Source organism: Pollachius pollachius (assembly GCF_949987615.1).
Source record: "Pollachius pollachius genome assembly, chromosome: 2".
NCBI classification, from domain to species: domain Eukaryota; kingdom Metazoa; phylum Chordata; class Actinopteri; order Gadiformes; family Gadidae; genus Pollachius; species Pollachius pollachius.
In genome coordinates this window covers 13823326-13888356 of record NC_136935.1, presented here as the reverse complement: position 1 = coordinate 13888356, position 65031 = coordinate 13823326, and the positions used below count along the sequence as shown (strand labels likewise).

The window sequence follows — 65031 nt, the reverse complement described above, 5'->3', positions numbered from 1 at the left end:
AAGGAAACCCCCCCCTCCCACCCCACCCACCATCATCCCCTCTCCTCTCCCGGTGAGGCCAAGAGGAAATTGTTAAGTCACGCAGTTTCGTGTGCCGCGGTTACCATGGCGACACTTGGGGGAAAAAAAAAAGAGAGAGAAAGAATTGAACGCTGGCTATACCTCGTGGCCACTGAATCGTGAACAGGGAGCAGAGAGGTTCGCTCTGAGGACCATGGGGTCTCACTGGTTATTACCACCTGATGATGACCTCAATGCATCATGCAGAGGGCTGCTGGCACACATGTACACATGTGGACACGTCTGTCTGTGTGTGACAGGCGCGGCTGGGTTCATGTATTTACCGTTAAGTACCTCGTTGCCGTGGCGATGGTTCATCGGTCCCTATTATTTGGAGGGGTTTTGTAGGATTTGATCCTTTGTGAGCCCTTAACTGTAATGCATTATAGATGCTACATGCAACTGGAATTGCCACCCGTTAGGATGGCACAAATGACTGCAATTTGGGGCAAGCAGGCTCCCACGCAATAAAGAGATGTGTGGTAAACATGGCACACAGGGAACATCAAATGGAGCCTGGGAGGTAATTGAATGATTCAATCTATGCCGTGCACAGCAGTTCACATTAATCTCCAACTCAGGCATGCATCTGAAAGGACATTCTGCAAAAGGGCCCCTGTGCGGCCTTCAAGGTTTCACTCCTCTTTTTTTAATCAAGATCCACTTTAATCATGGTGTTGAACTGCAAAGCAGCACACCTTCTGATGCGCTTACATGGACTCACAGCTAGCTCTGATCAGATGAACCAGTGATGTTACATGACGCGTCACTGATGTTGCGTCACCGTCGCATGCAGCTTTGAATCGTAAAGGATCAGTTCATGAACAAACTAATCATGTGCTTCATCCATGCATTCTTGTTTGGAACGAGGGAAACTGAGGGTGGAATAAATTATTCATTGGTGTTTGGTTAACCATGGTGGTCTGTTGTGTAGCTGCGTTTCCCTCCACGAAGCTGTCCAAACAGAGAAGACCCCACATCCCCCCAGTTAGCACCCTTGAGGGCCCCCAGGCCACTGGCCACCCCTAGCTTATATTCTCACCGCGGTAGCCAACTGTTATGCTGCAACAAAATGACCTCCCCATTAATCCTGCCCAACAGCCCTGGAGCGAGAGAGAGAGAAAAATAGAGAAGGGAGAGAGACAGAGAGATGTGACAGGGATAGGAAAACAAGATCTGGGCACATTCCAAAAAAAGGGCAATGCATGGGTGAAATGCTCACTCAATCATAACAAAAAGTCTCTTATTTATTCACTGTTGGAACCTCAGCTGCCCTGACATCACATGAAGAGATCCCCCCACCCACGGCCGCAAGGATTCACATCATTTCCAGAACTTAACGCCAACACAAAATAGGTTTGCCCGTATATTCTTAGCACTTAGAAACCCATCAAAAGGACACAGTGAAAAGTGCATAACTGACAAATAAATAAACGAGCAGATATAAGAGAGCTGCATCGCTCTAGGTTCCCCTCAGAAAGCCGATCCCTCACCTGCCTTTAAGGTGAATATGAATATGAATGCCGTGCAACCACACTCTTATTCTGCAAGCTCATTCATATCTGGAACTCAGAGGAGCAGCCGAATTTTGATTGGTTGACAAGCTCATCCATATCTGGAACCCAGAGGAGTAGCCGCATTTTGATTGGTTAACAAGCTCATTCATATCTGGAACCCAGAGGAGCAGCTGATTCAGATTGGTTGACGTGCTTATCCGAATGTTGGACAATGGAGTGCAACTATTATTTCTACTGCCAACGTGAAAGCGCTGCATTCATGTTTTGTGTGGCCAAAAAAGACAAACACTCAAGGATATACACTCCACCGTGAGTTATCTTGATGAACTGACCCCAAGTTCTAATCTTATCTTGACGCTTTGAACTGAGATCGGAATGCCGATGTTGACAATGAATGGGGAAAAACTTAAAGGATTTGAATTAGTTTTTCTGGCGACGAAAGAACCTATAATGTTCATCCTATTTTTGCAAATTTTAATGAGATAACTATGAAATGATGAATGGAAACATCGCTTTTGGATTAACAATATGAAGGGACATTTTAAATTGAGTATTTTTTTTAATATTTACATTAATATTACAACTCATTTTCCCAATGATTCTATGAATGTGTTCAAAAAAATACTATGAAATGTATACATGCATGCTCTGTCATTGTTAATATTGGTCTCTGTTGTCCACATGCTGTGTAATTATGTGATCATCTAATTGTCATTCTAAGAGACTGAGGAAAAAGACTATTAGCAACACATACAGATAATACAGATGTACGCAAACCCACAGATAATCGGAAGAACCTCACTTCAGAATGCTGAGAGCCCATAATTAAAACAGAGCCAATATCAGATGTTTTCTCGTCTCATACTTGCCTCTTTTGGGGCTTTGAATCAATAACACTGCAGCCAACATCTTCAAGCATTGCCAACTCACATATTTGTATTCATTCATTTTTATTGACTTCAGCTTTGATTAAACCAATTACTTTTGGATGTATTTTTGGGTTAATGTTTTGCAACGATTTTCAAATTCCAATCTTCCTTAATATTCATGTGTACCAATCAAAATCTCTTGTTGCCAACACCATCCCCACAGCCTCCTTTAGACACACACACACACACACACGTGCACGCACACACCACACAACACACAACACATTGCACACACACAAGCACACACCACCATGTCTCCACAGTGTCTGAGCTGCTGTTCGAGCTGGCAGAGGGGAAGTGTTTCTGACGGTGAAGTCTGAGCCATGTTTAACTGACTGGTGTACTTTACGACCCTCTTAAATCTGTTCTAATGGCCCCCAACATACACCCATATACCCCCCCGCCCGCCCCTTCCACCCACTGCCTCAACCCCCACACCAACACGCTGTGCATAGTAAAATGGAAAGTCTGTTGGTATGGCAACCGCGTGTGTTTAATTTCTCCCTGTACGTCATGGAAACACTTGAGCGCGGATAGGCTCTTTAAGCCTCAACCCAGGCAATCGCTTTGGGGCAAAATAATTTCGTTTTTTCAAGGCTTACATATTCAAATTCAACATATTCAAATGCAAGCAGCTTTTACAAAGGCCAATTTACTGGCTCTTGTTTAATTTGGGGAAAGGCATTACTCACTGCTTTCATGTACAATCCCACTAACAGAAGCGATATGCACTTACAGGTTTGACATTTCGACAATCAATCCTTAATTGATAGGCGGGGAAGCAGTGTTTTAACGCAGAGGTGCTGAGTGACGGCCCTCATGCTGTCATCGCAAGGCTGGGCACTCCTCACACCCACCAGCAAATCTGAATGGATTGTAACCCATGATCTTGACTGGCGTGTGGGCGCACACACACACACACACACACACACACACACACACACACACACACAAAAAAAAGATTACTCTGGCTTCCAATTCCATCACCTTTGGGGGTCGAGAACTAAAGTTGGTGGTGTCGAATTCCCCCCCCCCCCTCCCCAGAGGTCTTCCACCGTCAGGCGACTGCACATTTCTGCACTTGGGTGAGGATCAGGCAAGGGGAGAGAGGGGAGGATGCAGTGGGAGGGGGTTGGTGGGTGATGGGTGGTATGTGTGTCTCGTGAGGGGGGGGGGTGGGGGGGGGGGGAAGGAGAGGGAGGGACTGCAGGATGTGTGCGGTAAGCGACCGAGATAGGGGACTGCTGACATTCAGCTGGGTGCCTTCTGCAAGGAAAACAACGATGAGCGCCATGGAAAAACAAGGGAGGGCTGCTCATGAAGGTGAGAGAGAGAGAGAGAGGTTGATTATGGTTGCCAAGGGGATAGCATACCTCATCCCCTGAAGGGCAGGGCCTTTCGGCGGGGATGGGGTGTCAAACGGCTGTGTCACATCCAGCTAAATCAGCTGTGATGTTTCAGGTCCCTTGTGCTACTGATGCAGTGTTTATGGGAGATTTCGTTCTTTTTCTTTAACGCGGGTGGATGTGGTGGATTGTAGAGAGTTCCTCACTCAGGGGACCCCGACACCGAGCGGCGGGGTTGGGGTAGGGTGTGTTTTCGGGGGTGCCTGTCCCTTTGATGAGATAGGGATGAAAGGGGGATGGAAGATGGAAAGGCGATTGCGCGACATGGCTGTGAGTTGTGTTGTGGCGAGGTCGACCGGACACGAGCCTTCACAATGAGAAGAGATCGAATAAGATCAAAACCGCTCTTCAGAAGTGCGGAGGCACTTCTGTGGCTCTCATGCATCAAGCACCGTATCAAGGCAGCAATCTTCTCAACCTCTCTCCCCCCCGCTGCCCCGTCTCGGAGTGGCTTCTGAATGAGAGTCTTAGCTACATGGGAAAAATAAACTGAGCGACATAAATCTTAATGCGGCTTTTGTTTCTCTTTCTTTTTCCCTCCTGCCACTTCACCGTGGATCCACTTTACCTCAATACTGGCAATGTGTATCTGCACATGTGCTTATACACACACGTGCATGTACACACAGACACACAAAACGCACACATGCAGAGAAAAGGCGGCAGAGTGAAAGTCACTTGCTTTCCAAGTTTGAGTCGATGCAAAAAGCGACGGTTAACAAACCCCAGACAGTGAAGCCACCGGTGGCTCCATTACACAGCAGGCGGGGGCTGTGGTGGTCCGGAGAGACCCCAACACCCCCCAGTGTGTCCCTTTACACATGGGGGGATGGAACATCCAGATAGCCCCCTGCTCCTCTGGCCGGGTGCCGCCCCTTCCCAGGGTGAGGGGCGGGGACATGGCCCAGGTGACAGACGCTGTTCCGGTACGGTCGCATCACACAGAGCAGAGAGAGGGAGAGCGAGAGAGGAGCACGCGTTCCACACGATTAACAAATTTGGCTGCTTTACTCTGCCAAGACGGGATTGTTCCATTTTACGCCTCTAGAGACTGTACCCTAAATGATGTAAGGCCATGCTGTGGGTGTATACATTGTTATAAAGCCTACACACACACACACATTCACGTGCGCACACACACACACACGCATGCACGCACGTGCGCACAGATACTCATGCACACATACACTCTCACACTCTCTCCTCTTCCGAGCTTAAAGTGCTGATTCCTTCATGGTGGAGGATGATGAGAGTGACGCCAGAAAAACAAACAAGCAAATGACTGAGTTGACAAGGAGCGTGAATAATCAACATTATCTTAGACTGGTAAATGGCTGTGGGAGCTATCCCCACCGATGTAAGGGCACCTTTAAAGTTCCTCGCTCAGGATTGAAGAATCGTGCAAAAAGTGTTGTGCAGACACTATGTACTATGATTATATATATTTCAATATGAACACATGACATTATAGTTGAACAGGCAGCATTGACCTCCTGTGTGCTTGTTGGTCCTGAGTCTTAAGTTCAGGCCAGCTCAATGTGTTCCACACACACAGCCCTGGAACAATGCTTTCCTTCTGAAGCCCCTCTTCTCCATGAAGCCTCACACAGAAAATATACATGGGATATATATATATATATATATATATATATATATATATATATATATATATATATATATATATATATATATAATAAATATATATGTATATATATACATGTATGTGGCTTGTAAATATATAGCATATATATATATATATGTATATATGTATATATATATATATGTATATATATGTGTGTATATATATATATATATATATATATATATATATATATATATATATATATATATATATATATATATATATATATTTCGTGTAGCGTTTATAGATGGCAGAAGAAGATAAAGTCAGACCGGTTGTCTCTTTAAATCAAGCCGCGGTGTTGATGTGCCCTCGAGCTGAGATGGTAAGAACCATTTCCCCTTCTGCGGCAGGGCGCCTGACCAAGTAGGCGCAGAGAGCACTTTAAATCTACCGCGTGATGCTCGTTCCCTGACCACTTCAGGTCTCTCCGTTCAGTCTTAGGCGAGAAACGCCAAATTGGGAGTATTTCTCAAATAGAGCAACCTCGCCCCCTCCCCTCCCCTGCACATCTGTGTCATTATTTAATTTTTATTCCCTTTTCTTTTTTTTTGTTTCATCCGCAGAACTCAGTGGCAGTCGCCTCGATCCATGTACCGCTGGCTGCTCCGCCTGTCTCCTCCGCGGTGCAATCTGTTGATAACTCCACTTGCAAGCTGCAGTTTATTGTCTTTCGCAATGGGAAACTCTTCCCTTGCACGGGGAATTCGTCAAATCTTGCAGATGACGGGAAACGTAGGAGCGTTTCAACACCAGTTGCTTTCACCAAATTAGGTAAGGGGGGAAATCCATTTTTATCATCATGTTGTGTGTGTGTGATGTCAACGCTGCACGAGCGGCTCAGACAACATGCTTGCTCTAGCGAATGGATATTACGTCAATCTGCTGTTGTGCTAAATGTGGACATCATTGATGCAACGCGGTTTTTTGTGCACTGTAATGCAACTTTGTTTTTAAACCTTGTAGTTATTGATATGGACCCTTGATGTTGACTCGATATCGCCTGCCCATATGCTGTCGGGGAAATTTAAATTTACGCAGCCGATTTGAAGCAGACATACTCATTTTATTTTTGATTACGTGTTAGTAAGCCGAAAAAAAACAACAGTATAGCGAAGTGTGGTGCCGGCGTGTTGACTGGAACAACGTGAGGCGGATATTGTGTTTGTGTTTGTGATCTGCATAAAGGCGAACACGACATGTGCACTGTGCACGCGTGACTGTATCCATGTGGTCATGCACGCGTGTAATCTGTGTGTGTGTGTGTGTGTGTGTGTATGTGTGTGTGTGTGTGTGTGTGTGTGTGTGAGTGAGTGTTTGTGTTTTTACTAATGAGACGACTGTGTGTCTAAGGCTCTGCGTCTCCAACTGTTCGTTCTCTCGTGCTCGTGTTTTTAGCATATCAAACCCACGTACTTCCCCCCGCTGCACTTCCTTCACCTTATTTCCATGTGTTGCTCTCATTGACTTGTTTATTTATTGGTTGGTTTTATTTTGTTTTGCAGATGGGTGCATCATCGGAACCGCCGTGCAATCCGTTACCATTAATCTCAGGCACTTCGCACTGGGTGTAGACCCCACTGCCGCCTACTGGGATTTCGACCTACTCGATGGGCACGGCGGTTGGCGGGCAGAGGGGTGCCACATAACTGGCTCCGCGGGCAACACGACCACCATTCATTGCACTCATCATAATAACTTTGCTGTGCTAATGGTGAGTAGAGGGAAAAGAGCGAAAAAAACATCCTCCTTCGACCCTCCCCACACACGCACGCACGTACCCCCCCCCCCCCCCCAGCACACACACACACACACACACACACACACACACACAAACACAAATACACACACGCACACATTGTGAGATAGCTAAATTCCCCCCACCCCAACCTCCCAACCCTCTTAGCTGTTTTATCTTGCTTGGTGCTATAATGGATCAAATGCATCCCTTTTCCCACAAAGGAACAGACGTGGGTCACGTGCTGCTCCGAGAAGAAGAAGCACTTATTGCTGGGTCTTTTTTTTTTTTCTTTGGTTGCCTGATTATCCTCTGGTTGGAGAGGGGAAGGATTTATTTTTTTGGTGATCACCCCCTCGCGTTTGGTGGGATTCTCTCTTTGGATGTGGAATATATACGCCATACGATCCTTTCCCTCCCCGTGCGTGTCGGACCGGAGAAGTTGCGTGGTGTGTAGTCTGCCGCCTCTTCCCTGAGCGGCGGCTGAGATCGAAGCGATGCTCGATAGAAAGTAGCGCTTGTCAGTAGCGATTCGCCCGCGAGCGCCAGTGGTGCGCTAATTGGTCCAATCCCCGTCGACTATCCCAAAAAAAACAACCTTCGATCGTCGACCATAGTAGCGTCGTGAATCTATTCCGGCTCTTTTTTTTGTAAAGTTGGCTTCGGCGTTTTCTTGCAACGTTTTTTTCCGGCAAATGCCTTCTCCTCGACGACGTGCCCTGTTGAAATTGATTTAATGAGGATAATACTAAAGGCGCAATGGCATTACACCGCTCAGTCGTTCCGTACAGCCGCCGCGCTTAGTACGCTTTTGGATGAACAGAAATCCTCCGGATGTTTACCGAAGAGTGGGATTCGTTAGACTGGGAGGTCAGTTATCCGTGTGAGCATGCGAGTGTTGTTCTGGAAATGCCACCGCTGTGATTCAACTTGCCATTTACCTGCATTTTCTTGTTGTATTTAGCTGATTTGCCATGCTGTTGTCGTTCTCGAATGAAATGAACGAGACTCGGCTCGAAAAGCCGCATAGAAGAGACCGGTATACAGGGAGGGGAGAGAGAGGAAACCGGCATAGATTTCCCCCCATAAAGTGGGCTGTGTGTTCGGAATACTAAGAGGTTGTCAGGTGGAGAACCATATGTGTAACATGGTGCCATTGTGCAGCAGCAAGGCTGTAGCGCTGTGTGTGTGTGTGTGTGTGTGTGTGTGTGTGTGTGTGTGTGTGTGTGTGTGTGTGTGTGTGTGTGTGTGTGTGTGTGTGTGTGTGTGTGTGTGGCGCTGTTTAGTAGCCAGGCTGGTGCTGGGGAGACGCGCTCAACGGCGCACCGTCACTTGGCACCTTGTGGCTGTCAGCGCGAGACTCAAAGCGAGATCGGCAATTTTGTAAATGGACGTGGCAACAGATTAATGATTTGAACTTCAGGGCACGTTCGTGCTGGGGGAGGGGTGGTAGGAGACGGTGATTGAAAATAGGGAGTAGGTGTCGCCTCGGAGATGTCTACTACACACAATGCCTCGAAGACATTTTTTAGGGGGCTCTTATTTTTAATGCAGTCACCACACCCGCCTGGTCTCTGCAGTGCGCGGGAAAAATAGGACCCTTATTTACGGATTCGTGACATCATTCCCCCGTCGACGCCATCCACGGTTGAACAGTCCGTTATTGGAGTCCGTTACTTCAAGGTTGCTACTGGATGACCTGTTGCATAACATTACCTATAGCTGTGATGTCTGCGTGTGTGACTGTGGCACTGTCGACTGAAAATTGTTTTTGATGACAGTTAAGGGGATATGTTTTGCGGCTTTTGATAGTGGTCTGAATGTGAAATAATAGAAAGGCAAGTTCCAAACTCTGAATTGTGTAACAGAATGTATAAAACTGATGATAGAGGGTGAACATGGGAACAAAGAATTTAACTTCTTCTTCCTTGTCATATAAGGAACAATCTAACTGATTCTTGCCTTTGGAATCAGACGTAATGTTATTCTAAACAAGAACTCATTATTTAAGAATCCATGCTGTGCTGCTTCCATACAAGCACAATTCACCATAACACAAGCACAAGATCTGCACAAGCATTAACATATAAATGAATCAAGAAAAGAATGCAAAGCAATAGACAGGAAAGCCCACAGGCACGATGGCTTTGGCAAACCATTAATGCGTTTGCACATGTGTGTGTGGGTGCATGTGCGTGTGTGTATGTGTGTGTGTGTGTGTGTGTGTCTATGTGTGTGCGTGTATGTTTGTGTGTGCGCAACTGAGTGGGGATGATTAGCAAATAGTGTCACAAGCCAATGCTACTGTCCCAGAGGGCTGGAATCCAGCTGTAGGAGTTTGGGTTTAAAAAATATTTTTAATGAGCAATTTTCTTGTCGTCTTCTTTTTTGAGTCGGTGGCATGAGACAGTGAAATGGAGCCTGGATCTGTGGACTGAATCCCAAATCACTGGCACCACACCACGGGTTAACTGAACTGCACTGAGGGGAGGATTATTCTGCTTTCGTTTTGAGGGGGGGGCGAGAGGTGGCCTGGACATTTCATGAATACTGCCGGCTATCTGCAGTGAGTTTTCTGCTGAAGGTGAAAGTGACAGTGGTGCTCTCCACCACCGCTGCGACGCAGGCAGGTTTAAAGCACGCTGACGTTTGAGGTGGGGAGGATACAGGGTCACAACGTCAGCTACTTTCAGCACCTTGGACAGTTCCCGCTCTCTCTTTTTGCACTTCTCTCTCTAGCCCCTCTCCAGCGTCTCTTTCATCGGTCAGCCCTCAGCTTCCTCTCACACGACCCCCCTATTCCCACCCATGCACATGTCTCTGTATGTTTGTTTGTGTGTGTGCCTAACTGTCATGTGCCCCCTCCCCCTTCCTGTCCCCATGGCAGCCTAATGGCTGGTCCGCAAGGTGGTAATGAATGACTGTTGAAGCAGACATCTCTGCACTTGATTGTTGAACTGCTCGAGACGATTCATCATGCATGAGCAGACCTTTACAGAGACAGAGGAAGAGAGAGAAAGGGAGAGAGAGGAGAGACTGAGGGATGAACAAGTAACCCGTTTTTTTTCCCATCTCTGCCCAATTATAACAAAGGCCATCCGAGTGCATATACTGTAAATTCCTTAACAAATATGCTGTATAGGGAGAGAGCGACTTTCTTAGCTTAAGGGTGTGCGTGAGTGTGCGTGTTTGTGTGAGTATTCTGCATCACACATTGTGCTGTGGCTTGACTTTGATTAAACACTGCTTAAAGCAGAGGACCATATTCAGCATCGTCACTGTGTCTCTGCTCTTTCAAGGCTCCAACTGTGGTGCTCAAATCTTCCTCAGACCTCTGTGAACTTTCAAGCGGAAGCCAGGCGGGATAAGCGAGATTACATCTCGGTGGAGATATGCATGTACTCCCTGGGTTTTAAAGGAATTATTTTCCGTAACAAGTGAGATAGGAATCGTCAATGTTCAAGGGTGGTTGGAGATGGAATGTTGCACAGAGCGATGTTAGCAGGAGGAGAGAGGAGAGGTCAGGTTCGCACTAGGCTAGATATAGTCAGCGTGGCGGTAGGTTTAGGCCTGCCGTCTGAACTAAGCTGGCCCTTTCCACCTTTGAAAACAGAGCTCATAAGATAAACTATTGTTGCTTTATAGATGGGCATAATGAAAATGATGGCTCTAATATTTTGTTGTGAACTTGTAATCCACAGTTGGCTTGAGGTGTCCGGACGTGTGTTTAAGAAAAGGCGTTAACTGAAACGGTGAATGAACTGTGTGGGGAAGGTGAAAAGGTGGGCGAAAAATGCTAGCACGGTCAGAAATCCTTTGACGCACGAAAGCTGTGTTTTACGCCATATATAGTAGTTTTACCTCTTGGCCTTAGATGACAGATAACACTCTCTTACTGTGGGACAAACACTCATACAAACTCACAATCAATAGCTAGAAACAACAGCTCTATAATTTTTGCCCATCCGATACTTCTATTAATGTCTGCCATTGCTTCCCCTTCCCGGGCAGCCTGTCCTCATGTCCAACCCCCACGCAGCTGAGCACGCTCATACATGACTTGGTATGCAGCCCTAGGAGCTGACTATGGGCATTAACTCTGACATCGCACTGCTACAGATTGGGTGATCTGCACTAGAGCTTCGTAGCCTCCATATAAACACTCAGCGGCTAAAGTATAATGGCTGCGAGAGCACGGGGAGTAGATTGGCTCCGGGCTACGCTTCAAGCGGCCAACAACGGATGAAGCGTCTTTAGTTCTGACATACAGTGCTGCGTGGCTCTCAATGGGTCGCAGTGGCACCACTTTGAACACTACTTCGACCCCACCCGTCCATTTCCTTTGGTACATCATCCCTTCCAGCCCCTCACACACAAAGCACGTTAGGGGTGAGGCATGGAGGCATCTTTGAGGGGGTTCATCCAAGATTAGCTCCCTGTTGATCGTTACTTTGCGATTCTTTCTTCTGTTATTTCGGAGTTCGGCCATTTTTATTCTCTTTCATTGGTAATTTGCAGAAAAGATGTTGTTGGTGGAAAATAACTGCGAGTCGACTACCCGTCTCATTTGCAATGAATATATATGAACGCATTTACTGAGACTTGCCGCTAGATATTGTTTATATTTCCGAAGAAGGCGTTCTCTCTAAGTTCTGTTTTCTCCTCATTAGCGGGGTGCGCTTTTGGCTGAGCTCCTAGCTAACATCATCACGGCACACTGCTACTGCTTATATTTTGCCCATGAGCAAAAGCAGGTTCCTTGTGTTTTTTTTCTTTTTAGGTGTTTTGCATTGGTTCCACCCGGGGCCCCGTTCTGATTTCTTCTGCTTCTGAGACTTCATACTGTGCACTTTAGAAGACTCTTTTTTTGTTCTATACAGCAACAATAATATTGTTGTTGTTAGGGGGGAGAGGTTAAGGAGTAGGGCTGTGTCCTGGTTTAGCAGATTGGCATGTGTGTGTGTGTGTGTGTGTGTGTGTGTGTGTATCTACTGCCTCCACTATCCAAGCTATTCCCTTTGTCGTTCCCTTCCCTCATACTTCCCCCTCTCTGGCATGGGGTTTGCTGACGGCTGTTGGAAGCATTCGACTCGGTCTTGAGTTGGGAGAAGGGTAGGATCATTCAGTATGTCAGCCTCCCCCCACCCCCCCCTGATACCACATCGCTGGCGGCCAATAAGTCGACATGCATTGCAGATCGTATTCTTCCTGACTAATGAGTTCAGAGCGAGCAGCCCCACATTTATCTCAGCTATCAACAGCCTTGCGTTTGCTTGGCTGGAATTAGCCAATACGCACTGCCGGCACCCCCGCCCTAATTTCTTCTTCCCCTCTATTCTGTGGATGTGGGTCCGCGACATCCATTTTATTTCCATAGTGTTGTAACCTCCTTTTTGAGCTTAGTTATAAGCTACATTATGTTAACAAATGGTCTTTCAAATGCTGGATCCTCCTCGCAGGTCAGAGTATGACAGATTAGAATATGGTGCTGTTTGCAGCAGAATAATGTTGTGCTACTGTGTGTGTGTCTGTGTGTGTGTGTGTTTTTGTGTTTGTGTTTGTCTCTGTGTGTGTGTGTACGTGTGTGTACGTGTGTGTGTTTGGCTGGTGTGGGTGGTTATGTCTATGTGTCTGTCTGTGTGTGTTTTTGGTGCGTGTGTGTTTGTCTGTGAGTGTGTGTGCTTTTTTGTGTGACTGCACGTGGGTGCTTGCGTGTGTGTCTGCATGTGTGCGTGTGTGTCCGTGGGAATCATTCAGTGGAACGTTCCAACGAAGGAGAGTTAATGGGCTATTCAACGGGTGCACCGTTTGGATGTTGTTTACAGCCCCTGATTAATTGGATGGCCAAACATCAGCGGCGTCTTTATGGGCCGAACACAGCGCGGGTTCCTGATGTGAAACACGTCCGCCCTGACAGTCGCTGTGTCGTTATGACAACGATACCATCGCAGGTGGTGTGATTTGATGATGTGGTCGATACCAAGTCATTGTTGTCAACGGGTGAGCTACGGTGAAAGTTACAAACGTGAAAAACCTAAACAAGAAAACGACACTCGAGTATGGGTCTGCGGCTGCTGTAGCTCGTGGCACAAACGGAGGCAGACACACCAGTACACACAGGCGGGCCACATCTAGAGATGACAAGTGGGGTCACAGTAGATTAAAAAGAATAAGCTACCCCGCTGTGCAGCATGTGACCAGAAGCCAAATGACACACTTGATTTATGTCCCAACCCGTCTGCCGACACTAGATACTGGCACCACCAACTGGCCATCCACACAAACACACACACACACGCACACACAGACACACAAACACACACACTGTCTCTAGAGTAGAGGCTGCTGAAAGATGCACATACAAGAGACTGACCAGTCTGATGTGAATCTGCCCTTCACTCTCAGCCCGCCCCGCCTCCTACCCTGACTCTCCTTCCCTCTCTGCTGTCCATGTCATCTGGCCCGCCCCCCCTCATCTCTCTTGCTCTCCTTCTAATTTTTCTCTCCTCCAGCCTCTCACCCTCACCTCTTCCTCTCTCACTCCACTCAGTTTCCATCCAGCCTGGGGTCTCTCTCTTTCCTCCCTCTCTCTGTCTCTCTCTCTCTCTTGCTTTCGCGCTCTCTCTCTCTCTCTCTCCCTCCCTCTCCCTCTCCCTCCCTCCCTCCCTCCCTCCCTCCCTCCCCCCCTCTCTTTCCTATGCTCCACCGCCCTCTTTTTCTTTCCGTTTCGCTGCGTCAACAGTAGCTCCCTAGTGGACAGGGCAGCTACGTCGCCGACCCTTGTGAGTGAGAGATTGGAATGAGGCCTGTAAGCAACAACAACACACCCACCTACAACAACAACATCTCCCCTTACCCCGTCTCCACCACCCTACCCCCCACACCCACCCACGCGCTCATCCTCTTAGGACTGGGTTTCAGTGGAGGTGCAGCTCCTTTGGTCCAGATGGGGGTTGATCACCCGGGTGATGCTCTGTAAGGAATGCCTCTAAGGGCCAGAGTGGACTGAACTAAAATGGCCAGTGGTTGATAAGGGAGCCAGACCGTTCCTCCCCCTCCCCCTCCCGCTGACCCCGCTCTGCCTCCCTGCCTAATTGCCTCTGACCAAGTGACAAGCTGCAGATTGTAAACATGGCGACCTTTGACACCTCATCCTTTAAGCCACTTCATGCTTTTATTTTTTCCGTTCGTCAACGGGATTTCTACCCCGGCCTGGTGAAGCAGGCGGTGTCGTGGTGTGGCCTCCGGACCCTTTGAGTGCCCCCCTTGACCCCCCTCCCACCGGGGCACGACTCGCTTCATGTGCCCCTACTTAACCAGGAGCTATGGAATCCACCGGGCGCTCCCTAGGAGAACGGGAGATGGACAGCCCAGTATGGATGCTATTGGTTTTAACAAGGGGAGGGGACTCAGAGGCCAGGCGGTCAGGCATAAGGAGCTGGTGTTCCTTCCACACACCATGTTAATTTGGAGGGCCTTCACGTTTGCGTCGCTTTAGCTTTTCTGTACCATTGTTATTGGGTGCATACAAATTGGGAGCTCAATTGTTACATTATAGTGCGACTGAAATGCGATGACGAGCGTAACAGTTGAAAAATACACAGCATTGAAAAGCGGAATGTATGTGTAAGGTATTGGCCTTTCTATTCAATGCATTCATTCATTGACGTTTTGCATTTTACTGGCGGTCAGAAGATTAGGACAATGTACAGATAAGGACAGTGCAATTATCCATGTTATGCCCTCTCTCATACTGACAGACACACACACGCACACATACACACTCTCAAACACAAACACAAACCAACACACTCCACACACACATCAAGATTTACGTGTCCCCTGTGTTTTTAAACCCACAATGAGAGCAAGTGCTTCTTCTTTAAGCATTGCTTGTCTGTGTGCACCATAATGTAAAGGGGTGTGTGTGTATGTGTGTGCGCGTGTTTGTCGTGCGCGTGTGTTGTGCACGCGTGCGTGAACTCAAATTATCCATCCGTACTCCTGCGTTGGGGCTTTGCAATGCCGGGCTTAAACTTCAAAGCGCGCTCAATTCACTTCCCAAATCCCATTCCAGCGGTGCAGCGATACGGCCCCGTATCAAAGGTAGAACCTAATCTGGGCTGACAGAGAATCCCAACAGATCGAAGCACACCCACTGGACACTGTGGCCTCCGCAGTAGGTTCCCTGACAAGAGGCGTGCAAACATGTAAATGTTCTTCACTGTAGTGACCTTAATGCACACCGACAGCACAACTGTCGGCTGGGGAACTGTGATTGGCTGATGGAGGAGCTTGCATGGTATCCTTCTAGCCATCCATCTATCCATCCATCCATCCGTCCATCCTATGTGCTACGTATTTAGATAACATTGCAGCGTGTAACGGGTTGCCTCCATCTGTTTTCTGGCAGATACATTAAGGTCCTTTCCTTTAACACACGGTTGAATGCTTTCATTCAACTATGTCTCTTATTTTGCTTTCTCTGCTTCTCTTTCTATCGCTCTCTCTCCCTCTCTCATACACACAGACTAAGACTTTCACTGGTATGAAAAGTGAAAGACACAATGAACATGCTCAACCACTCACATGGAGACTGTGGTGTTGACACAAAGAGAGTGAGAAAGAGAGAGAAAGAGAGTGAAAGTGTTAGTCTGTGTATATGTGTGTGTGTGTGTGTGTGTGTGTGTGTGCGTTTGTGTGTGTGTGTATGTGTGTGTGTGTGTGTGTGTGTGTGTGTGTGTGTTTGTGTGTGTGTGTGCATAAAATTTACAAATTTACATTGACACGTTTCAACCACAAATGGCTACCTGGCCAAAGCGTACTGTGCATTACATAGAAGACGGCTGTGTTGAAGTGTTCCAGGTCTTGCCCCAACCAGACCCTAAGTGATTCTACAGAGGATTTTCAAAATAATTTGAACCATTGAAGCTTTTTTGTGACTGTCATGTTTTTTGTATTATTCATTAATCTTTTGTGGCAGAATGGGAAATAAAGATAGGTATTTGTGTTCAGGCTTGGTTAATGTCCTTAGGTGTGTGTGTGTGTGTGTGTGTGTGTGTGTGTGTGTGTGTGTGTGTGTGTGTGTGTGTGTGTGTGTGTGTGTGTGTGTGTGTGTGTGTTCTGTCTGCTTGAGAAGTGTCTTCTGGTTGACCGGCTGTGTGTGTATTTCTGTCTGCATACGTGTATGTGCATAAAAGTATAATGTGTACAGTACCCCCTCAGTATGTGCGTTTGTGTGTGTGCACATTATATATTAAACATGCTGGAGCAACATCCATTCAGCTGTATGTTGTATGGTATCAAGGAGATGACTCACCCCTCTCAAGCAAAACCCATTAGACATCTTGCTCACACTCTCACTCTCTCTGTCCCTCTCGCTCTCTCTCTCTCTCTCTCTCTCTCTCTCTCTCTCTCTCTCTCTCTCTCTCGCTCTCTCTCTCGCTCTCTCTCTCTCTCCCTCAATCTCTCTCTCTCTGTCTCCCTCTCTCTCTCTCTCTCTCTCTCTCTCTTTGTGTCTGTCCTTCATACAATGAAGGCTCAGAACGTTCAAGGGTCTTCTAGTTCAAGAGAGAGGAGGCTGTTGAATCAGTTATAGCCACCGTGCAGGGATTCTAACCAAGGGTGTATGCTTATTCATTCAGACAAAACACAATCCTCTGCATATGCAGTGTTTCTTTTGGAGAGGAATTTAATATTATCACCCTGTCCATTCTGGTTTTTATGGTAGGAAATCATGGAAAGTTTCCACCATTCAGGCCATACTGAGGGACTGGAGAGCTTTACTACAACATTAGGAATCACCTGGTGGGGGGCAGGACTCATTTGAAAGCCTTCAGCGGCTATGAATGAAATGAATGAATCAAAACGAAGTCTCCACTTAGTGCAACCAGTACAGCCTTGAAGCAGGCCACCTTCCCTCCCAGTGCGGCTCACTGGAATGATACCAGTTAACCACCAGAGCAGTGGTTTTGACAGGGTTTTGTTGGAAAAACCAACCACATACGACAACCCTGAGCCAACGCTACTCGGATTATTAAAGGTTGAGAGTTGGGAAAAAAGCCTGCTGAAAGTGATTAGTCTTATTCCAGCACCACTGTCCTTTAATAAAAAGCAATCTTCTCCTGTTGGGTTGAGATTGGTTTGTATTGATTCACATTGTTCACGGCACAGTGCGGCATCGATGCTAGGGGCTGAGCCCGCTGAATTATGAGAGCCATGTTTTTTCCAAGGTCTGGCCGTACACAAGGCTCATTTAATTGATAGTCACGCTTTGGATATCTATGCAGAGCCCTGATTACCAAAAAGCAACAACAGAAAAATTGTGTATGTGTTGTATTTCGCCCATGGCTAAATCAAACACATCTCATCGTTGGGGCCTGTTAAATTGATATTAATAAAACAATACCCCCCCTTGATGCTTGAACTGATAAACACAGCGTGCGTGTGAATATATGTTATGTGCCTAATGTGTGTGTGTGGGTGTTTGCTTATCTGCAGGGACCCATCGGCAGGTCTTTTATTTTGCAGGAAATACATTTGCGTACGTTTAACTTCATCTGATGCCAGACATTGGATGGGAACCAGGGGAAGAATTGTCTGATGGATAGTGTTTGTAAGACCTCATTTTGATGCCATCCCTACCTGTTCTTTAATTACCCGATCTGAATTCACTGTGGATCGCTTCCTGTTCCACTGTTGCTGCTGTTCAGCCTAACCATGTGCCAGTTGAGAAAGACGTGTGTGTGTGTGTGTGCGTGCGTGCGTGCGTGCGTGCGTGCGTGCGTTTGTGTGTGCGTGTGTGTGTTGGTGACTCAGAGATCAGAGCTGACAGCCAGAAGGTGCCACTGAGACATAGATGGCAGCTCTTTTGAAAATTCGCTCAGCCATGCGTTGTTCTGTCATTCTTTCTCCTTGACCCCCTCTCTCTTTATGAGTGAGTGTCCGTGTTATCTCATGGTGCATGCGTGCACCGGGCCATGAATGGGTATGATATGCAAGCCCACTCGCACGTTTTTATTTCCGCAATAGAGACACTATTTTCCTAGAACCCGGAGGTTGCATTTCCTGAGGGAACTTCATTTAAATGTTCCACTACTTTGCTAATACTGCTCTGTTGCTTGACTGTTTCTTAGTAGCTCTTAGTAGCTTGAGTGATTCAAATGAGGAATGATGGTGCCTCGCGTCACCCGTTTTAAAACAAATCTTCTGTACAAACCAGAAAGGGACAGCATAGCATTGGAATGGGGGGGACTATTTGACTATTCAGGATGCAGCTTTGTGTTCCTTATAAAAGCTAGGATAGGCAATTTCTTTTAGAAGCATTTCATTTCAGATATTTGGAAATTCTCTCTCTACAAATGTTAAAAGTAACAGTCAGTAGAAAAGATCCAAAAACAGTGTCTGTGGCTTTTGCAGACCTGTAATAAGCTTGTCCAATCATTTCATCCGGCAAGAATGAAATGATTGGATGGCCTACCTGCCTTTCTCCCTACCTACTCGGCAACATGCTCTTACACTCATTGTGCATGACTATGTCTTTCACAAGGCTATAAGTCTTATTGCTAAAGCTAGTGAGCAATTCATGTGTTTTGGGGGACTGGCTTTGGAGGAAGGCCTTTTTTCAGTTGGATAGCGTCCAAATCTAGCTGACTCTTGCTGGTTTCTCCAAATTGCCTACCCTAGCTTTAAGTCCAATGAAGCATTTACACAAATGGCCCGCCCACTGCCCCGCCCCCTTCCTCCTGTATTCCCTCCTGTTGAGGCAGGGGATCAAATAGAGTTTAAATAACACTGGTAATCTGATGTTGTAACCTCGACCAGAGGCGTAAACATAAAGGCCAGGGATCAAGGGTCTGTTGAGCCGGGCGGAGGAGAATAAAAGCGCCTTTTTTTAGAATGTCAGATGCCAGTGCTAATCCAAAATAGGATAAGCTGGCGTGGACGATAATGTCGAGTTGCGTGACTGTAATCAAGCTTCAGATGGGCAAGCCACAGTGGCCCTACGGATACACACATGCACACACAAACAGACATTTGCGCACACACACACACACACACACACACACACACACACAGGCACGAGTGTAATAAAGTGTGCCCAGGGCTCTGATAAAATAAAAGTCTGATAAGTACCATGTCATAACTGCATTGAGAGAAAACACATCAGAGGCCGGTGGCTCCGATTCCTAGTCGAATCTGCTGTTCTCGGATCAATGGCCTCCGTATGGCGTACAATAAGACCATCCTAGCGCTAATCATATCATGCGCTTGCACAAGGCATGCGCACGTCTTCACCATTGGTGATGGCGCGCACCGGTTAGTGAGAGTTACACATAGACGCGAGTACAATAGGCTAAATGAGCGTGTTTTAATTAGAACCCTATACCCTGTAAAAAAAACCTAACACATGGTTTATTTCCAGAGCTGGTAGAAACACAACGAGGGAGGAGAACAGTAGCAGGGTATGGAGCCGTTGCGCGTGCGCCCAGCATTAGTCACACCACAAACCCTCTTCTTTCTTCCACGCGCTGAAGCGGTGGCACCTTGGCCCCGATGTCAACGCAGGAGCGTAACCGCTGGTTCTGGGAACGGCAGGAACAATGTGTTCAGGGGGCAGCCTGTGGCGTATCACCATGTTTCCTCTGTTCCAAAAGCCCATCTGTCTACCCTGCACACAAGCACAAGAAAAGGATCAGCCCGTTCCAAACCCTTCTTCTTCTTCTTCTTCTTCTTCTATTACTTCCCCAGAGTTCCCCGTCCATGACACCAGGATGGCTTGCATTTTATTGTATTTTCTATTTTCTGCTGATGGCGTGCAGTCTTCGCCCGTGACGACCTCCTATTTCAGATTCATGCTACGGTGCGGCGTCTCTACCAGGGAGACGGCCGCCGGCACACACACAGCTCTCTGCTGCGGGCCCCGCTGGGCAGCTGTTAAATACGTCTCAGCACTTGCACACCGTTACTCATTTACCTTATACTGTTCCTTGTTACCGAGTCAGGCTTATAGGGAGTCTGTTTGCCTGTTGCCTTTAGGCGGTGGCTGCCTGAAATAGGTGCCAGAAAATTTTCTGTTAGCAGCGTGCTGCCGAAGCAGAAATGGAATATCGGAACTGGGATGTTAGGATGCGTGGCGTACTGGCTCTTTGACACCCATGTTCTCCTTATCTCTGTGGTACAAATTGGTGAGTGATTGGTGATTAACTGTAGACTGAGCCAGTGCCCTTGTCGGTCGGCCATGCCATTATTTCCATTTGAATTTACAGGCTTGTATTTAATTTGCATTCAAGTTATTTTTCATGTTGAGGGAGAATATAGTTCTACACGGTGTTAACAGGACTTCTGAACCAGTTGGCAAGTCCTTTTTAGCAGAGGTGATGGTAGAGGAGGGGAGTGTGTTGTGAGTCACAGTACACCTCCCTCCCAAACACTTAACATCATCCTAATCATGTCCCAAATGGCTGCAGTTATTGCCCTTAATGGTTATAGTATTCATGGTTCAATGTGGCAGTGTTTCTGTCTGTAGACTGTGACACGATTACCAGTTAATTTAATATTGGCTCCTCAAACAATGACTTTTCAATCAATGTCTGTTGTTAACTATGTTGCTTTCTTGCTCATAGTAAAAATAGTTATTCTATTACCAAGTAAAGTAACCAAGTAGTGTGGTATTGGATTTTTACTCGACAGCAAGGTACTGAAAGGAACAGTGCAGCCATCATGATGAGTGAAGGGAAGAATTAGTCATTTGCAGTTCTAAGGGAGGTGGATGATGGACACAAAGGGTCCTCTCGCTGTTAATCTTAGTGGTGCCACCGATTGTTTTTTTGTTCTTACCGTCTCTAGCCTTAATAGGCTATCTTCCGCGTCGTGCTACCGCCTGTGTGGTGTGTTGGCTGATGGCCACATTTTAGCCTCCCTGTTTATCTGTTAATTTAACTGTGATCCTGTTCTTGTCTGCTGAGGGCATGGGGTTTATACATTGAGGGAGATTGGTGAATCTCTAGCCTTGCCGGTTAAACTGCATGGCTCATGTGTTTATGTCCACTTGAGTAGCAAGATGTTTTGAAAAGCTGTCCCCTGCTGTTAAAGTAGGAAAACCTGCCTGCTCTCTTGGCTTTAAAATCTTTAATCCATGAAATTCTAAAGCACTTGGTATCCAACATAAAACGATCAATGGTCCTTTTCAGTGAGGTAATGGTGGGAATGGTCTTGGCTCACTCATTATATATTACACATATCTCCCTCACCTCACCTCCTCAGGGGACATGGGGGGGCCATGGGAAGACCTCTGACTCCGTGGTTTGCCCTCTCAGGCTCAAAACACATTAACTGTCACCTCTGTCACCTACAATTAGTTTTAGAGCCACTGGTACTCCTACTCCAAGTGCAGCCTGGTTACCACCTGTGGCTTCATCAATGATCAACCTATAAAGTATTTTTTTTCATACTTATTTCATTCAGTTAATTGAAAGCTTGTGTGTGATTCTTTTTGGGGAAGATCATAGTGCGGGGTCTGCTGTTACAAGTCAATTAATCTGCCTGCTAACTTGTTAGCAATGTCTTGTTTCGCCAGGACTTTTTATTGAGGCTTCAGGGCAAAGTGTGTTTTATTATTTCTCAGCTGCATCAATTTATTAGGCGGTAATTAAGTGAATTTCATTGTCCTTCAATCCCAGAGCCCAGAGAGTGATATGACCATGAACCAAATTACTCCAGGTTGTTTACAGTTAATGCATGCATATTAAGGATAAAAATAGTTGTTTGTGCTTTAATGTTTTCAGTAAATGGCCCTTTCGTCAGGGTTTGTTCCTCCTCTTCCTTCTTCTGTACTTGTTTTCACCTTTGTTATTCTCCGTTATTGCCTTAAATTATCTTCGTTTTTTTTCCCTCTTTCTTGCACCCAACCTTTTAATCAACTTTTCTTTATTATTTTATAATTCCTCTCCCGTCTTCAACTCCACTATTGTTTACAAAATGCATTGTGGAAGCGACGCATTAGCGAACATTCAGCTCTGTCCAAATATGGATGTATGCTTTCAAGGCAGGCTTTGGTGTAGAAAGAGTGGCGTATTCAAGAAAGTGGTAGGAGTGACTGTGCTTCATGCTGCTAAACCCAGGGACCCTCCTCAAAACAACAACAGATGTGGCTTGAGAACGTACAGAAACAAGTCAGAAAGCACAGTGGAGCCCTGTTCATTGCATCATTTATATTAAGGCGCAAACTGTGTCCTTCATGGTTCTTTATGGTTATTCCTTTAAGGATGCGCTTTTTACAAAAGGCCAACGTTGGTGAATTTGAATGATTTGATGTATGATGAGGGATGTCAGTTTACACAACTGTCACAGATAATGGGCTCTGATAACTGCCACCATGTTGTAGATCTATTGGTTGGTTATATGGTGTGGTGAGGTTATCTGTGAAGGAACACTTTGCCGCTGAATCCAGGGGCCCACGATTCCTCACAGGCGCATTCCAGACTCATTTCCAATGGCTTCCGCTCATTGCAGATGGACCTGAGGCAGAAACGGCTGACTATCAAAGGAGTTTGCCCGTTGAGTACGGCTGTGGGTCACTGATGGAGAGAATTTGCATTAAGTTGCCTCGATTCAACTCTATGCTAATGCAGCCAACCAGCACAAACCTGACACTGGATGAATGCATTACGAAGCATTTATTAGGACGCAGGCATTGCCGATAGAGAATACGAATTAGGATTCCGCAACTGCATCGCCTATTTCCCCATTCAAATGTCTTCAGAAATGACTTTGAGTCGACTGATTAAGGGGAATAAGTTCAACGGGGAGAAAAAGTTTCTGAAGCCCTTCTAGTCTCTGCTGTGTTTCTCGTTTTCTCGTTTTCTTTTGGAATCAGCGAACCAAACCGCTGACATCCCGACATCAAATGTCCTGCAAATCAGCCGCCAGAGTTCTCTTCATACCATCAAAGCTTACATGCTTCTCCGTGTATCCTCCACAGACACGGAGAATGCATGTACCTTTACCCAGTCACCCGTCTCTTGTGAGTCGATGCAGCAGCCTCGGAAGGGCTGCCTGCGTGAATGTTGGTTCGTCCTCGTTGGGCGGGCTTGCTCTCCGTCAGGTCGTGGGTTCAGTCGCTCGCGTATACCCTGCTCCCACATCTCCTGCTCCCACATCTCCCCCTTTGTTCCACTCCCCTCCCTCCCTCCATCCCTCCCTCCCTCCCTTCGTTCTTCCTCCTTGCCCGGCCTTGTGTGTCTTAATGACGCTCCTACCCAACGAGCCGACGAGGTCATGACCCCCCCGGCCCCTGTCGGCCCCCCTGCCACCGCCGAGGGGGTGAACACATGAGCAAAAAAAAGGAAGAAATGGAGTGAAGGTTTCCGCTTGGCCGAGCACTGGGTGTGTGATGGAGTTGGACAGCTGTAGATGTGGATCCAGTCCCGAGATGCAGTCGCCAGGCCTCACAGGGCTTTGGGAAGGGGAGGGGGACGGAGGGGTAGTGGGGTTGTGGAGATAAGGTGCGCTTTATTTCTTAACTCGAGATGAAGCGTGAAGAGGACAGTCAATCTTTAAATCCCCCCCCTCTTCCCCCGACCCAAGCGCATTCTAGAACACTTAAGGGATTTCTTTTTTTTCTTCGTGACGTTGGCTTCCAGGCTTATACGAACGCATTTCAAGTCCTCGCTGGATGTACTGCATTTCACGCTAGGATCCTCGCCGGAGTATAAATCGCACCAGTTGATGTTGACTGTGTAGACAGAGAATTATTCATGATTCACTTTGCCAGTGCGACAGATTATTATAATATAATAGTAAATTAGACTCACACTAATCCAGTTGTTGCATGTACACTATACGTTTATACCAAGTCATTGTTCCGAGTCCATTCAAATGTGCAGCTGTACATTTTGATATGGATATGATGCTAATGGGTTTTCATTCCAGCAATGCAAAAATGAATTTGTTTCTTGATGGCTTTTAATGTTGGCATTTTAAGACATTAATAATGTGCTTCTTTCCACCAAGTCTCCAAATCTTTAGAATTGTCTGCCTAATACCCAGAATGCAACACCACATTTAATGTTAAGAGGGAGAAATAATAATTTCTTTGGGGATATTGCTCTTCTCCTGAGGATTTCTACAGCCTCCGCCGAGAGATAAACCTTCACTAATGATTATTTCTCTTGCCTGTTAAAGCAGTACTCTTTGTGTGTACATTTATGTTTACACATTAATGTATTCTCTCTTCTCTCTCTCTCTCTCTCTCTCTCTCTCTCTCTCTCTCTCTCTCTCTCTCGCTCTCTCTCTCCCCCCACCCATCTCGCCGGTGCAGGATCTGAAGAAGGTGCTGTCGTTCCCCCCGTACCCTGGGGAGTTTCTGCACCCGGTCGTGTATGCCTGCACGGCGGTCATGTTGCTCTGCCTCTTCGCCTCCATCATCACCTACATTGTACACCACAGGTAAGCCCCTGCTCCTCCTCCTGCCTGCCCTGACCCGCGACCTCCCTTCCCTCCCAGACAGGCCTCCCGCGCTCTGCTGCACCGGCGCCGCCCACCATGGCTGTCTTGCCACATCCCCGTATTAACTTTCCACCGGAGGAGGCTTTGGTGTTTGGACAGCTACTTTGGAGAAGTGACTTGAACTAACACACAGCACCAACCTAGCTTATGGAAATCCTCTTAGGAACATTTCAAATCAAAGGCTGTCTTTCGGCCATGTGGTGCTACTTACACAACCCTGTAATACCAGCGACATTTGAGGATCCGATTTTTTTTTTAACAAACATTCTGATCCCATATATTTCAGAAGTTCAGGTCAGGTAGTAAATACTCTATCTTTCAAGGCTACTAGTCATTGAGAAATCATTCGGCCTCCATACTGCGAGCGACATACGGAGAGAAAATCAGTAAAGTCTGTTGTGGCTTCCCTGTCTGTGTGTTCCAAAGATGGATACAAAGGGCCTCTGTTGGCCCCCTAACGGCCAGAAATCAATTAATGCAGCTTGGGCAAATGAACTCAATTCTCATGCAGACTAATCTACCATCTTTCGGTTGTTTGATTGTGGTAGCTTTTTTTTTTAATGTGTACCTGCTGCAACAACTCCTCATAGGAGTTGTTGCCCATAGTGTGCGAGTCAGACCTGCAAACACTGCAATGTTCCACACTCAGGTTCCAGAAACCGTGACTGTGTGTGTGTGTGTGTGTGTGTGTGTGTGTGTGTGTGTGTGTGTGTGTGTGTGTGTGTGTGTGTGTGTGTGTGTGTGTGTGTGTGTTGGTGTCTGAAAAGTCTGAGTAAGAGAGAGAGTAGGAGATAGGATCGAGGAGATTGATGGATCGTTTTTGTATCACACACAGTGGTTCTCTGATTCCTAAGTGCAAATAGATTATTTTAATGTGTTTATCTTATCCTTTTTGATCCCCTTATTGTGTTTGGAAGTGGTTGATCAGACTAATGCATAGATCAACCGGATTCTCCTGAAGGGTCTTTGTTTGATATTGACCTCGGCAGACGGAGAGTGAGCTGAGTGGGGTCCATGTACCATGCCGTTCGCTGGTCCGCACAACTCTTTGTTCAGCCATGCCCATTAAAATGGCATGAGGTGTATTAGCATATGGTTGATCGTGTCTTACTGCATGTTTTCCTCACTCCCTTTCAACAGAATTCCTTTTTTTTATATTAGTAAAATGACGCAATGACTATGCAGAAAATGTATTGAGTCAACTTTGTCATCCTGAGTCATCTTTTTTTTTTTTTTAATGTTTTGCATAAACCGTGTAGCGTGGTGCAATCACCAGCGTCTGTGTCATCCGGGACACAGGCGGGGTGCGGCTGTCTGCAGTCAGACGAGCCATCGCAGCTTGTCTGGGATCCACACTGCACCTTGTCTCTCTGTGTGTCTGCTGCATCGCCCAGCCCAACCGGGCTCACAGCGCAAGAGATCCATTCTGCACGCCTACCGAAAAACCACACCGCAAAGATGAACACTGTGTGTGTACGTAGGTCAAAAGGCTGGCACTAGAGATTGTATATTTTTATTGGCTAAACACGTGGAAATGTTTTGGAGTAAGGGTCTCTCATAAACACAGCCTCCTTCTGCGATCCCTGAGGGCTATCCTCACAGCTCCAATGTTTAGAGACGCTTTGCTGCCGTGGTAGCACTCCCGTTGACGGACAGCCTCCAAATCGCATAAGAAGGGGGGAGGGGGGCAAGGTTGGAAAATGCAAAGGGGGTGGGTGTTAAAAGTGGTTGTAGGCTATGGTTAAGTCAAGTCAAGTGAGGTAAGCCAACAACAACTTGGGAGGCTGGGACATAAGCACTTACACACACACACACTTGAGCACACATGCCTACTCACACGTATATAAACGGAAAACCGCACAACGCTGTGTGGGATTTGTCTTTGTAGCTCTTTGTTTTTTGTCCTTATTTTTTCCTGCTTTTTCTCTGTCTGCACGCGTCGATTCAGGCGACTCTCGTACTTCATCATCATTTAAAAAATGTCTATTTAGCTGACACGTTTATCCAAATTGATTTACAGTGAACCCATTCTGTAATTTCCTGATTAATTACCATGTACGTTAGGGCATCTTGCTGGGCTGTCAAATATGGAAGGTTTTTGTTTATCTGGTTAAGAAAGGAACACTTTTGGGCCATTTGGACGATATTGACAGCCTACACTTACTTTCAACTGTAGCCCATGGATGAAAAAGACAATTCCTCGTACTTTTTTACGACGCGCATCCACCAGGAGAGTTTCTCCTGACTCGACACCTTCTGCACAGCAATGCTTAAACTAAAATACCGCAACCAGCATCACCAGGCCAACGCGGCGAGCACTCCGCCCCCCTCGCTCGTGTTGCGGCAGGGAGACTTTTAATACGTGCTGTAAATTTATGTGAGTTCAGCAAAAAGGGAAAAGAATCCCACCCCCATATAAATAAAGGTTATAACCCCCCCCCCCCCCCCCCCCCCCGTGGCAGGGATGTAGAATGAAGGAGAAGAGGAGGTGAAGCAGACAGGAGGAGGACAGGGACTGATAGGCTGTCCGTTTTACCAAACAGATGAGCTCCAAAGAATGGAGCAAAGCAAAGGGCTGAGACACACCGGAGGCTGTTCTCAACAAAATGAATGGATGGGAGACTGCGCTGCTTTGTTCAGCGGATAAGTATTCATCAAACAGTCCAGTCACATTTTAGGCCCGGGAATTATTGCTATAAATCACAATCCTCTTGGTCCCATCCCCATAACAACAGCAAATAGAACTGTGAATACATTTAGAAACGGTTCTGAGTACATATTGGGTGAATACATTTTTAGATTTTTAATAAACACGAAAAAATCTACATCAAACTGGATGGCTACAATAATGACATTCATGACTCGATAGATGCCTGGTTACCCCACGGATGAGCACAGGAGCCAGTGTAACATTATGTCAGGGCAAGGCTAGGCCTGGTTTATGGTATGTTTTATCAGTGTAATAGCAGAGTGCCTCCGACCAATCGGTTGGTTCGGTTGAAACCCTCCTCGTATAATGTGTCATAATGCGCCGTCCTATTCTGTAGAATTGGATCGGCCAGAGCGGGGTTGGGGGCGCGGTCTGGATGGGTGCGGTGGGGGGGTACAGTGTACCGGGGAAGGGCTGTGGTCGGTGGGATGTTTTATTCCTTACAGCCTGCAGGAGATGGGGAAACGTGGAGGGCTGCCAGGTTAATGTAGTTGACCCAGTGTAGCCCCCGAAGCAGAGCCCAGGAAAACATGCTTCCAGGAAAAAAGTGGAGGGGGGGGGGGTTGAGCGTGTTTCGAGGGGGAACGGAGACAGGGCCGGGGGGAACGGGGGTTGATTTATAGTTTTCCCCCTCCCAGGAACACTGGAGTTCAGCACCTGGACAGAGGCAGAGCGGGCGGGAAATAAACAGCACAGACCCCTTAGCTGTGCCCCAGCCCCTGGTGTCCAGACACGCTTACAGCCAGGTGTAGCGCTAGTGCTGCTGCTGCTGCTGCTGCTGCTATAGCTAATGCTACTGCTACTGCTGCTGCTGCTGTTGCTATAGCTAATGCTACTGCTACTGCTAATGCTGCTGCTATAGCTAATGCTACTGCTGCTGCTATAGCTAATGCTACTGCTGCTGCTGCTGCTGCTTTAGCTGATTCTACTGCTGCTGCTGCTGCTGCTGCTGCTGCTGCTGCTGCTGCTGCTGCTGCTGCTGCTGCTGCTATAGCTGATGCTACTGCTGCTGCTACTGCTGCTGCTGCTGCTATAGCTAATGCTACTGCTGCTGCTGCTGCTGTTGCTATAGCTAATGCTACTGCTACTGCTGCTGCTGCTGCTGCTATAGCTGATGCTACTGCTGCTGCTGCTGCTGCTTTAGCTGATGCTACTGCTGCTGCTGCTGCTGTGATGCTGCTGCTGCTGCTGCTGCTGCTACTGTGTGTCTTCTGCTGCCTCATCTGCAGTTAGCTCACGTCCGGCCTGGGGCTTCTGTCCTCCATTTTGGGGAGCCAGGAACCTCCTGCACACATTATTACATGTTTAATCTCCAAACGGTGACAGGGTGCCTGTAAAATGAATTAGTAAGTAGAACTGGAGCTGATGTGATACCAACTGTAGGAGACTGTTACTGTTACTGTCACCTGACCTACATTTTCTCTCACTCTCTTATTTGTTTTGGTGGGCTTGCATGGAATGAGGTAATGGGGCCTCAGTGGCGTGCCCCAGGGTGAAGTAGCAGGCTGACTGGTGTCATATTTAACAGACTGAGGATTGGCGTTTGGTGGGTCTCGGTGGATGTTTCAATCAACCCAGTCGACTGAAACCAGTCGTCTGTTATTATTTCTTCGCTGAGCTTGTCCAATATTTTCTCATTGTGTTTGGCCATGAATCACTGCGCACTCTCTCTCACATGGTAGAAACAATGGTGCTAAGAACATTTTAGGTTTATTATTAGATTCTTGTTTTCTTCGCCTTCTCCAAAGGCGTCCAAATGCTGCTCAGCAACTTTCTGCAGTTTGTTGTACTTTTTTGTTGTTGTGGCAAGCCATTATTAAAGCAATTATTATTTTAGAAAGAAAAGTTGAAAAGTCGACGACGTATTTTCAGCCAAATCTGCAGCTTTGAAATAAGTAAATGCAAAAATGGTCTCTGATTTATTTCTAAAACCTCTGCATGGTAAATAATGTTAAATAAGTCCTCATTCAGGACTAAGTAATAAAAAGCTATTTGTTTCAAAGAAAGGCAGTTAACGACCAGGCTATCATCCTATTCTTCTGAGTGAGGAGACAAAGTACGACTCTGGCTGTGTTGCGTGGAACAGTTTCCTTGAGGTGAAATGCCACGATAAAACAGATGGGAAAAGGGAACATTTTCTTTGGCTTTTTACCTATTCCTTTGTTCTGATGTCTTCTGCTTGTCTCCTTGGCAGCGCGATCCGCATCAGTCGGAAAGGATGGCACGTGCTTCTCAACTTCTGCTTCCACACGGCTCTGACCTTCGCTGTGTTTGCCGGTGGCATCAATCGAATCAAATACCCTATCATCTGTCAAGCAGTAAGTGCATTCCCTTTTCATTTGTCCTGATGTAGTGCTTTTTTTTTCCCTTTCCTTCAGAATATTGATCATGAATGTCTGTTTTACTGTAGATGCCCGCAAGCCCCAAGCAAAGACTATGCTACTAATGTAATTTTTTTTTGATACCCTGGCCCATATTTTACTCTTTGTTTTCCCCTTCGACACTTGGAAATACGTGCTTGTTGCTCCTGGTAAGACATTTAAAATATTGATAGAATATACCCTTGTGGTCATGGCTTTTTCCAACAGAGATGCATCTGGTGTCTTGATTAGGAGAGGGTTGCCATAGCCACACACAGGGATATAGACAATGTGCATCTAATTGGCCAGGGTCATCCTTTTGCGGGAGAAACCGGGTTGTAATCTTGTCTTATTGCCTCTGCCGCACACTTTGTGTCTATCCAGTTAATGCTTTAGTAGCTGCAGCTTTAGTAGCCTCCCTTATTAAGCTCATTGATATCCCTGCTCAAAATGGACAAACACTATGGTACATTTCTAGGAACAGCCAGCAGGGATGGCTGGTAATGGCGATAGCGTTGGCCACTGAGCTTTTATCTCAAGGACACAAACATTGTAATGTGTCACAGTCTGTAGTCCATTCAGATGCAGAGGCTGCTCATAAAGTGCTATCATCTTTGCATATTTAATTGCCGTAGGAGTTTTCTTAAAGTAATCCCTAAAATAACAAAGACTGAAGGAACTGCCGAATAGGAGGAAAATACCGCTCTGTGGACAAAATATTCAATTAATTTACTCAAAATTAAATGCTTGGTAAGATAAGTCATTGTTACCCAGGCTGTGCTTGGTCGTGTGCAGAACTGTCAGGGGTGTTGTTGTCTACAAAGGTAGCTTCCTCTCTCTCTTTCGATGTCTCTCTGTCTCTGTCTCTGTCTCTCTCTCTCTCTCTCTCTCTCTCTCTCTCTTTCTCTCTCTCTCTCTCTCTTTCTCTCTCTTTCTCTCTCTCTCTGTCATGCCCAGGGCGACATGCAATCGAGGGAGTAAGGGAATGAGTGAGAAAGAGAGGCAGACACAGAGGGATGGGGAAATTTACGAGGCTATGCTAGATTGGACATATATGCTCTCCTGCCCACTGGCTGGATATATATATAGATATATAGATATGGGACCGGTGCTAACTGGAGCATGGACTAATAGCTGAGACCCATGAAAGGAACCCGTTGCGATATTTACGCGTCGGGACGACCCCTCGTTGCGTGCATCAAAAGAATAGTGGCATTGATGTTTACGAAAGTATTCATGTCGTCAGAGAGGGCAGAAGAACGAACGCAGGACTGAGAGTAGAGAGAGTAATGGACCGAGATAAAGAGCTGTAATAAAGGAACAGAGCGAACCATTGTCCGCGGCCCAGGTTGGGTTTCCGGGAGATTGATAGTTGGAGCCGTTTGGGGACCGCTGCCCCAGGCCCCAGACAGGAACACGGTACTCTCCTATGTACACTCAGACACGACATGACTCCATTTACTGTATGTGGTGGGCCAGAGATTGATGCCCGAATCCAAGACTGAGCCCTTTGCTCCCATCCCTTTTTTCATTCTCTAATTTGCCCAATCCCTCTCATCATCCTCCCTCCACTACCTCGCTGTTGTACGCTGCAGTGCATTCTGGGAGGGAGGCGGCGATGGGTCAGGGCGGTTAATGTTTTGCCACCTCGGCCATTCCTGTCACAAGCATTTTAGCCGTCCTCTGTGTCTCGCCGTGCACTGGTTCCACCCTGCAGCCCAACAGCGGAGCACCTGATTGTGTACTGAGCCCTTCTGGTGGCCCAGGCTGGTGTAGGAGGTAGGGTCTCTCATTTATCCATCCTGGACGCCTGTCTCTCATTCCACACACCGCCAACCTCACCTGGCGTATGGATTATACCGTATAAGCTCTGGGCACTATGAATGATGTTTTTGTTTGTTATTGGCCCGTCGTGGGCAGAGACAGACTGGATCAGCCTGGGTAATTAGCCCTCACCGTTTCAATTGATAGATGGATAGACATTGAACGACTCCCTCCTCGCACCGAATCAGGATGTGCGGCTTCCTATCTGATTGCAGGAGAATACAAGTGCAGAATGTTTAAAAGGGATGACTTAGCAATACATTGCCTTAACCACTGGCACAGGGCCCATCCAGGGGCTCTAGCTGGCCATTCTCCACTCCTTTCGCTCTGCACTTCCCCCCCGGGCTCCTTTGCTTATTTAGCACTTAGACCACCAGGGGAGCTATGTATGGATGCTCCTCAGAGACTATAGCTCAGCATTCAATAGTATCACTCCAGACATACTGTTCTGTAGAGTCTGACGTAGACCTCCCTGTTCCCACCTGCGCCTCGATAACGGACTTCCTCACTAACTGCCAACAAATGATTTGACTTAGCCCCCACTCTCCTACCCCCTCACGATCAACATCTGCTCTAGGCAGGGCTGAATCCATTACTCTATGGACTCATCCTTGGATACGCCTATGACTGCACTCTAACCGACCCCACCGACACTATCATCAAATTCACCGATTTTACAACTGTGGTCGGGGGGAGACGAGTCGGCCTATAGAGAAAAGGTCCAGAGAGGGACCATGTGGAGCCAACAACCTGCCGCTGAACACCACGAAAACAGTGGAACTCATGATGAACTCCAGGAAGCACTGCACGGACCCGGCCCCGCTCTACGTCAGCAGGGACTGAGTGGGAAGGTGTCCCCGCCTTCTAATTCCTGGGTAGCCACTCTGGGGGCCTCTCTTCGACTACAAACACCACTGCGGTTGTTAAGAAGGCCCAGCTGCAAGAACACTCCCTCAGATTGCTCTGCAAAAACCCGAAGCTGCAGGAAGAGCTGTTGGAGGGCCATCTACGGCTCCTACAGCGAGAGAGTGCTTGGCGGACTGTATCTCAGGGAGGTACGCTGTCTGCTCAGCGTCAGACAACAGAGCTCTCCAGAGGGATCAACACTCCCATCAAGTCCCTGGAAGATCTCTCTGGCTCTTGCTGCCTCTGCATAGCCAAAAACCTTCTTAAAGGATTTGGCCGTTTGCTAAGACCCCAGGGTAACTGTTGATGTTTGGCCGTTCTCCGTTTGCGTTCTTGTCTAAACTTCATTTTGCATTTCGCCAAGAACAGTATAAATTCCTGGAAGTGCTCTCGACACTCGCCATTTCACCAAGGATCGGTTGGTATCTTGGCAGCACAGATAACACGGCATTTATTTTGGCATTCAAGCAAGGGCCGGCAAGTAACAGACTAGTACAATGGGGGAATATCTTTTCAATTTACGCATGCTATTTCATCACTAAATCACTTTTGCCTATTGTTGAGGCGAGGAATCAATTGTTTTGAATGTTAGCAGTTTTAAGGAAATTTATGAAGAGCCCAAAAAACTTTTTCGGAGTTGAGAAACTAGCCAGCTAGCCGGCCACTAGCGCTCACAGACCCCTCGCCCCACAGACCCCTCACACCCACAGACCACTGCAGCTAACAGAGTAAACGGTGGAGGAAAAGCAGGCCAACAACTGTATAACAAATGTAATAAATTGAACAACAGAGGCAGTATAAGTTGTTATTGTTTTTATTATATATATACATTACATTTTATGTGTACAGTTGATGAGCAATCAGCTGAGTTTTCATTGTTTTGGGGGAAAATCCCAAGGGGTATTGCACAATACCGGCAAGAAACGCACCGTCTTAGATTGTCAATAGCGCTCTGTGTGCTCATGACCTTGCAAGCACATACTTCCAAGTACGAGTAGCAAGTAGGTTCTCCCCAAGGAAAAAAAGTTCGCTCTTTGCATTCCTAGTGGTGAGAAACGCCTATTGTCTATGTTAAGTTGTCAATCAGCCATGGATTTTGCTGTATGAATAGAAGAAGCACAGTTTCTCAGTCCTTGAGCATGCGCAGCGGCCTGTTTGTAGTTAGTTGACAAACACAGCCATAATACTGCAATATTTTCGGTGCTCTGATCATTAGGCTACCTGTGACGCCCCGCTGACAGGTTACCTCGCGTAGACTAACCAGCCGGAGGCAGATGATGATATTGTTGCGGCAGAAGTGCATCAAAAGTAGCCTCTGAATCACAGCGCTTAATGATCTGTGTTTTTGTAGGCTAACTGGCGGTTGTTGTGAATAAGAGAGTGTTCTGAACACATTTGAAGTCTTTGGAAGGTAATTCAAGTAATATTCCCCTCACATGACCAGGAGATAGACTAGTGTAACTCTGGAAGGAAATGGAAGCGGCTCAACCAAAGCAAATGCTAACCCAATTCTGTATTAAACAACTCATCTGATTACAATTGGAAAACGCAAATTCACAGATATCTCTGTGTAGCCCTTTAAGGACTCTTTTCACCTGTTTGACCTGTTGCCCTCTGGTACATGACATTAGAACCGTTTCTTTCCCTGGGCCATATGCACCTTTAATGTCAAGAAGCAGTGAGTGGCCCTCGTGTGCAATATGAAGATGTAGACTGTCTTCTTAGGGCAAACCAACAGGATCTTGTGTGATTATTATATTTATTCTAGTGCAACAACATTCATGCTGGTGCAATGATACTTTTGTTCTAGTGCAACTGTTACTTCATTCATCATGTTTACTTCTTTTTTTCGGGCCTGTATTGCCGGCTGTGGATGTTGGTGTGTCTACAGGCTGTTTTGTTTGTATGGCTTGGATTCCCTGTGTCTTCTATCTACCTGGTTCTTTCTATGCACTGATCAGGTGTAGAACTCCTAATTTGCTCGTATTCTGATGACAATAAAGGCTTTGTATTCTATTATATTTAAAATACAGCTCTTTATCTCATTTTGTCCCCGGGGGAGACTTTAGCATGTTGGGTGCCGTCCTCCTCTTCCCAATCAGTCCTTACAGTGATAACTCTCAGCCGAATCGGGCACCAGCCCAGATTGCCTGCTCATCCACAGGGGACCAGGCAGGCCCCACCAGACACAATTTGGGATAATTACAGAGCCGCTGGAGGAAACGTGTGATAATCCACACATATGGATTTGAGTGCATCACTCGCAGATGTGCGCATAATAACGAACACGCGCCGACACTCACAGTGCGCACATGCAGGGATCTGCCCGAGAGGAGGCTTCGAGGGGATCTGAAGCCACAGCTTTAGCAGATCTCGCAGCTGGTTAAGCCACCACATCCCAGCTCCTTCCTGATCTCCCTCATTGTCCTCGCAGTCATCCGGCCGCCACGGCTCTGTGTCGTTCTCATCTGCCTCACATTTCCCCCCCAAACCCATTCATCCTCATCCCCCCCTAACCTCGACCTCTCTCTCCGTCCCTTGTTTAAGACGCGTCCTCCTATGTTTTCTCACGTCAATCTATAACCATTTTCATGTACTCACTCTAACATTACTCACTCCATCTCTGTCTCTGTGCTCCTCTATCCATCCCCGTCGATCTTGTCGCCTCCTGTCCTGTGTCGTTGGGGCCCCTCCTTGGCGAGGTGCCATGTAAGGCTGTCAGGGCTAATAAATGATCACAGCCCCCTCACACCCACAGCCTTTGTGTTTCCGTTGTTTGACCTTCTCCCGGCGACCACGAATACACAATCAGCTGTGCAGAAAAAACGACACAGTCATTAATTAACCTGAGATGCGGTTCATTTTTTTTTGTGAAACATGGAGGCAGCGAAGGTGACCTCCTTTCTTATGCGGCGGCCCGCAGGGTTGTGGTACCTGAGGGAGGCCTTCGGTTCGGGCACGGCTGTTAGTGTGCCACCGTGACATCACACGTTAGGAAAAAGGCCAGGCGATAGAGAAACGGTGTACCTGCTGTAATTTACGTTTCAGTCCATTGACTCCATTCCGACCATTAGTCTGGGCCAGGATCCATCACGTAACTGGGTGGTGGGGGGAGAGCAGCGCAATGCAAGGTGCCAATAGAGATCAGCTTTTTAAGAGATCAATAGAATCAGATGCATTGATGAGCTTATGAACATTTACATTTTATGCATATTATTTAGCGAATGGAACCTCTCTACAGATATGAATATAATGATGAAAATGAATATCCCACTGAGAGAATGGTGCTGTTGGACTTGTGATAGCTTGTCATTGACAAAAGCATGAAAAACGTTAATTTGTGTGACCAGCATATTAATAATTTGCCTTACATCTATATCAATTTCGATGATCGTATATGCTGTCATGTTATAGCAACAGCTGCATAGTGTAGTGACAAGGCTGCTTTCCTCCAAGCAAACTGTACATGTGCATGCCTGCATGGCCTTGTGGACATGGCTTTGGGACAACCTAATGAGCAATTAGGCTAATAAAATATCCGGCTCATTCAGTCATTAAATTCATTCCACTGTTCCACTTGACATTCTTATTGATTGGTATAAAATGTGCACAATAATGACGTGTGTAATTTCTATACTCCAATTAAACACATTATTAGAATCTCAATTCCATTGCGATGTAGGCATCACTTCTGACAAGTGGAAATAATGCATCTGTTTAATTTCCCAGAAAATCAATAAATATGACTAATTTGCAGAGGTCCTATCGTATGCTGGCTCCTTGGTTTCTTTCTGTTGAGGTACAAGAGGAGCCGTGGCCTTCTCAGCTACTAAGGGATTATGCTCTGAGGACAAGAGGGTTCAAAATAGCTTTCTCCCTCAATCCACCATCCATCCAGTATCCATCCTTCCGTCTTTACACACTAATTCACTGTCTGGGTCAGCGTAACCTATTCTGCTGACGATAAGGCAGCACACATTCGCACAACAATCACAAGCAACAATGTTTTCCCTGCTTGCGATCATACTATAGTCCATGACGTTGCTCCTCCTTACTTTGGTTCTGGGCTACGAAACCATAGCTAGTAAGCATTGCGGTAAAAATGTGTACATTCGAGGACATTGAACTCTTTCAGGCTTTAAACCGGTAGCTTTGAAGCGCAACCGCGACCTATTGCTTACTGATGCTTCAATACTGAAGGGACAACGGCTGTGGAGCAACTGGAACCTGCTACAGGGGAAGGGGAGTGTTAATGTTCCACTGAATGGACAAGATGTACTCCTTAGGCAGGAGTCTAGTTATCCATTGTAGTTTGAGTCATCAGTGACGATGAACAGTGAAGAAGGCAGACTCACCTCAGGAGGCTTGGATGATACTTAGAAAATAAATGAGCACAATATTCGTATATTTGTTGATGACTCTTTTAGCCTTCACTGCTTAATAGCAAGTCCAGTTGATAAGAAGTAGGACAGAGTGCTTTAGCTTATCTAGGAGGCAGTCTCTTAGATGTGATTTATTCACATCTACTCAAGGGAACTCATTTGTTTTCTGGCAAAAATTCACAATAAATATTGAACAGATTTTCAAAAACTCATGGGAAGTTTTATTGTGCATTAATATCATACATTGTCAAGAACCAATACACAAGTGTATTGAGCCCTCAGTAGCAAACATGGAGTAATTATAAGATTGCTCAGCAAAAGAAGCAAATTAAGAAGTGAAACGAGCAACCGGTCGAGTGTACAGTCTGCCCCCTAGAGGTCAGAGAAAGATGAATGCGTCTTTAAGTATCTTGCACATATTATACAAACACCACTCCCAGCATGCTGGCCAACAACATCGCTCACCGCTGGCCCCATCCCAGGACTTGAGCCTCCAATCATAACGTTTAGAAGGTGAAGTACTAAGCTGGTTTGTTTAGGTACACGTTGAAATCCTCCTTTGCAAAGAGTCTTATGAATTGTCATCGACAAAAATATAATAACCCAATAAATGCTGGCTAGCGCGGGATACGACTACCCTTCCATTGAGGTAATGCCCGTATCATCCTTTCCCTGTGGGCATGTTTGGTCATTGAGTCATTTTCGGTTTCATTTTTCGGTCTCTCTCTCTCTCTCTCTCTCTCTCTCTCTCTTTCTGTCTCTCTCTCTATCTGTGTCGGTATGTCTGTCTGCCTGTAGTAATGCGCGATATAAACGATATACGATATAAACGATAAAAAAAAATGGCCTACGATAGAGGTTTTAATTCTATCGCTCTATCGCGATAATGCATGTTGATGACGCAAAATACAATGTTTAATTTTTGGTTTGGTGCAATTCCTTTTCACATTGCAATTATCGCAACAGTGCCAGAATTCGTCAACAAACCTGCATGTGTGCAAAGAACGTTAACCCATTTGTACCGGCTGCTGTGCGGCGCAACATTGTATCTAGTAGATACAATGTTGCTCCGCGCAGCCGGTACAAATGGGTTAATGGTAAACACGCATTGATGCGCAATCCGGTCTTAAAGGTAAACACGCACAGATGCGTGATCCGGTCTGAATGGGTTAAATCATTGGACAAAAAGGTCTGGGGCGTTGTCAAGCGTTAAAGAAAAAGGGGGGGGTAGCACCGGTGAAAGTCAACAACCATGGATATCCAGCGTGATATACATTGATCTGCGGACTGGCCCAACTCCTTCTCCCTCATCCTGACTCGGAATGTGTTAAATGCATCGGCATTTTTAAGTTATGTTTTCCAGCATACTTTTTACTTGCTTTTGTCGGACCGTCGGGTGGTGGCTCAACATGGAGCAAAGAGGAGACGAATGTCTTTTGGATATCGGACCCAAATATCCAAAAGACGTTCAGTCTCCTCTTTGCTCCATGTTGAGCAACGTCTCCGAGACCACCTCTCCGGCTGGGTCAACCTCCTTTTGATGGTTAAAAATATCACGTAATCGACAAAAATCTTAACAATCAATGATCGATCATCAATTAATCATGCCCATCCCTAATTGTCAGTACAGTGTCTGTTCCTTATCTAGAAAGACTTGATCTGCGGACTGGCCCAACTCCTTCTCCCTCATCCTGACTCGGAATGTGTTAAATGCATCGGCATTTTTAAGTTATGTTTTCCAGCATACTTTTTACTTGCTTTTGTCGGACCATCGGGTGGTGGCTCAACATGGAGCAAAGAGGAGACGGAATGTCTTTTGGATATCGGACCCAAATATCCAAAAGACGTTCAGTCTCCTCTTTGCTCCATGTTGAGCAACGTCGAGACCACCTCTCCGGCTGGGTCAACCTCCTTTTGATGGTTAAAAATATCACGTAATCGACAAAAATCTTAACAATCAATGATCGATCATCAATTAATCATGCCCATCCCTAATTGTCAGTACAGTGTCTGTTCCTTATCTAGAAAGACACCCGTTTTTCCTGTTCTCTGCATCTTGGGTGGCATTTAAGAACCAAGGACTTAAACTAAGTGTAGTGCCTTTTAGAATGGTTTGCACTAAAGGAAAGAAACCCAATACTAATTTTATTTATCTGCAACATTATGTTGTATGATTACAGTGTTTCACAATAAATGTTCTCGAAATGACATACTACATTTCTCTTTTTTTTAAATACATTTAGCAGTTTGGCTTTCTTTAGGGTCTATGTAACCTGTTCTGAAACGGTTATTTTATGATTTTATATCGTGATATATATCGTTATCGCAAGAGGCTGCAATGTATATCGCAATATGGATTTTAGGCCATATCGCCCATCTCTATCTGCCTGTCTATGTGTGTGTGTCTCTCTCTCTCTCTCTCTCTCTCTCTCTCTCTCTCTCTCTCTCTCTCTCTCTCTCTCTCTCTCTCTCTCTCTCTCTCTCTCGCTCTCTCTCTTTCTTTCTTGCTCTCCCTTCTCCCTGTTTGTAACCATTAAAGATAGACAGAGAGACACATCTGGACTCTTTTTCCATGCAGGCAGACCAGGGAGAATTATTGTATTCGGTGTCTGTAAGATTTATCTGTGCTGATTGCTCCGAAAAGAAATGATGTTGGCGCATTTTAAATCTATGAACGTTTTTCAAATCCTATTCCCTTGCAACGTTGAGCTTTGAGCAAACATTCACGCAGTTTGAGTCTAACCACCTGACTAAAGTCTGCCCCCCCCCCCCCCGCCCTCCTCCACCCGACCCCCTCGTTCTCAGTCTACCTCAGGGAAACACAAGTCATGAATGTTAAAGCGCCAAGGCAGAAAAAAGAGGCCTGTTTTATGTGGGGTTTAAGTGTATACCAGTACATGCTGTACTGCCGAGGCGTCGACGGAACTGCCATTCCTGTTGTCATTTGGTATTCGTCACCTGCACGTCGTGTCCTCCAACTGACAGATAACATAGGCTCTCTTCCCTCCGCTGCAACAACAGGGCTTTGCTCTTATCCCAGAGAAACCCGCTTCTCCCCTTGATATACTTCACTGGCAACCTTCTTATTTTATTTTGAAAACTGTCTTTCTCCTATTTTAGTGCATTTTAGGGAAGAGTGTGGGATGGGTAAAAAAAACGTAGCCTGAGGCATCAAACAGTAAATAATAAAATAAATACAGGTAGTTTCGCGTCCTTGGAGTGACATTGATTGCGTTAGCGGCGGCGGAGCATTTGGTGAGCTGCTCCTCGCCCAGCCGCAACGAGCCTGATCAAGTGGGATGTGGGGTGGAACTGTCTCCGCAGCACAGATGGCGAGACAACACACCAACAATACGAGGAATACACAGGCAGTGCTGCCGAGAGCTACTGTGGTCCGTATCAACAGTCTCAGAGGGCCTCACCACGAATGCATTAGAGATGAGATCTGGTGGCACCCTTGACCCTGATAAATAAACGTGTGAAAGGGCGTCACACACCCTGAGGCCCTTAAGGGACCTTAAAACGGGGCATACAACCCACATCGTTCTGACAGACTGTACCTTGTACTTATTGTTTCACACATTCTCCTTCTTCTCTCTGGATCCAACAAATGATAATATTAGTGTTATTTGAAATTCTAATATTTGACTGACTTTCTGTGATATAACTAAATTTTGAATCTATGTTCATGTCTATGGTGGGCATTTGCCCTTTTTTTTATAGACTCCATTATTAATCAATCCAAAAAAAAGGATTGATAAATCAAAAATGAAAATAATCTGGATGATGAGTTGTATCCCTGGGGGGCAACAACCCATCCCAGCCGCGAGTGTGTGATTGGCTGGAGATCACATGGTAACCTGTGTCTCCTGTGTGTCCCCAGGTGGGCGTGGCACTCCACTACTCCACCCTCTCCACCATGCTATGGCTGGGGGTGACGGCCAGGAACATCTACACGCAGGTGACCAAGAAGCCCCCCCAGAGCCAGGACGGAGCCCCGCCCCCCGCTCGCTCCCGCCAGCCCCTCCTTAGGTCAGCACCACCGTCCTAACGACCACACACAGAGTCAGACACAAACACACACACACACACACACACACACACACACACACACACACACACACACACGGACACTAACACCACCACCAGTCTGATCCAGCATGGCAGATGGTAGATAATGGGTCTGCACGTGTGTGTGTGTGTGTGGGTGTTTGTGTGTGTGTGTGTGTGTGTGTGTGTGTGTGTGTTTGTGCGTGTGCACAAGCTTTACCAGTATCCCATTTAAGGACTCAGTGTTTAGCACAGCTTGCTCTGTTTCTACTTTCTGAGGTCAAGGACTGCTCACAGCATGAATCTACACTTTTTTCGATAGAGGGCAGTGTGAAAACAAGCTCTGAACAAGCTTTTGCCTTGGTATGATCAACGTATTATCAGTGTATGACCTCCCACTTGCCATTCCTTTTGAAGCTTGGATCATTTGGATCAACATGTATTGAATCTAAAACACTGGGATCGGTAGATTTGTTTTCCTTCTCAAATTGCAGCACAACAGGAGCAGAGTATGTTTTGCATTATCTACATGTGGGCGCTTTTCTATTTTCTCTGTGTAATTAAAGTGTCAAAAGCAATACGTTTGCCGAAGTGCGCTTATTGACAATTTATTTATTCCCGTCATTTCTGTGGTGCTGTTGGGGCCTCATTTTTCGTGTGTTTTGAACGAGGCCCGTGACGAGCCCTGCGCTCGGGTGACTTATTGGAAGGTTTATCCGCAGAGACATTCTCTGGCCTCGTTAACTCGGTCTGGGCCTCACGCTATGTTGACGTTAATGTCAGACAATTCCCTGTTTAGCCCGCTCTTGGCTCCATTTCTTTGAGCAAACAATGTCTGGAAGTTTTGTGAAAAGGAGTGGGATGGATGCAGACGGGGGCGGGGGGGGGGGGGGGGGGGGGGATGCCTTCGTATTAATCAGCTTTAATTCCTGAATGAAGTCTCATTCACTCCTGGATTGTCTCACGTGCCTCAGAGGTGATATTCAAGGTGGAGGGTGCTGCTTGGCAACGGCAGTGGTATGAGGGAGGGAGCCGTCGTTGCCGTTGACTAGCATCTGTCCAGGGGTATATATATATATATATATATATATATATATATATATATATATATATATATATATATATATATATATATATCATTGTTTGTCAATATGTAAATGAGCTTTTTAAATTAAAGTCAAGCACGACGTGAACGCACGCTGCCGATGCTTATCAGAAGCACCTCGGCTTATCGGCGCCCTCCCCACCCCCGCTTGCTCCTCCGGTTAGCGTGTGAGGTGCGTCTGTGTGTGTGTGTGTGTTCGTGGAAAAATAGGAGATTTACACGGAGCTGAACAACAACACCTTTGGAATGCTGTTACAAATGAGACAGCAGCCGCTGTTGTTTTGTTTCGTTCGTTTCATTTTCAGGCGTGTGCGATGGGATTGCTTCTAATTCACTTATGCATTCAGCAAGTGTTTACAAGCCAAGGTTATTCATCATTATTATGCCCTAAACAGACAGGCATCTTTCACAGAGGTAGTGCGCGCAAGCTAGCTGAGGGGGCTGTGTCGTGGGGCTTATTTCCCCTCTTATTAAGTTCACTTCTGCCAAACCACATTTGGCAGCATGTGCTTTCTAATGTCAATCTCATTGAAACAGATGTTCGGCACTCACACACGGAGCACGTACACTTGAATGCTAGTAAAATTATACTATATAGTGTGTGTGTGTATGAGCTATGTCCGACGCAACCATTCACCAGGGAACATCTGGGGGCGTTTCTGATTGGTTGTGGGCCAGTGTAATAGCATTTAAGGAAGGACCTTTGTGTTGCTAGGCTGTGTTGGTGCTCAGGGATGTGCACTGCCTGGAGGGAGGTCAAATATGTGGTACAGCAGGATACTTATCGGTCTAAATCGTTTTCCTTGAAGCCATTAAACTGGATCTTTCTGTATATTTTCAACTGGATTGTTGACAATAACTTTGGCATGCGAGTGAATAATTGTGTAGGGATTGTGTTGTTGCAATATATGAATATTATTAGACTCTATGGTGGTTCATCTCTTGCTATTCAGCTGAACGTGAAAGGCCTCAAGCATTAGTCTCTAAGTTCCCGTCCCTCCTTCCCCCCAAGTACCAAGGCCTCTTCTCCCAGGCATATCCTCAGACACCCCATTCTCGCCCCTTTCCCCACCCCTGCCATCTGGATCTTGTCGAGGAGGAGGATAACTGGTCACCCCTCGCACGTGGGAATAAGATAATGTGTGTGTGTGCGCTCTTCCGCTCAGGCTGTAGGCAGACAGGGGGGGTGGGGGGGGGGGGGGCGATGCGACGGTCCAGTCGCACCGTTACAGTGATTGACTGTAATGCCCGCCGTCAGACGGCCAGACGCATCCAGACAGCAGGAGACAAATCAATTTCTCCTCTGCTCAAAATCACCCTCTCCTCTTTCAACCCCACCCACCCACCCACCGCCGACACAACCTCCACATCCATTTCCATCCCGCCACCGCCACCGCCACCACTCCTCCACCACCCACAGCAACACCAGCCCTCCATCCTCCAGCCCCACCCACCCCCCCGGACATAGCCCTCCGTCAGCTACGTGACGGAGGTATATTGGCCTGTCAGCCGAATAAAGCAATCTGGCCCGTCCCGCCGACCTTTGGCCTGAAATCTGTGCCGTATCGAACCAGGAGGTTTGAGCACCTCCACTCATCCGATTAACTCGCTGTCACAAATCCCCGAAGGCTGACGCGTGCCCGACATCTTGAGTGCAATATTTCAATATCAATACAAAATGTTTCCCCCCCACCCCCTCTTTGTCATCGAAACAGACCCAGGCCTACAGAGCACTCCACCCTTTATAGGACCTCTAGTTGACCAACATGTGTGGTGTTGATTAGCCATAACGGGCCATTTTTTAATCCATCCTCTAGTGACATCACAAGTGTGAGTGTCCAGGTATCTGATGTGCGATGGACAGATCAGCCAACCAGTTGGTTCAGTCCACTGGTAGGGCGGGTAGGTTGATCTTTCTATCATACATCCTGGGTTGGACAATCCCACATGTGATCTCACCAGAGGGTTGATTTTCAAATAGCCTGTAATGGCTAATAAACCTCACAGCCGGTGGTAAAATAGGGGACCTTTAAGATATTAGGTGTGTTTCAGTATTGGCTAAAAAGGATTTCCCCACAACTACTATTGTACCTTGTAGAAGACGATACTGATTACTGCAATAACGTTAGCATCTCCGAGCGTGTTCAACTTGCTTTAGTCAATGTGGGCCAGGCTAAATAACCCACCACTCCCCAGAATGAGACCCTTGCCCTGTTGCAGTGGGGTAATGGTGCTTAGATTCGATAGCAGCAGAGTTATCACCGTAATTATAAGCACCTGTTTAGTGTCTCACTTTAATGGGTATTCGTCTAAATGGGTATTCGGGAGCTTAAACTAAGCTTAAAAGCAAAAGAAATTGAGCAAAACGATACGTTTCGTATATATTTCTTTTTGGCTGGATTGAATTTGGTTTAACCTGAATTTCCCTCTCTGGCAATGAAAACTGGTTTTTATGTCTCTAATTCAATGGAATGTGTGAGAGTGTTTGAGCAGCTTAGTAGCATCTGTTGACAGAAACGAGAAGCACAGAGTTTAATAACAGGTAGCCCCTGAGCTGACGAGAGTGAATAATCCAATTAGTGTACTCAAGGTGTTTTTTTTCTTCAAAATGTCAAGAGGGCATATTCCTGCCACCATGGTCTGTGTAACGGGTCTATGGCTGAATGCTGCTTCTAGCATGAAAATGCCAAATGCACTTTTGTGCTTTTGCCCTTTAACAGTATTGACAAACCAAACCAACCATGACTGAATTGTATGTATCAGCTGTGGAAGTGAGAATGCACGTTCCCCGTTTTGTAGGTTTGCGTATGGTTATGTTTATCGGTTAGCGGGACCCCGATCAATTCATATGTTACACGTATCGGTCACAGAATCAATTCAAATGTAACGATTCACTGGCATTTTGTAGGAATTAATTTGGGTCTTTTTAAAGCGTCTGCCTTCAAAATGTGTCACTGTCAAGTTCAACAAAAGCAACAAGCACTTGTTATTGCGTGTTGGTTTTTATGGACATTTATCATACAGTGCTGTTACTGTAACAGTGCTGTTTGACCCGTCAGTAGGCTTACTTGCCAAATGTTGAGTGTTACTTTGATTGCTGGATTTAATTTATTCAGCGTGCCTGAATACTGTCTGCCGACAATATATTTTTTCTGCCTAAATAAATAAATGATATCACTAACAACTATAACTGTATTGAATCGGATCGAATCAAAGCGAAACTCATCGCATTGAACTGAAACACATACATTTTCATATCGAATCGCACGGGTTCGCCTCAAACGAAAACTGTGGTTGCTGTATCATATCGGGCTTGAATGGAGGGATGCACATCCCTACTGCGTCCCCATGGAATTATGAGATTAAAATCACAAATCTCCACAAAGATTCAAGCTATATACCAGCTGCACTATTGGGCTATAAAAAGTATAAAACTCTGAATTAACCATAGATAGTTTTTCTTTCTTTCTGGCTTATTACAATACCATGTCAGCACAGTTGTGAATCACTCCTTAACTATAGTATTCTGGCATCAGCCCTCTGTCCCACATAGTTTCCTACACCCTGTTGTACCAGGCCCAAACACCAGCCAGGAAGGGCAGAACTGAGGACAGTGCATCCCCTTAGGCGGAGCTGAGGACAGGAGAGGGGATGTAGCTATTATCTACTCGCTAAAAGCCACTTCAGGGACTATTTATATTGGATGATTGTTGCTGCTTAGCTTGGTTTCCAAGAAAATGCAGAATAAAGCCCAACTCTGTGTATGCTTCCTGCCAAGCCTGGTTGGGACAGAAGGTCCTCTTTAATGGAGTGGTCTGGAGTGGCGGTGCTAGCGCTGCCGAGCCCTGTGGTGCATTGTGGGTTAACTGAGGTTACTAGTGTGAAGCCTAAAGAGGCTGTGAGGGTCAGGAGCGCCTTGGGTGGTGGAGTTAGGTTGGGGAGGGTGGAGGGGATGGTGGGGTGGGTGTTGCTCAACATTGGCCTGGCTCTCCCTATTTACGGCGTCCGTCTGACAGGTGTGTAAATGGGTTTTCCGCCAGAGGAGGTATCCCCCAGGACGGTGATACCCACCCACACGCAGCCCTCTGCCGCATTCAGAGACGGTGACAGCCCTGGCCCCCCCACCCCAGATACCCTCCCCCCCTCGTCGTATTCCTCTCCCGCCACCAGCCAACCCGCCAGGCACACGGCTTGATTGTAATTGAATTTTAGGAAACAGGGAGTGTTCTCTGTGTGATGGGGAGGAGATGAGCAGAGAGAGGAGAGAGAGGGGGCCAGGGAGACAGAGAATGTGAGATTAAGAGAGAGCAAGACAGAGAAGAAGATTGAGTGTTGGGAAAGGTTAGCATGCTGACAGAGCATGAAAGGGAGAGAGAGAGAGAGAGAGAGAGAGGCAGAGAGAGACAGCGAGAGACAGTCAGAGAAAAATATATATACCCAGTGTTGATAGCAGATTCTGGCTGCAGCTGTTACTTCAAGATGTTCAAGAACCCCTTGTACACATGCATAGGCACACACACACACACAAACACAGACACACACACACACACACACACACACACACACACACACATACACGTACACAACCGCACAGGTAGATATTTAGAAATCAAGATGAATGTTTACTTCCTCGAGTAACTGGTTGCAAATGCAACGCCTACAGTATAATTAAAAATAAAGGGAAAACAATTCTACACAGGATGAGCTAAAGCACTATCGCAACACCAGACCTGGGTTGACTGTGGGGGACTGTACGGTCACACCGAAGATTACGTTGCGCTTCGGGGGGTCTTGCGGGCGTCATTCAAGCAGTGTTGCTGACACAACTTTTGGTTGTGCCTGAGGTCAAGTTTGTTGTAAAGCTCTTGAGAGACCAGAAAGCCTGAACAAATCACCTATTTTCCACGACCCTCGTTTACTATTGAGTCAACATTAGATATTCGGAAACAATTGTGTTTCGGATGTTGTATTAGGCAAAGGATTTGGAGTCAAAAGTTGAAATTAATTATAGAATTCAAATCATATCTTTAGCCTTGTTTGTTTCCACATACAAGAAAGTATTACGACCTGCGTCTCCGCTCTCAGTACACAATACAACAACAGAAACGAAGATCACGTTTGTGTTTGTGTCCGAGGCTGATCATAGCTCAGGAAACCGGGAAGGTGAAGCGATAGTTTTCTCACCATGATCGCTAACACTAGGGTCCCTAGCTTGCATCCGGCGCAATTGACTTTCTCACTGGCGCATGTGTCGTTGCTAGTTTGCAACTGGCGCAGAGCGATCTTTTCCTCCTGCGCCACGCGTCGGTAAATTAGAGAATGATCTTGCGCCCCAAGGGGCGGTTCGGCGAAAGGAGGAGTCGTGTTCTGGCGCAAACGTTCCCTGGTGCTTTTTTGCATTTTCAGAAATCCCTTGCGCCACAAACCAGGAAATACCTGGTTTAAAGTCAGTGGCGTGTTGTTCAGATGCTATTTTAAGGGCGCATGCATAATGTTGCTTGTGCACCTCGCGCATACACTTTGCTTCTCTCATCTACCTAGCCACACATTCTTGGTAAATTATTTGGGAAAGAACAGCTGATACAGCGGTAATAAGTTGTACTTTTAAATCAATGCATCTGCAAACACCGTACAGCAAACACATATTTTCTTGACACAGACATCGTGTACAAGCCCATAACTTTTAGGATTGATGAGTATTTGATCGTGAGAAAACATTGTTTTACCGCGAGTGAGTGTTAAAAAGAATGAATGAATGTGGGCGCGCGTGTGCGTATGTGTAAAATAATTAATGAAAGCGGGCGGGTGTGTGTGCGTCCATCTGTTTAAACACACGCAAACTAAACACGTAACGCATAATACAGTCCATGGCAATGTTTATTAACGGGGGGACACATGCATATTAGGAACACAAGTCGATAACAGTAATGCATACAATACTGTTAAGAAACGATGTTTGTTAATGTATTGCGTATATCGTTAAATAGAACCACAGTTACCGCATCATAAGTTTTCTTTGCCAAAATTTATTTGAGGAATCAGTGTTTCTGAAGTCGTGGAAGAAAACGCTATTCCATGTGTGAATTAGGCCATATTATTTGGGCATAAACTGAGCCATTTGAAGTTTGAAATTCATGTGGTCATGCATCTGTCTCATCGGAGAGTGCAAACAAGCTGTCAAAATATCTACTCGTCAGATTCAAATGCGATCATGGTTCTTAAAGGGAATGGGAGATGGCACTCTCATTGGTTTATTACATGTTACAACCAAACCAAACCTACGGGTAATTAGGCTACTTCAGACCAACCCTTTTTAGATTTGCGCCGGGCGCAAGAGTCATTTATGCGCCGGTAAACAGCCCACACAGCTACTTGCGCTCTCACTTGCGTTTCAGACCATTAAAATAGGGCCCTCTGTCTTTGTCTCTGTCTCTCTCTCTCTCTATGTATGCATTTAGTTCCCTGTTTATAATAACAAACATGCATATCAATTATAAGTGTACACCTATTTTAATGTATTTCTTTTCCCATGTCTTCACTCTCCCCCTATCCCTGCCATCTCTCTTCGCTCCCTCATCTCTCTCTCTCTCCCTCTCTCCCTGTACTATTTCTGTTTCCCTTGCTCCCCTCAGGTTTTATTTGATCAGCGGTGGGGTGCCCATCATCATCTGCGGGGTCACGGCAGCTGTCAATATAGACAACTATGGCAGCGGAGAGCAGGCGCCGTAGTAAGTCCAGCGTTTACTGGCCGTCTCAAGGTCAAACCGCTCCCACGACTCGCGCTTTCTCATCTGCTCCACCGAGCAACACATGCTCCCCGTAGGGCACTGACCTCGTTAGCTTCACCTCCCTTTCCTTCAAAGTAAAATCGATCATGATTCCAAATCCAATTATTTCACAAAAGCTTGATGATGGTGTTTTTTTTAGATTAAAGGTACACACCAGGAACACCTTTTGGTGTGTTGGCAAATGATGAGCACTTGTTGTTTGATTTATTAGTAGTATAGCATAGTATAAGATAAAATGTGCTTTTTAAATCCAACATACTCAACTTGTAGTGATGAAGTTTGTACATGTGCAACATGTAACGTCGGTTGAATAGCTCTTTGTCCTGTGTTGTTAATCTTGTACAAATCTTGACTTTTCGTGTGCTTGTGTGTCTGTTTGTGTGTGTGTGTGTTTTGTTTGCATGACTGTGTGTGTGTGTGTGTGTGTCTCTCTGTATGTTTGTGGGTGTGGCTGTGTGTTTGCATGGGTGTGTCTGTTTGTGTGTGTGTGTTTTGTTTGCATGACTGTGTGTGTGTGTGTGTGTGTCTCTCTGTATGTTTGTGTGTGTGTTTGCATGGGTGTGTCTGTTTGTGTGCCTGCCTGCCGCCCACAGCTGCTGGATGGCCTGGGAGCCGAGCCTGGGCGCCTTCTTCGGCCCGGTGGCGCTCATCGTCCTGGTGACGTGTGTCTACTTCCTGTGCACCTTCATCGTGCTCCGCCAGCACCCCGAGAGGAAGTACGAGCTCAAGAGGCTGTCGGAGGAACAGCGGCGGCTGGCCGCCGTCGACATGCCCACCCACTGCCACCAGGGGGCTGAGCCGGGGGCCCCGGGCGGCGCGGGGGCGGGGCCCGGCGGGGGGGGGGGGCCACTGTCCCGCCGGCTGCCCCGGCATCCCCATCAACCCGGCGCTGCTGGCCAACGAGCACTCCTTCAAGGCCCAGCTGCGTGCCGCCGCCTTCACCCTCTTCCTCTTCCTGGCCACCTGGACGTTCGGCGCGCTGGCCGTGTCCCAGGGCCACTTCCTGGACATGATCTTCAGCTGCCTGTACGGCGCCTTCTCCGTCACCCTGGGCCTCTTCATCCTCATCCACCACTGCGCCAAGCGCGACGACGTCTGGCACTGCTGGTGCTCCTGCTGCCCCGGTCACCGTGGCAACAACAACGGCGGCGGCGGCGTCGGAGGAGGAGGAGGCCCCGGCCGGGGGTCGTGCGGTCAGGCGAGGCCGAAGGTGGCCAACGTAAACGGGGACACCCCGGGGCACGGGCACGGCCATAAACATTGTCACCACGACGCGGCGTGCCCGGGCAAGGCCCTGCTGGGCTGCGGCCACTGTCCGCACGCCCTGCCGGCGGCGCAGAACCACGTGACGTGCCTGGCCCCCGTGGCGGTCCCCTGCTGCGCCGCCCTGCACAGCCAGCAGCTGTGCGAGGAGGAGCCGGCTCCCACGCACGTGCTGCTGCACGCCGACCCCGAGGGCTACCGGCCGGGCATCCACCTGCACCCCTGCCTCAAGAGCGGCTCCAGGACTAAGGGCCGCCCGTTCGGGCGCCACCAGGCCGGGGCGGCAGCCGGCGACAAGGAGTACGCCTATCACATTCCCTCCAGCGTGGACGGAGGCAGCGTGCACAGCTCGCACACCGACAGTCCCCACAGCACACACGAGCGCCACGTGCACGTCTGCCCCCACCTGGCCCTGGAGGGCCCCCTGGAGGGCCCCCACGCGTGCCACGCCGCCGCCGCCGCCGCCGCTTCAGCGCACGAGGCGCTGTCGTGCCACAACCCGTGCCACCGGCACATCTGCTGCGCCAAGGCAGACCTTTTCCCGGCCATGTGCCACGCGGAGGCCGGCGACACGGCCGGCACCTTCCTGTGCGGCTGCGGCAAAATGGCGGAGGACGACCTGATGCCGCCGCCGGCGCACCAGCAGCAGCAGCAGCACCTGGAGAGGCACGCGCCCCCGCGCAGACAGTCCTTCCCCCAGAACCCCCCCAACCAGAACGGCATCCTGAAGGGGGGGCTGCACGAGGGGCTGCTGTTCGCCTCGGACGGCACCGGCAATATACGCACCGGGCCCTGGAAGAATGAAACTACTGTGTAGTGCTGAGTGGGGAGACGGATGGCGAGCTCCTGGTCGAGAAAACACAAAGGATGAGACCTCCCGTCCGCCCAGCCCCTTCCTTTAGGATTCAAATCGTCCGTTTCTTTTGGTTTCATCGTTGTTGCGTTCCTCGTTTGTCCTGTTTTACTGTATAGAAATATGGCGTCTACATTCTGGCTCGCCCCACACAGGGTAGCTCTACAAAGGACAAGATATCCTTCTTTTAAGAATAATTTGTAAATGTGTGTCACATCATGCGACGAGGTGTTATTGAGAGTGTGTTTGCCACCTCGTAATGCTACGGATATATATAGATATATATTAATATATACATAAGAAAAACGAGTGGTCGATTGCGTATGAATTTGTGTGTTAGTGCTCATATGCAACTCTGCAAGGTCATTTTTCTAAACTTTAGATCTGAATCCATCGACTAGGCTGTACCTCCAGAACTCTCCAGAAGAAGATAAAGTTGTGACATTCCTGTGTTAGACAACTAAACCAGCAATTTTCAAACACCACTATTACATTGTGAAAATTAAACGCAAATGGAAAAACGAGAAGCACTCCCCAAGGTTGATGTTGATTGTGATGTCTGTATGATGTTATTTTTTAAGAGAATTAAATGACAGTATCAATGACGGGTAGATTTGGTTCCGTTCCACATCAGGAGAACTAATTATATGTCATTATACTGCAATGTTTATTTCTACACTGTGCAAAATAGAGCCAGGTCTTCACAGCGAGTTCATCGCCAAACTGTTGTGCCATTTTTTTCTCTTCCACTCGAATCATGCGAGCAACTAGACATTGTAAATCAATATTTGATGAATTGTCAATCATTACCCGCTGCGGAATTTATATTTGTAAAAAGCTACACTTAACAGTTTTACAATAAAAGTGTTATTATCAGTGTGCCAAAAAACAAACATTAATTTGCCTAATTATACGTTGTGAAACGGATTACATCGTTTTCTCACTTGCTGATAAAAATCTAAAACAATTGCTGAATATTTAAAATAACATTGACCTACGGCAGATTTAGCCAAAAAAATGCAGTCAGTTATTTTTTTATATATCTATATACATATAAATATATATATCTATGTAAATATATGCATATATATATATACATATATATGTATATATATACAGCACCCCCAAAGTGTGCATGCCTTGTTGTATGTTCTACTGTGTTCTATATTTCTAGTGTTAATCAATGCCCAATCATTAACAGCTGCCATATATACTGTTTGTCTCCTGATCCGAGTGGACTAGTGCAATTTGCCACAAATCTTTTATATTTAAACTGGCACTGCGTATTTTTTTTCCGAAAGAGGCACATTCTTTCTAATATAAATAAAAAGTAACAGTAAAAATATTGATCAAGTCTTCAATTGAATGGGTTTACCATAGTAAAGTAGTTTGGTCAGGTGTGACCTTCAGGAACTCCAGCTCCATAGCTCTAACCAGCCTCCGAACAACAACGGTGCTGCATATTCCTCTCTGTTGGACTTTGTTTTGCTGTATTGGGATATTTTGCTTCGCCTCAGTCCAATACTGAAAAATTAATGGTCAGTCAAATTTGGTGGTGGTATTTCTTTCACACAGCACAGGGTTTGTGGATTTTGAACATCTCCATGCGTCATCCTGTTTTCTCTCCCTGTGTGGTTTAAATGGTCCATTTAGAAAAAAAAAACTAAACGGGCTATTACAGTGGAGCAATGGCTTCCGGTGAAGACAACCTGTGCAGAAAAGGGCCAAAACTGGGTTATGGATCAGGCCATTGTTACCACGAAGGTCAGTATCACTTTGAGGGATTCACAATATTCCCTTCTGATGGAGGACGCCCATTTGGTTTATGTATGGTGATACCGGGCGTGAAACCGAGCAGCCACTGATAGTAACCCTGCACAGCAAAACCCTACCCTACCCATCCCCACCTGTGTGACTATGTTGGCATACGCACGCTATTTATTTAGCCATCGTGTGTACTCTGGGTGTGTCTGTTTGTATGAAGTTGGTCTCTGGGTGATGAAATTTAAGATACTTATCAACAGCATTCATTTATATTTAAAGAAAGTATGATAGAAAATAGAAAAACTCATTAATACTGAGTAACTGAGCTGCTGTCCTCACTGTTATCGAATGCTCTTATTTTATTATTTATTCTTGCGTTTTGTTCTTTGCGTATGCAGGCTTTGCTATGTGCTGTGAGACTTCTCATTTGGTACCAGATATAAAGATTCACTACACATGTCCATGCTTGGCCTGCCACTTTGTCAAATGGGACGTTTTTCAGAATTGTTTGTCCACTGTGGCAACCCGTCTCCTGCACAGCGCCCCTGGAGGCCCGGGGGGCAGGTTGTGGAGGCGGTGTACCACAGATTTCCATCAGATGGCGCCAGTAAGAGCATTGGTGCCAGCCAATTATTGAAATGCGGAGCACCTGAGGAGCAGGTGAGGAAGCATGCTTTAAAATGCATGCTTCCACACTCATTCAGGGCTCGCCTGGTTCGCATGTAAGGAGAGACCAGTCTCCGTGGGTGACGTGATTCCACCCGGAGGAACAAGACTGTGGATTCCGCAAAAGCTGTTTTTTTGTTTGTTTTAATAGTGATATAATTTATGTTTGATTAAAAGTGCTAATTTGGCTTTGAGTTAACTCCGGTTCGTGTGCTATTTGGAACGAGGAGGTTCACTCCCCAAGCTGGGTTGCCAAACCACATAGAAATATTGGAACTAAAATGAGACATTTCTATACAGAAAAATATCCATATAATTGTAGCTTTTCTGTTTTAGCCTTATTTTTTTGGTTTGTTTGTTGGCTTTTTTTTGGCAGGCGTGGAGCATTGAAGTGAGTTAATGACAAGACGTTGAGGATGGTGCAACTTTCTCAGACTTGTACAGAGCAGCTGGTTGTTAACTGTTAAACTGTCCCCTGCTACACTTGCACAACAAAGATTAGTCAGTGTTCCGTAGTACCCACTTATATATTCATTATGGGATAGGTGCAGAGCTTTTTTGTCGGTCCCAACAAATGAAAATAAAATCACTGCATTTTTTTACTGAAGCAATTTGCTAACAGATAACTCTAAGCTGCCTGATTAATATGTGATGATTAACGATTCAAATGCCAGAAAGCCTGTGAGTTAATCAAAGTGTTCAGATTGATTTTTGTGCTCCACAACATGCCAAGAACTGTAGTGGCATTCACTCCTCTTAATGCTTTTATCGAGTGCAGTTAAAAGGCTGATGAATCTGACAATAAAACTCAAATACTGACGCTGTTTAAAGAGTTTTCAAGATTGTGAAATGGTCAGTTCGGCCAAAAAAGCTTAGAGTTTAGCCTTGCTAAGAGGTTCTGATTGTGAAGAATCACAAAGAAATTGCAAACAAAAGACATGACTTTATTTCCCTGGAACTGCTTTCCTTTCGGTCCATGATAAATAGGAAGTCTGGTGGAGTCAGAATATGCGGGAGAGGTCAGGCCTGGATGGTGCTCCATATTCAATCTTGCTAGCATACAAGACATTCTTTAACCAAGGTTAGCAACTGTTGGCAACTGTATCCATTCAATGTTAAAAATACAATTTTGGATCTTATAAACCCTGGTGATTTTTTCAAAGATCAAAGGATATAAAATCCAGTGATAATACATAACTACGATGAATGAAATAATAACACTTTGTAAATTTTCAATTCATTGATTGAATGCAAGCCAAAATGACGACTTGAAAGCATTTAAACTGTGAATGACCTTGGTGACTGAAACCCATTGCTGCCCTGGATCTCTGAGCAAAGGGAAAGCTCTTTGAAACTGTATCACAGCTTTTAACTCTCAACCTTGCCATAAGCATCTCTTGCTAAAAAAGTAAAGTAATGAATACTAATAATGAGAAGAAAGAAAATCCATGCCTGGCTTGAAGTGTTTTGTGTATAGCACGAATATTTCCTCTCATATAAAGGCCCTTTGAGTTTTCAGCGTTGCCATGTTTTTGACATAGAATATGCTAGTGGCAGACTGGTTGTCATTGTCTTCCCCAAGCCTGTTTACCAAGACCCTCTTGAGCATTCAACTGTGACAAAACTACCGAAAGCCACTTTTTCCACATTGGCACACATTCTAATACATTCATACACCATGCAAAAAGGAAACGTTTCCTATTTTTGGATGGCGTGTCTGTGTCTGTGATGTAGAGGGGAAACAGGGTATTTTGTTATAATGTTGACTTGCGACCTTTGTGTGTTACCCTATAAGTGGATGAAAGTATTCCAGAATATTCTGAATATTCCGAAACCCCCATCAAACTAGATGTGTCTCTTCTGCTACAACTGATGGAGGCTGAGATATCGTAAGGACTGCCGACCCTCTAGGGACAAATCCACATCACAGTAAGCTCCACTTGGCTTCTGTCTGTCTGTCTGTGTGTGTTAGTGTGTGTGTGGGTGGGTGTGTAAGTGTGTTTGTGTGTGTGTGTGTATGTGTGTGTGTGTGTGTGTGTAAGTGCTTGTGTGTGCATCTGTATCTGTGTGTAACTGTGTGTGTGTGTGTGCATGTGTGCGGTGGGTGGGTGGCGGCCATGCATTGGCATTTCAAGTGTGCGAATGTGTATTTGGATGTGTGTATCTTCTGCTCGTGCACCTGCGTGTACACACGTATGTCTGGTGAGACGAGTTGTGTTCCGTGCAACATATCACAAATCATTCCCCAGGGTTATGGGGCTGTGAAACGCCTCCACACATTTACTATGCAGCCGTTTCATTATTTTCAGTTTTGTATCATTTTTCACAGACAAGGCCAAATGCACGCACACATGCACACGCTCAAGCGCACACACACACACAATCTTAACCCCCAACCCGTTTCAACCACAAGGAATGTATGACTGATAGCATCAGTCAACATGAATATTGTAATAGTAAATGGTTATGGTTATATTAAAGTTATGTTATGGAATATCATTATAATGTATTTAATATATATTTGTATACATCGATAGTGGACATCTAAATGGTAAGCATCTTATGAGACTTATATACCAAACACTGGGGTGGGTGAGCTGTGCGTGTGTATGTGTGTGTGTGTGTGTGTGTGTGTGTGTGTGTGTGTGTGTGTCTATGTGTGGGCGCTTTGCATGTGTATGCGTACGATAAGGCGTGTGCTTAACGTGTGTTCCTCTCCTCTGATGGGATGAAACAACAGTTATGCACATAATAAGTGATAGGGCCTGATATTAAAATAGTGTGGGTACTTGTAGTTCCTCCAATGAGCCACTTCCAGTGGCCTCTGTGCTCCATCTTTACCTTTCCTATGAAGCAGGGCGGAGCAAGCCAGGGACACTTTGCCACATGGTGAGGAAGAGAAGAGCCTTTCATGGCCGCCCAACCGCTATGAATGTAAAATGTTGTCCCAGGGTGCCATCTGTTTAATTTAAAAAATACAAATTTTAACACGGCTGTGTGTTTATTGTGCAATAAGCCTTAGTTTTGTGTTTGAATAAACCGATTTGCAGTGTTTTGTGTGTGTGTGTGTGTTTGTGTGTGTGTGTGCGTGTGCGTATGTGTGTGAGAGAAAGAATCTGTCTGGGTGTGTGTCTGTGGGTTGCATTCAGAATTTAACAGAGTGGCGCACCGTGTGTTTCTGTATGCTTTTGAGTTTCAAAACGCACTGGATTCCACCGCCTCACTCAGTGGGGTCAAATGCACGCCTAGTGGTAAACAAACATACAGACAGACAGACAGACAGACAGACAGACAGACAGACAGACAGACAGACAGACAGACAGACACACACACACACACACACAGACATACTGTACATACGAATTTAGGAAAAAGCCATGAAAGGGTTTAAATGATAAGAAATTGAACTGTAGTGCAGTGGTAAAAAAAATCATATCCCAGTGCTTGCAATTGAATCAAGGTCAAAAGTCATTGGTTGAAACCATCCTGGATGACACGATGATTGGCCCTGAACTCAGTGATGAAAGACGCCACTGGTGACTCATCTTCGCCACAACAACCCAAAAACCAAACCAACGACAGCCTCTTGTCTGACAAACTGCGGTTTGATTTCACCCGTGTTGTATATTAATCTGACAGCACTGAGAGAGCGAGAGGTTTAATGTGTGTTTATACGCTTAGTTCCGCCAGATGTGTTGTGTAGTGTGTCTCTGTCAGGAACACAAGATGTTAATGCTACCTCTGTGCTTGTACTACTGTAACGACTCCCCCCCCCCCCACACACACACACACACACACACACACACACAATAACACACACACACACACACACACACACACACAAACCCCCCACACACACACACACACACACACACACACACACACACACACACACACACACACACACACACACACACACACACACACACACACACACACATACACATATACACCAAACAAAGTCGTCTCCATGGCTCCCTGTGCCTTAAGTCTCTCGCTAGACCTATGATGGAAGTCTGTTATCGCTATGGTAATGCCCTTGACTTAAATAACAGCAAGCCCACTCCCCCGGGTGGGGAGAGAGAGAGAGAGAGAGAGAGAGAGAGAGAGAGAGAGAGAGAGAGAGAGAGAGAGAGAGAGAGAGGGAGAGAGAGAGAGAGTGGGGGGGGGGGGGGAGAGAGAGAGAGTGGGGGGGAGACAGAGAGAGGGGGGGAGAGAGAGAGTGGGGGAGAGAGAGAGAGAGAGAGAGAGAGGAGAGAGAGAGAGAGAGAGAGAGAGAGAGAGAGAGAGTGGGGGGAGAGAGAGAGAGAGTGGGGGGGAGAGAGAGAGTGGGGGGGAGAGAGAGAGAGAGAGAGAGAGTGGGGGGGGAGAGAGAGTGAGGGGGAGGGGTTGATCTTTAATGTAATTTGGAGGCTTAAGAAGGTTGAAGTCAAAGAATAAAAATAGACTGCAAATCCCTACCTGGGATGTTGCACATGAAGACCTTATAACACATGTGTTATAAGCACTCTTGTTATTCACTTCTGAATAACAGTTGTGTTATTCATTGTATGTGTAACATACTGTGTGTGTGTGTGTGAGTGCGAGTGTGTGCGTGTGAGTGTGTGTGTGTGCGTGTGAGTGTGTGTGTGTGTGTGAGTGTGTGTGTGTGCGTGTGAGTGTGTGTGTGTGTGTGAGTGTGTGTGTGAGTGTGTGTGTGAGTGTGTGTGTGAGTGTGTGTGTGAGTGTGAGTGTGTGTGTGTGTGTGTGAGTGTGTGTGTGTGTGTGTGTGTGTGTGCCTTTATTTCAATGATTCTTTTTTTTTTTTTCTTGATTGCAAGAAGTGGACTTAGGTTAAAGCAAATGTACACCGGTGAATACACCTTCTGTCCTTGTTGCCGTTGTTCAGTGTTGATGCTACCAGCAAGGTTAAAAACAATAGTTTAACATTAATGATAATACTACAACGCGGCTATGCCCAGATAGTTGTAAAATCCCCAAAAGCATCCATTTGACTTGTGAGCAAATGGAGGTATTTTACCATCGCAGGGCTTCAGACCTAGTTGTTTGTTCACAGGAGGGGATCGTATGCTAATGCCATACACACGGGCAAGCCATGGGAAAACAAAACCAGCTTGGTTGGTTTATTTGCTCGTCTTTGCCATGTTTTCCCAGCCTCACAATGCCTTTCCCCTTGCAGCAGTTTCCCTCCAGGCAATTGTATTCCTCTGCTTCCTCCCCACAATGCTCCCCTCCCCAAACATTTTTAATAATAAATAAATGGTGTTTGCTCCTTTCTTGGAAAACCGAGGTATTAAACACACACACACACACACACACACACACACACACACACACACACACACACACACACACACACACACACACACACACACACACACGCACACACAAACACTCATACATCGGCACACATACACACACAAACAAAAACACACCGAACACACACAGAAGAAATTAAGACACACATCCACAAACACACAACCCCCCCACCCCCTCGTCTTCCACACACACCTACCCCAGAGTTTGGCCATCACCTGATACTCACCTGTAGGCTATGCCTGTAGGCTACGTGTCAGCCTGAAACATGTCAACCTAAGCGGGTGTGTGGGATTCCACTGGGCTGTTGTGCGGTCCATGTGTTTCTTTTAAACGTGTCCTTCTGTTGCAATCTTTTTTTTGAATACCTATCAAGAAATTCAAATGGTATTATTGAATGTGATAAAACCCTGCCTGCTGGAGTCTGAGTCACCGTGGATACGGCAGACTGCCAGCGTTGCGTTGATACGCACACACACGGGGTTACAGGTTACGATTCACAATGTTCTCTCTCTCGCTTTCTTCTGCTCTGTTATTTATATCCGTCTCCATGGTGACATGACGGCATGCTGCAAAGGAGGGAAGAGGCAGAGCGTTTGTGTGTGTAGCCTTTATGCAACAATCAGGATCGTGGGTAAGGGCCGACGTGTTGGTTTGTAAGAGTTCAACAGTGATGCCGGTGGCAGGGGAACTGTTCTACACGTAGACTATTCCTGCTAATTACCCAATTATCCTGAATGAGACAAATTCTGCATTTACAGGGGTTAGGAATACAAACAGATGCAGCATACATAGCCCAATTCTCAATCTGAAAAATGTCCAGTAATTTTCTGCAAACCCTACCTTTCTGCCATGTTGCAGCCCTGGCAGCATTGTGGTTCGTCCTATCTCTTCTGTCAGCCATGTGGTTTATTCTGGCAGCGTTGTGGGTCGTCCTATCTCTTCTGTCCGCCATGTCAGGCTGCATCGTGTCCTGTTGTCCACATGTCCTATTATGACGCACCCTGGAACACATGAAGGTAATTTGGGCACGATGATTCAATGACAATTTTTTATTCAGGGTCTATTCTGACGTCTATTATAGACTACAAACTATGAGAACGCAAACTCTGAGTTCTAGTCAATGCTGTGTATTGAAGGTATTAAGATAAAGAGTCAGAGAGTGATTATAGACATACTCTCTTACTCTTTATCTTATTACTTCAAAGACAAAGTGTAGAAATATGACTGTTTCTGTACTCTGTTTCTAAGAGTATAAAGCCTTCTAAAAATACATCAACACGTTCTGTAATTAAACAGAAACTGTTCAATTGAAGACAGACTCAAATACATTTTCTATAAACAATGCACCCTTATTCCACAAGGTCAGAGGTCCTTCCATTACTGCCAATAAATGACATCATAGATAAGAGCCTTAGGTCTACTTAAACTGTTTTTCGAACTTTGGAAAAGGCATGCGTCAAAGCTATAGGAAAGACGAATGGGAATTCAGGCAGTGTGGTTATTAATTTTGTGCACAGACATAGACCATATCTGCTTCTGGTTCTGCTGCTGCTGGCTCCCCTATCTCTCTGGAAACAATGGCATATGAGCAAGCACTGAAAATGTTATATTCTGCTAAAAGACGGAGGCCAGGAGCGTTGCAAAGCACGTTGACAATCTTAAATGACGTGCCGCATGTCGTAGCTTCAATTGATGGATATAGATTTAAACGGCTACTAGGCCAATTATCCATCCTGGCCTTGAATTACCCTAGTTCTGCTTCCTGGACAAAGCTGCCATCTAGTGGTTATTATGGGTTACTGGAAGAAGTATGATGTAGATACATGATTGGGTTTTGGATGAATCATGTCATTTTACATCATCACCTATTGTTACGCTATTACTGCCTCTTAGATGGAGTTCAAACAGAGGTCATCGGGCTAGCTAATGGTTGGATGTGTTTTCATGCAATGCCCAGTAAAAGCTTTTTCTCTGTAAAGACTGAAATAATGATTTTATTGATGATATTATACATAAAGAGACACAAATTACTCACAAAGATTGAACTTGGGTGTAAATTGTCAGGACACATATTTGTGAGGTCATAAATGAAATATTATAAGCAAATATCACTACTGTGGAAACAGGTGCTTACAAACCCTGAGGGTAAAACTTTAGATCTGACAGGTGAAAAGTGCAAAATTAACTTGAGGGGCTAAAATGTACTGTCCTGGCCACGCATGTGCCAGGCTCCGTAAATTACCTGCTGCTTGGGGCAAGACTGTGCGGTTTATTACACTTTTATTGAGTGAAAGATTAGCTTTAGTCACAAGTTTTTGAGTGTGCAGATGGAAGTGAAAAATAGCCGACCCGCGCAAAAGCAGACCGAAAACTGAATGCAAAAACATGTCTGTCTGTCTCTCAGTATCTCACTTTCTTTCACTCTCCCCCCTCTCTCTTTCTGTCTCTCTCCCTCTCTCTCTCTCTCTCTCTCTCTCTAAGACATTGTTTAATCTGTCTTGGTGTCCCTTCATTAAATATATCATGTCTCCACACTTTTTAAGTTCTTCTTCGGTCCAGGAAAAAAGGCAACAAGTCTTTGCTGGTAATGTCTAATTCAGTGATTACAATGTAGGATCCGTGTAAGTGGAGCTATTCGTTGTGGTGTTTCCTGTTTCCTGACCATTTCAATGTCAAGACATCTGCCCAATCCAGCTGCAAGATTTGGAACTTAGAAGTCATTGTATAGAATGTGGAGCTGGTAATCAGGAATACTGCTCTGGTACGACCGTCCTCTGAGCACAATACTGGCAGGGATGCAGAGAAACTGCAGGGGTTGTTTGGGTTTAATCACCTTTGCCAGTGGATAATTAGATAACCAACTCACTACATGTCAGCCCAGAGGAGACAGGTCAGAGGCAAACAGTGGATGAAATGTACTAATGAATGACTCGGTGGGTCTTTGCTTGTAATTAGTCATCAACAAAGTAAGCCAATTTCCTTTTACCAATTTCCGTTCTCAATGGAGGATTACCAATCTCTTTCTATCTCTCTCGCTTCCTCTGTTACCCAAACAAATCCACACAAGATTACCTCAATTGTGGCCTCTGTTGGAGAAGGAAAGCCATCTACATGCGCGGTATGGTAGCATCATCATAAGTTTCATCATTACATGTTTTGTTATTGTTAGTGTTATTGTAATTGTTTGTTATTTGTTATTTATCCAAGAAGACTCGCAGTGTAATTGCAGATGCAGAAGAAGACGGCAGAAAAAATATATGGCCAATTGGTAACCATGAAAACTCAAGGCGTTATTTAGTTTAGTTCTGCACTTCATTCCCCCACCCAGGTAGCTGTTTAGAAACCCTTTTAATTGTGAAGATTTCCTCAACCATCTATATGGCCGCTGACGATGAATAAGGACTGTGGAATTGAACCCAGAACCTCCAAGCTGGGAGTCTCCTCCCCTGGTGACTCACATATCATGTCCCCTTTCCCTCTAAATGCAATGCAAACAGGATCAAGAATCCCACAAATTGCTCAATCCAGTCTAAAAACGTGTCTGGCACTACACTCATTAGAACACAATGTTCCCGTTTTCCTTGTTAAAGGATTGATTTTACCAGTGTAATTATGACTATTTGCATGATGTCCACACGCTTGCAGGTGTCTCTGTGCTCATGCTATTCTTGTAACGCTGCCTCTCGGGAACAGAGGGATGAATAGATTGAGCCTCCCTCTGTTTAATAGAGCTGTCACATCGGGTGCATCTTGTTGTGAAGCGATCAGTATTACCTTGTGTCCTTTTGATCAGTAGGCTGAGATCAGCCTCCAGGAAGGGTTCGCATCCACTGTAAATCTCCTTCGCTATGCGGAGTCATCCATCATTAATAAGGATGAATGAATCTCTGTTAAATATATGTTATTTTGTTTGAATCCAACTCTTTTAAAAAAATTGGGGGGAAAAAACAATACTAGTTTAATAATACAATAATACAAGTTCGGAGTGGCTAAACAGAAACTCAGTACTATTAGTACTAAGCATTGGCACATTGTACAGCTGCCCTGGCTCCTGTTAGAACTGTGACAATGTTTCTGGAGGGGTTTGTCTACAACACTGCATCACGCCTACTGTGTCCTCCCGGGAATTTCAACTGTCCCCTGTTGCTGGCCTTTGCCTAGTCTGACTGGCTAGTAATGGCTGCTTGTGTGCTGACTCTTCAGCCCCTGACATGGATAACTGGTCCATCTCTGGTTCACCTGCCCAGATGGCACGACGTAAACCCCTACGCTATATTGAATGCAATGTGTGTTTCTGTTGCTACTAGATAGAATATTGGCTGCTCCCAAATCATCGTAGCACAACACACACACACACACAGTATCTGACCTCTCCGCATATGGTACTGCTCTGTGTTTCGGATTACTGTGTATGGAGGGAAAAAATCCACCATAGCCCCGAGATGGACCCCAATAGAGTAACTCTCTCTATTGGGGTCTATCTCTCTCTCTCTCTCTCTCTCTCTCTCTCTCTCTCTCTCTCTCTTGTGCTCTTGCTATTTCTCTCACCCTGGTCTTGCTCTCTCTCTCGCCCGGCTCTTGCTCTCTCTCTCAATTTTCAATTAAATTCAAAAAAGCTTTATTGGCATGAGAAATATACATTTGCATTGCCAAAGCAGGTCTCTCTCTCTCTCTCTCTCTCTCTCTCTCTCTCTCTCTCTCTCTCTCTCTCTCTTTCTCTCTCTCTCTCTTGCCTGCTCTCACTCTGTCGTATCAGATAAATCATAGTTTAACAATTAAAGTCAAACCAAATTGCTAGTATTCACTCAACATGTTTCCCTGGATGCAACTAATCCTTTTAAGCGAGGGTTGTGTCGTTCCCAGAGCCTTGCTGGCTATAGGGGCGAAATAAAAAGCATGTTCTTATCATGACTACGACACGCATGGTGATCCCTTTACCAGCCCCCTGGCAGCCAACGTGGAATGGATTCACCCAATTCCCTCCATTCGCACAAGAAGCCGCCGCCACACTCGGCAAAGGCCTAATAGCCCCAGCACCATGTTTCCAAATAGAGTGGTGCACCCCCTCTCCCGTCTCCTCCATCTCCCCCACCCATCACACCGACCTCTCGGCTGTGTCATTTCTCTGCGGCCACGGGGTTGCTGCCAACATAATAGCATTTTTGTATTACTACCTTCTCGCACGTCGGCTGTCCACCCCCCAGCAGACTTTACATTAGTATGGACGGTGGTGGGACAATAACAACGTCCGCGTGGACTACAAATGGAATTTTTAACCCAAGGGCTCCCGTGTGAATGCAGCTCTTCTTTAGGAACACGAATGTATCCTTGTAGCGATGCAGGGTGGAGGAGTTGAAATGATGGGATCTTTGCATCCTCCTCCAACGCACACGGTTCCAGGAGAGCTAAACTAATCTTGTGTGCTGTGTTCTGCCAGTCGCTCTCTCTCTCGTTCTCTCTCTCTCTCTCTCTCTCTCTCTCTCTCTCTCTCTCTCTCTCTCGCTCCTTCTCTTGCTCTCACTCTATGTCTCTCCCTCTCTTTGTAGGTGGTGGGCAGGTTTTTGTTCCTGGAACCAGCTCGTGACAGAATGATCCAACTCTGCTCTGCCCTCCAAGTGGCTACTGACCCAGAATACATTCAAAACCTCCCTTCACACGGGTTGAACAGACACACCTCTGGAAGTAAAGTTAGGCTTTAGAAGATATGCACCAGTTTCATCAAGTGAGCGCAAGCCTTTACAGAGAAGGAAAAAAACAAAAGAGCAATAAGGCAATAGTGGGCTTTTATTTATGTAGTATGAATTGTATGATGTGTGCAGGAATTGCTCTTTCTTTAAATTAGATAATCCTAAATTAAAGCAATAGTCATTCTATCATGGAACCAACACTCCCCCACATCCTTTGAACCAAATGCTTATGAGATGAAATGGACTCATGATCAAACCAATACCTAACCTGTGTGAGTCACGGAACCGCTTCTCCACACACGGAGGCGTTCAGCACAACAGCAGTCCCCTGCCAACCATCCCATCCACAGCGTCGCACAGCCTGCAGCCAGGGAGAGGAGAGTTTTTAACGCTGGCTGCTGTGGAGGTGCGCAAGTGCTCGTTGCCATGACAGCGCCACACTAGGCAAACTCCCCATGTCGTAAAGCAATCGATTAATCGAACCGTTCTTTGCGTTGCCGTGAATGGTCAGACCTCAGCGTCCCCGTGTTGTATGAGAGGAATCCGGGTTTGTC

At 46.2% G+C, this 65031-nt stretch overlaps 1 protein-coding gene across 1 annotated transcript; it reads left to right on the top strand.

The window, feature by feature from the left end:
- Nucleotides 1-7144: 7144 nt before the first annotated feature.
- On the top strand, nt 7145-51005 carry adgra1b (adhesion G protein-coupled receptor A1b; the record flags this gene model as incomplete). Its single annotated transcript, XM_079729089.1, is given in 7 exon segments — nt 7145-7268; nt 24613-24740; nt 29705-29828; nt 40866-41014; nt 48770-48865; nt 49519-49803; nt 49805-51005. Coding segments are annotated over 7 exon segments (1986 nt in total). The 5' UTR covers nt 7145-7265.
- Nucleotides 51006-65031: the final 14026 nt, after the last annotated feature.